This window comes from Hetaerina americana, unplaced genomic scaffold (assembly GCF_022747635.1).
Source record: "Hetaerina americana unplaced genomic scaffold, ioHetAmer1.1.p SCAF_6, whole genome shotgun sequence".
Classification (NCBI taxonomy): Eukaryota; Metazoa; Arthropoda; class Insecta; order Odonata; family Calopterygidae; genus Hetaerina; species Hetaerina americana.
The window spans coordinates 79070780-79142868 of record NW_027287205.1 but is presented as its reverse complement, the minus strand read 5'-3'; the positions used below and the strand labels follow the sequence as shown (position 1 = coordinate 79142868).

The following is a 72089-nucleotide window of genomic DNA, read 5'->3' as shown; positions in this document are numbered from 1 at the left end:
TATCTAATTCGAATATTACTATCCTAGATATCGACATCTACCTCCAGAATAATAAATCTAACACCTCAGTTCACAACAAACCGACCAACAACCAACAATAGCAACATTTTTTTCCCCGATCATCACATTCTCATCCCCCCTCCGCTCCCAAAACCTTCCATATTATTCCCATACTTCTAAAATCCCCCTCCCAACTCTTATCCTCACAAACCTTTCCCCACCTATCCCTTCCATCCAGCGTTTCCAGCCTCTTCTTTTCCTCAGTTCCTTCCTTCTCGTTCTTGAGAAAGGTGGCTTGGACCACCGATGATTCGAAAACTAGTTAGTTTGATTTTTCTTTTGGGTGTTTCTGTTTCTTTGTCTTTGTCCGATAGTGCTATATATATATATATATATATATATATATATATATATATATATATATATATATATATATATATATATATATATATATATATATATATATATATGCATATACATATATGTGTCCGATTCATTCACTCATTCTTGCTCCTGGCCAACGGAACTATCATGGCAAGAGATATATCCAACTGAAGAGCGGCTTGAGATAAGATAAAAAATATCCTTGAGCCCGTTGGAAATCATTCTCTAGGGCTCCCATCCCCTCACTCACTCAGTCACTCATTTCTGTCTTCTCCGCATTCCCCCTCTCCTTTATCCCGCTTACTTCCTCCCGCAGGATCAATTGAGGAAATATTAGGTTCGGTTTTTGAAATTAAGGTGGCAGAAAATAAAGCCTCGCGTTATTCTATTTATCTTTTTTTTACGCCACACTTATTATTTTCTTGACGTATCCTGCGCGTGTAAGGTATTATGAGCGGGAGGGCGGTGAAGTACTTTCTGATGGACTGCGAATCCAAGATGAAGAAGGGAGTTTCGAGGAAATTTTACGATAACTCCCGAGAGGTGGATGCGACCGCTGAATATTGCATTTCTTGGAGAGAAATATCATCGCCGCAAGCTCATTTTCAGGGTTTATCTTCCCGTACCCGAGATTCTAAACCTCAGAATGGAGAACAAGAGCTCTGCTCTGTAAGTTTCAAGCTGTTTCATATTAAAAAAGATTTCCGTGAATGTTTTGATCCACCTACAGGGAATAAATTCGGATTTCATTGATAAAATTAGTAAACTTTATGCTAATCTTTGTCTGAAATAAATGGTTGCGCCGAGGTCACAATGGTGATTTTTTCTCTGCTGGGTGTGTCCACTGCTAGCATGCGACTTTAAAATTTAGTTTTTAATTTGATCTATTTTAAAATGTATTTCCTATCTGATGGTGCTCATTTAATTACTTTTTGTTTGGCGTAAATTTTAGACTCAAATTTTATATTTAAATTTTGAAAATAGGACAGCGGCTTTTTTATATACATCTACATATTTCCCGGCAAGCAACCGCAAGGGCGCGCGGCGGGGGATGTTAGATCACCACCCGTAAAAGGGAATATCGGTAAATGCAAAATCAACACATCCATACCAATCAATACCCAAAGTGACGTATTCACGCAAAAATCCTTTCAACTTACACGCATGCAAATACATATACTATTAACTGACAAACAATTTCACCTAAGCATGTAGGGAAAAATGTATCCAATAACGTGCAAGCTAGAATTTGAAAAGCAAACAGAGGAAATTCCACTACCACCTGGATATGCAACATACGAGGGTCATCCGGAAAGTAGTACCCGTTCGTGAAATAAAGACACAAAAGTAAATATTAACAAACATAAAAAATTTTATTTGAAAGAGGATACTTTAAACTACTTCTCAACATAATCTCCAAGCAAATTAAGGCATTTGTCATAACGTGTGACAAGTTTCTGTATTCCTGCTGCATAGTCCTTCGCCGCCAGCTCATTGAGATACGCGAGGGACCCATCTTGCACAAATTTTTGCATAATGCAGATGGTGTTTAACAATTTCATGAACAATTGTTCGAGAAACATTGGGAAAATGCTCACAGATGTCATCAATTGTGACGCGCCGATCGTTCCTCACGAATTCGTCAACTGAGCTCACCAGTTGGTCTGTAATGACAGACGGTCTCCCCGAACGCTCATCGTCGTGTGTGTTCCCCCTCCCCATGTTGAAGTTGCGACACCACCGCCGAACAGACGACTCGTCCATTACATTGTCTCCATACACCTCCTTTAATTGGCGATGAATATCACATGGGCGAACGTTTCTTGCATTGAGGAATTTAATCACTGCCCTCACTTCACAACTGGCGGCGTTCTCAATTTTTTTAAACATTGTAAACAATCACAGAAACAACACAGGCAATGCTAGCGTCACGCAACTTGGCTCAGAGAAGGCAGACAAGCCACTGAAGCTATCTGACCTCGTCCAGCGGCTACTCGCGTCGTCAGCACTTCATGCGGCACGAACGGGTACTACTTTCCGGATGGCCCTCGTATAATGGCCCCTCCCCCAAGGACGCAGAGGGAGACGCGGAATGGTAGCGGAGACTGAAAAAAAGACAAATCAGAGTGAGTAATTCAGTAAAGAGCACTACATTATTTAAAGTTATTCTAATGCGGTCAAGCGGGAAGGGTTTGAAAACAAAACACGCTAAGTTAATGAAAGTGCATGCAATTGAGTATAACTATTTATTCCCTGGACGCTGAGGATTAGTTGTAAACCCTTATTTCCGACAGCGTGTACGTATTATTTTCTTAGGTATTCCCCCTTTTATTGCTGTCGCAAAGAGTGCGTGGAAAGCATGAATACTTGAATTTATCAATTCGACAACCCAACTCTCTAATTTCTTGACAATTATCGGCCTTGCCAATGTAATTAGGGGCCCTAACTATATTTTCAATGTTGAATGCAAAACCACATGCTTTACATCATTGTAATAGGTTTAATCTAGCCCTGAGTCTTTGAATATCTATACCTTGATCAAAAAGTTCCCGGAATAACCACCGTGTGGCGCTCCCATCGTTCCCATTTGAGTTCTGTTTTTTTTGTTAAATTGGTACATCTGTTGTTGATATTCCCTTTAAATCTTAGTGTCATAACTTGACATTTGCAAAAGTTACGTAGCCAAGAGTACATCTATCCATGTGTGTGTTGGCGATTTTTTACAATTTCAGAAATGGATTTAAATTTGCAACAACGAACTTGTATTAAACAAATTTTGCGTAAAAAACGGATTTAGTGGCGCACGGACGTTGGAAATGTTGGAAAAGTGTTTCGGCAACGATTCTCTAAAAAAAACGGTCGTTTACCAGTGGCACGAGCGGTTCAGAAGTGGTCGTGAGTCAATCGAAGATGATGAACGCAGTGGCAGACCATCGACATCGAAAGTCGGTGAAAAAATTGATAAAGTAAAAGAAATGTTGGTCAATAACCGCAAATTAACCATCAGAGAAATAGCGGAGGACTTGAACATTGCCTATGGATCCGCCCAAGACATTGTGGTTAATGATTTGGGTTTCCGTCGTATAGCAGCAAAGTTGGTTCCAAAAGACCTCAATTTCATGCAAAAAAGAGACCGTGTTGACGTCGCAAAAGACATGATTTGCGAGGCTGAATCCGATCCCACATTCATCAAAAGGATCATTACTGGAGACGAGACGTGGGTTTATGAGTACGACACGCAATCCAGACATCAGGCAAGTGAATGGCGTTCACCAAATGAGCCGAGACCAAAAAAACCACGTCGTTTTCAGTCAAAAAAGAAGGCAATGCTGACGGTTTTAATGGATTACAACGGTGTAGTGCATCATGAATTTTTGCCAGAAGGCCAGACAGTAAACAAAGAGTATTATTTGGGCGTTATGAGACGTTTGCGTGAAGCAATTCGCCGAAAGAGACCAGAAATGTGGGCAGAAAACTCGTGGATTTTGCACCATGATAACGCACCGTCGCACAGTGCTATCATTATTCGTAATTTTTTGACGAAAAATGCAACAAATACCATCCAACAGCCACCGAATTCACCTGATTTGGCTCCCTGTGACTTCTTTCTGTTCAATCGAGTTAAAAAACCATTACGGGGAACGCGTTTTAGCAGCCGAGAGGAAGTAATGGAAAAATCGCAGGAAGCACTGATGGACATACCGAAAACCGAATATAAAAAATGTTTCGAGGATTGGATCAAGCGCTGGCATAAGTGTGTTGCAGTCGATGGGGATTACTTTGAAGGGGACAATATAGATTTAGATGAATAAACTTGTATTTTTAATTTTCTGAATAAATTCCGGGAAATTTTTGATCAAGGTAGTAGGTCCCCACTCCAGATTCTGCATTAAATGCGTGACACCTTGTGTTATTTGGCACGAGTATTTCATGAATCTAGCGGCTTATCTCTGTACCTCATTCCATTCTGTAATTAATGTTTTTAGAAAAGGGCAAGGCCCTAGTAATTTTGGTTGGTATGTAAGAAATTCAACACAATTGTTTGGTTATGAAAATTATACAGTTAAATATTCTGCCTTAAAAAGTGGAGTACATCCTGTATAAGCATGAAATCCAGATGTAAGTATAAAATTCTAATATTCTTCAGAATATCAATTCTTGTGCATCGAAACAGCCATCTTCGGTCCGCTTCCGACAGGCATCAGGTTTAGGCTGGCTTTTTAACGCAATCCTGCGTTCCGAAATGGTTGCCTTTCAAGCTCCTTTTTATCCTTGGGGACAAAAAGAAGTCATGCGTTTCTTCATCGAGGTTTTATGGTGGCTGAAATAACGTTGCCATATGGTGCTTGGCCAGGTAACGAACGAGGAAGGTGGGGTGGGACAGCGCATTATCGTGGTGCAGCATTCAGTTGGCAGAGAAATATTCCTCCCTGACGCGTTGTTGCAATCTTTTTCGCAGCCGTTTGCGTACCTCTACGCCAAACGTACGGTCCCTGTCTGTCCCTGAGACACAAGCACTTTTTAGATAGTAACGCCTTTTGAGTCGAAAAATACTAATTATTGTTGTGACAGATCCTGTATTAGTTCAATGTTGACTAAAGATTCATGCACACGTAAATGCTCTTCGTGAATAATTTTAAGGGAATAAGTCATTCTCTAAAATGTTCATATGCCTACGTCGAAATAATTATAAATCATTTTGCGCGAAAGGGGAAATAAAAACCTGGCAGAGGAAAAAAGTGGTTAGCACCGAAGAATATCCAACTTGAACAATGCAGCATTTTTAGAATAAATGTTTTCTTTTCGAATTAAAAGCTATTTTATCAAATAAGAAAATCACTGCGTGGATTGGGTGCGGACAAATTGTAGGTGTTATTCCAAAAATTGGTAGAGGAACCAGGAGCGTTTATCATATCTCTTACTATTATGGAATTGAAATAGTACACCATTGACTTTAGAAATTGATTCCGCGAGTAACGATGAAACTCTTTCCATCTACATCTACATCTACTTAATACCCCGCAAGCCGCCGCAAGGGCGTGTGGCGGGGGGGGGGTTAGGACACCACCCGTAATTTAGAAAAGAAAGAGAAAAAAAACCGCATGCAATAACCACAAAATCATATATCCAAAAAAAAAACTTGGCATAAATTCATGCATGAACAATAATAATAATTATTACTTTAACAGCCAATAGCTCCACATCTTCCATTTTCATGCATGAACACTTACACCCCACACACATGCAAACACTCAATCTACACCTTACATACACATGCACCTGAAAGTATACCTAACATCTCTATAGTGTTTAATTTTGTTCCGACTTGTAAATTCAACGTTTTTAATATTTCTAAAGTGACTTTGGTTTCTTACTATTATGATTTCTGATTGTTTGGGGAAAGAATGAGTATTTGTACCTATCTGTCCTGGAATCTATCTCCCTTAGTTTATCTTTGTGGTCTGATCTACCTAAGTAGTGTGGGGCCATTATAATTCCTTCAGTGTCATAGTTAAACTCCTTTGTCCTGAACCTTTCTAAAAGTCTAAGCCTCGCTTGTTCTCTCCGCACTTCAAGTGGTTCCCAGCCTAAATCCCCTAAGAGACCTGTCACACTTGTGTTCTTATCATAACAATTTTTAACGAATCTAGCGGATTTTATCTGGACTTTATCTAATTCTTTTTGCCAAATTTTCTCCCAAGGATCCCAAATACTTGCGGCAAAAAACCATAAACAGAGTACTAAACCCAAAGTTCGGTTTGGTAGGTGATGGTAGAGTTCATCCAGTACTAAGCCCGACGGCATGTGAAATTCACACATCAGGGTAGGGGGCCAGTTCCCGAAAAATCACATAGCTTGGGTGGAGCCGCAGGTGCCCAGAGACTTGCCTGGGAATCAAACCTGGGACCCTCCGGTCAATAGTCCAACACTCTACCCCAAGACTACCGCAACCCTTTTCCATGACTCTAAGAGAGTAGTGCAAAACGACCTTACAGCTAAACGAGATATTTTTCTTTAAAAATGTTTTACTTTTCAAAATAAATCTCCTTTGAAGCCCATGCACTTTTCCCAGCTATCCCCTAACTTATATATATACATACACCCTACGTATGACAGTTGTTTTTTTTTATTTTTAATGTTTCTCCGAAAACTAGACGTTTACGTATGACATAACTTTTTATCACACCTCTCATACTGGGAAAACGTACTAGTCTGCTGGAAGTGTATAGGCCAATAGCATTGTAGGTGTTTATGCACTAAATATGAGTATTTTATGTTATTCATTTAATTTCAAACGTATTTTAAATCATGTTTATAAACCACTTATATTAATCCACTCTGATTTTATGTTATCCTTACTTTATAATTCATTTGATTACTTCATATAAGAAATAATAATTAAATTCCTTGGAAATCGGAGCTGTAGGGATGGAAGTTATCGCCAAATAACATTTCATATCGCATCGTAAACGCAATGCATAAAATATTGGATAATTTCGTGTTCAGATATTTTTCGAAACGGAAAAGTTTTCATTGAGCAACGAATTATATCCTGTGCCGAGGCTTCTTCTTCGATTGTATGGGTTTCCAGTTTTCCGGGAATGCGATGGAAATGGAATTTATTTCTAGTGGAACTTTATGCTCAAAAAGAGAATCGCCAAGTAGAATACACTCGCCAAGTTGCACACTAAATTAATGAAGAGAAATAAAAGAGCAACACGTTAATATTTCCAACCCGATTCAATAATTTGCTGCTTCTGGATAACCTCGAACTTTGCATTACATTGTGAACTATCACCCTCGTGAACACACTCCGAACTTCTCAATTTTAACACATGCGCATGGAAGCTATTGGATTTGGTTAAGCTGCAGAGCTCAGTGACGCTGCTAAAAGCTATTGTGTCGGGCGGCAATACCCTGGTTTTGAGTTTCACGACTCTTTACTTTCCCATATCTCAAGACAAACAAAATTTTCTTTTATATGATGAAAAAACAGATTGGTCGATACTGAATCCATGTGCCCTCTTGTAATTAGAGTAAGTTATTTTGCGAGTGCTTAAATACCAATACCCAATCGAACATAAAATGTAGCAATAGCCTCGTGTTTGGGGAAGAGGTGAAAGACCCACCACACACCCTTGTGGCGGCTCGCGGGGTGTTATGTAGATATAGATGTAGATTGCATGCAATTTCACTAACCTCGGGTGTTTTGTTGTCAAAACCCTTTCTTTCCGCATTACCGCATCAGAATGCCTTTAAATAATTCAGTTCTCTTTCCGGTATTGTTTGCTCTCTGCCTTTTCTGTTTTTAAGTTTCCCCTCCTATCCCTCGCCTTTCTCCGTGGGGGACCCTGCCGTTACCTGCAGCGTTGGGACACGTTCCCTACCTGTGTCCTCAGGGAGGAGACCTCTGTATGTTGCATGTCCATGTGGTAGTAAAATGTTGCCTTCCTACTTTTCAAATTCTTGCTTGCTCGTAATTGGATAAATTTCTTACTGCATCTCAAGGTGCCATTATTTGTTGTATGATAGTACATGTATTTTAATGCGTGTAAAATGAAAGGATTTTTGCATTAATGTATACGCAACTGTGGTATAGATTTGCATGGATGTGTTGATTTAGCATGAGATTTTGTTTCCTTTTACGGGTGGTTACCTAACAACCCCCGCTACACGCCCTTTCGGCAGCTTGCGAGGTTATCTACATCTACATCAATACCCTGCAAGCCACCAAAAAGGTGTGTGGCAGGGGGTGCAGCACCAGGAGGAAAGGGTAAGGGATGAGGGGGTTAGGGTTTTTCAAATGGATGGGGAAAGGTAAGGGGAACCTGCAAAAAATATATGTATAAAAAATATATATACTAATAAATGTTGTGTAGATGGAGAAGTAGGCTATGTAAATACATCCACAGTTATCAACCGGGAGGTTTTTTTGAGAAGTGAGGGCAGAACGCATCCTATTTAAGCCTGTAAAATTCATAAATTATGGTTTAGCAGCCATCTGCTTTGTCCATTCCACCATTCAGTTTCCCGCTAACTCTTTTAAAACCGAAAATACACTCCTTGGATTTCAATTGGAAGTGTTCGAATGAAGATACCCGAGCCGTCCAGGTCACCCGGTAACCTGCGATCCTCCGTTCAATAACCTTAGACTTACCCGCTAACCCGTTTTCCTGACGCCTATTTATCGAAATGTGCGTGCTTAACTTCCAAAAATATTCTAAAATAAAATTTCTACACCTATATAACACCCCGCAAGCCGCCGCAATGGTGTCAGGTGGAGAGTGTCAGGTCACCATTCGGGCAAGGCGCAATCCCAATCATGACACCTCAACGTAAATATTAGTTTTATCATGCACTTGAGCAAAGTTAATTCATTGGAACCAAAAATGTGTTCACATGCAGCAGTATTCAATAAAAGGATGAGTATTCTAACAATGCTGTAGGACTGTTAAAAATGTACGTGTCTCATACTGGCGGGTTAAAGAGGAAGCATATTATGCGTAATACGACGTCAATCGTCATGGCGGGTGAGCGGACGCATTGTTGGTTGGCGAATTTTGCAGACACATTTACGATATGTCTATTGACTGTACGGGCGTTATAAAACATACAGCTAGTGGGGCTATTATCCATTTAAAATTATTATAGGAAGTCTGCCTTCCCCCCTTTGTCCAACAACTTTGACTACATTGTAATATCCAGTTTTTACCTCGAGAGTGAATCAGTCTAAGTATATATATATATATATATATATATATATATATATATATATATATATATATATATATATATATATATATACACATATATCATTCTGCATTCAGAATATACATTTGAAGTCGTGCGCACAAAATCATTTCTGGTAAATAGGTGTAAACTCTGCATTATTACACCTTAGAAATCTATAGAATTTATCTGAATCTCTAAAAAACATAGAATAGAGCGCAAGGGCTTAGAAAAATGCATGCTATCATATTTAACATCTAACAAAGAACCAAATTAAGGAATAAATAGAAAATTGGAAATTAGTTTGTAATACTCGTTTAAGATGCTCCCTTTTAGTATTTAGATATCAAAGAAATCTTATTTTAGATTTTTTCATTGACCTACTTCTCTCAGTAATTTCCTCCCAAGTTCCCTGTCCTTGCAAAATTGTTTCATCTCTGTCACATTCGTTAATTTTTCCGGTCAAGCTCTTTTGTTACTGTGACTCCTAATATTCCTTAGCCGGAGAGCGTCTTCATCCATATTCACTCTTGATTTAATCGGTCTCCTCCTTCCCATCGCCACTATTCTTATATATCCTTTTGGTGATTTAACTCTCATTCATTCTCTCAGCATGAGAAAACCTAGAGTAATGCATATGCAATATATATATATATATATATATATATATATATATATATATATATATATACTATGCATATGTTTCATATTTGTCATCGGTTCATTGAAATCACAATTGTCATTACTGCGCCTTTTATAATTCTATCTCTTTGATTTCATTGCAGATCCCTACCAGTACCATTGACTAACCGGGCTTGTTCGGTATTTTAGCATGCTTGTTTTATTTTTGTTGAAGTAACACTAATTTAAATACGTTCAAAATTTAGGAAAGATTATACGCTCGTAAAAATTGCCATGGTTTCTTGCTAGCATAAACATTCGTATTTTGATGGGTTCTACGTACAATTAAAGCATATCTTTCGTAATTCAATGACTTGAAATACTTTTATCGATGCTCTGTTTCTTTCACCAAACGTCTGAGTCAACACAGTAATCGATTTCATTTATTTAATCGTTAAACTTCGGGGTATAACCATTCTGTCAATATTCCTTATTAACATATCTATTTTAATTTTGGTCTATTCTCCCATCAATTCCATTCTCTCCATAAGGTCACTCAAGCTAACCAGGGCACCAAGTAGATTTTATGGACTCTTAGTAATAGCGTACCTTATGAGTATGGAAAAATACAAACTTTTACATCTCCTGCCCTTCCGCCTATCTTTTCCGTACCGTTATATGTATGTATCTTATGTATGTTAAAAAGGCTTACTCATTTAAACATTTAAAAGCAATAGTGAAATTAGGAATCCTTGTTTAATAACACGAAATCTCAAAAGGGACACTCTGGGATCCATTTATCCCAATATTCCCTGTCCAATTTTCATTCATATTTCTTATAGAAGCTCCTCGTGCAACAACTTTTCATTCACTCTGTAAGCTCGGAAAAACTTCCAAAGCTTTCATCTCTGTATCATGGAAGCAGCTTTCTTTAAGTCTACAAAGTCGCAACAAATATTCTTACAAAGTCACAGAAATTTCTCGCATTGAAATAATATTCACCAAAAATATTTGCATTTATTTAATAAATATTTCACTTTCATTTGGCAGCTACTTTCATAACTAAATATGGTTCTTCGTCTAACATAGCTCATTTTTTTCAGTATTTCAATCCTAGGATTGGTTTATTGCAGCGTATATCTTTCCATTGTGTGGATGCCTCGTTCCGAAAAACCAATAAACATTTTTTCTAAGCTAAAAAATGTCCGCCGGTCACATGACTCGACCGAGTGACCTTCGGCTCCACAGGCAGACACTCTTATCTCATCAATGGGGATGAATAATACCTTTTCATTTATATATTCGCCAAGCTCAATTAATAAGGGAAAGAATTACCGATTCAATCCCAACTGCTCCTGTCCTCATGCACACATTGTCAAAAAAGGCTTATCTTTTGATGTGCGTTGTGTTACAGCAATGAATGAGAAAGAATATCATTTTAGTTTCCCTGAGAGCTACAGTCTACAGGAAAATGTTTCAAGCGATACATTTACATATAAACGTAGTGCTAATGAATGCGACGTAGAACGGCTAGGATTTTGAAAAATTGTAATGAACATGGTACCAGATTCAAGTAACCATTAGAAGATTTCGGATGGGTGCCACTAGTTAACCTTAAGTTTAAATACAGGTTTAATTTACTGTATAAATTTGAGGCAGGTTGCTTATCTAAGGATGTTAAAGACATAATACACCCGACTTACTATGGTGTATCAGATCATCAACGTAATATTATGGAGATAGATAGAACAACGGATAGACTTAAAATTCCATTTTTTCCTCTTACAATTGGAAATGAAAATAGATATGACAGCAATAAGCGTAGGATATAATTAAAACGAGCAGCATATCATTTTTACTCATATCCTGCCTGCCTATTTTATAGATTCACTTTTTAACCCTTCTGCAGCACGGTTTGAATATGCATATCCTGTTACTCAATATTGTTGCCCGTAACTACTTTCTTTCGTATGATTGATACATTTCGAGAGCAATGTCAAATTAACATTTCTGTCGATGTGATATGATTGAGATCGTGCATGCAAGTTGGTGACCGAACACCACCACCATATACCCCCACGGCGGCTTGCGGGGTATTGTGTAGATGTAGATCTACATGATACCCCGCAACCTGCGGTGGGAGGTATTGGGTCAACACCCGTAAAAGAGTATTAAACCACATGCAAAACCTACAATTTCTTACCAATCTACTCCCACAGTGATGTACTTAAACATGGAAAAACCTTTTTCACTTACACGCATGAAAATGCATATACTATCGACTAACATGCACATGTACCTACGAATATACCTTATGGGTGCGAGGTAAGGTATTACTGCAGTAAGTAGTGTACATGTCTGTTGTCGGGATGAATGAACTTCAGAGTGTGCTATAAAAGTAAAGGAGTAGAATCAAAATGATGGATATATAACCCCTAATCCTCTATCCAGTTACCATACCTGGATGGATACATTGTGTCCAATATTGGGAGCTGCCTTGCATTGAGAGAGGGACTAATACATAAACCCTGATTTTTTTTGTAGGGCAAATGCAAATACTGAGTTTTCCGCGGATGAATTTATTACTCAATGTTATGCCTGTAATTTAAGATCATAAATATTATAAAGAGGGAGCAGAAACAGCTATTGAGAGCGCCAGGGGCAGATTTATGTGACGTTTCCTCAAGAAAGTGCACACTTGTAGTGTGGGGCGAAAACTACAAAAACCTTTCAGGCCTTTCCCTTGAAATTATTTTTATTCTTTGACCCAGCTTCATAATGTTTCCAACACCGCAGAAATTTATTTTTACCAAGGCAGGTGATTTGTTAAATGGCGACCTACTCGGAACTGGATCAGATTAGTTCGATGCGTTCACCGGCAAATTGGTGCCCTTCTTGCCGATTCTTTCGCCAAGTTTGCATTCGAATCCTGCAGCAAGGGCAGGAAAGGGGGGGGAGGGGAAGGTACGGGGATAGTGGTCCCAGCATGTTTCCTCCTTCTACTCTTGAGCTACAAATTTCAGCGTTAACCCCACGTCGGAGATTATAACGTAATATTTTTATTTTCGAAAAAAAAGTAAAGCATGAAGAAAGGCCGATGCAAAGGAGCAAATCCAATTAGCAGGAGTCATCTGGATGGGGAGGTGAGGATGGGATGGAAGGAATGATGGAAGGGGGAGGGAATGGATCCACTAAGGCGGCAATGTGCGTTGATTTGGCCAAGTTTACATTTAGCAGATAAATACGAGTTGCCGGCTCGGGAGATGTTGGAGTGGGATAAGGTCGAGACGTGCATATTTTCACGAGGAACGAAGTTTACTGCCGGGATATCACGTACGCTGCGGGGATTTCATGAACTGGGGTCGTTGGTTCTCGCCTGGGGTGAAGGAGAAGAAGGCGGGAGGGGAGAGTGGTGGTTGGGGAGGGGGGTGGGCGAAGGGAGGGAGAGGGCACGAGGAAGGGGTAGGACGAGAGAGACGGGAAGCGAGAAAGAACGACGGAGTGAGAGAAGGAGACCGGGGCGTGTGTGTGCTATTGCGACTGTCTGCGTGAGCTTGTGTGTGATTCTTGGTCCTTGTGGATAAGAAACTCGGCCGGGTAACAGAGGGTGGAAGGGGAGGGGGGGTTGAATCGCCCATGGAGAGAGAGAGAGAGATGGGGTGAGACTGCAGGGAGTGCACCTGGGCGCATCTGCGGCTCGCGTTTGTCGGCGGAGCCTCAGGACGGATTTCTTCGGGAAATGTCTCTCTTCTTTCTTTTCGTGCGCCTTACATTACGGTTTTTTTCTATCCATCTTTCTCTTTCCGTCTCTCCTTTAACCGTTGCTTTTTTCATGTGCCACCCCTGCCAACCCCCTACATATCCTCCTCCTTTACCCTGACCCCACACCAGCCCAAAGCTTCTTCCCTGCCCATCCCAGTCCCCCACTCCTCCCCTCTCCCCCCCCCTCCGCTCGCAGAACGGACAGCAAGCACACGTACCTCCCCCCGTCCGTCCTTTTATTCCTTTTCCTCAATTTTTCCCTTTTCCTTTTTTGCTCTCGGCGATGTCGACTCGACCGAATGAAATAGCGGAGGTTGAGGGAAGGAGTGAAATAAAAGAAAAACATATTGCGTGACTGAAACTTTTTAAAAGGTCTTAAAAGGGTAGAATGGTCTAGGGGATTTGAGGAGGGGTGTGGAAGGGAGAGTTTTGTAGGGGATAGGGGTTGGGGGGGGGTGTGTGTGGAAGTGGATGAAAGGTGATGGGGATGAGTGGTGAGGGGGAGGGGAGAATGTAGGTATTCCAGAAGAGTTGGAATGCAAAACAGAGACGCCATCTGACTTCAGTGGCGGATTCGTTAATTAAAATGAGCTCTTGAGCGTCAGAGGGTCGGAGAGGGAGACGGAATGAGGGAGTTGTTGCCGTGAAGGAGACGGAAAAAGAGATTTGTTTTAATTAGGAAAGGTGAAAATGGAGGGAAGGAGGTGAGTTAAGCAGACATTTAAGATGTTACTAAAAAGGTTTTCACCATTTATTCGCATTCTTCATCTCTCCTTTTCCTTACTTCAAAGGGAATAAGGATTTTTCACCTGCTCGCCTGCTCTTTCCTTGACTTAGAAGATGAAATGTTACCCACGTGACTTATTCGCTAGGATTCTAAAAAAAGGAAACGGAAGGAGAATGACTAATTTTTCTTGTGTCTACATTTGGCAACTATTCCTTATAGAAATAGGTATCTGATTTATTTTATGGTTTCCGTTTCTTCCGTGGTTTATATTTTACTATTGAAGTAAATGAAACCAAATCCTCCTAAAGTAACATAAGTGACTGCATTGATTCTATTAAATTTTTTTACGATTCACAGCCAAAGGAATTTTATTGAAAAAACTCAAGCATATGAAGGTAGAAAAACTCTTATTCAGACATGATATCAGGAATCTAGAATACGCATAGATACAATGTTTCATACGTAGCTAACAAGTTTGTAGTGACAAATGAATTTTTAAAAATTAAATAATAATAATTAAGTCGAAACTTGCATGTGGAGCGTAGCGTTGTATGACAAGGAAACGTGCTCATTGAAGCAGGAGGATAGACGGAGATTTGTGACTCTTGAAATGTGGGTGTGAAGAAAGATGGAGAAGGTGAAATGGACAGAAAGGAAAACAAATGATTAAGTGCTGGTTATGGTGGAGAAGGAGAGAATATTGCTAGGAGAAACCATAAGGAGGTAGGAAAAATGGATGCATAGCATATTGATTGGAAATGGGATGTTGAAGACTAAGATAGAGGGGAATGTTGGGAAGGTTTATGATAGGCATATTGGATGGATTAAAGAGAGTAAGAATTATGTGGAATTGATCAGGGTGGCCGATTTCAGGATGTGTTGTTCGTTAGTAGAGGCAAGTAAATAAACTTTGTACCATGGAATAGGCTGCTCTTAGCCTACCTTAACCGGTTGAATACCAAATAACAATTACAAGGTAATTTAATACGATTTTTCATCGGAAAATATCTTTAAAATTATGAAAAAGTACTATAACGAAGGTATACAGAATATGCATTTATTAACTATTAGTTTGATATTCAAATAAGGAATGCCCTCAACGCTTAGAGTTCCCAGAGATTTATCAAAGGGACTGCAGTAAACTGGTATGCGTATTCTTTGGGAAGAATTCCATTTAAATTCCTTGATAATCATCTCTATATCTCACTTCCTCTATTTTTTATATCTCCACTCCAGTTTAAATTTATCCTATCACATAAGTGCGTGGCTGAGCAAAAATATTAAGGGATGCCCCGATAAAAGCATTTGACAAAAGATCCTGGGGTTGGTTAAACGGAATAGTACTTTTGTGCTATAGTTGCTGGTTATTTCCTTCTTAAATGCTCCCTTAATATACGGTGACGTTGCCCAATGCAGTTTTGCCCCACATTCCACTTCGCCGTTTCCGATATCGTCAATGCTATAAAATTCTCGCACAATGCAAGCGAGGTCGACCGCTGATGCCTGATTTACGCACGTACCCTCTAATTTCGCCAGCCTCCGTAATTTCACCTGCGCGACCAATTTTCCTAGGCGTTCGACACAATTCCCAAAATAACCGTCGTTTGAATTCGGTATCCATTTCCATACCCCCACGAGTCTCCGTCATTTCTGGGGAAATCCCAGAATTCCTGCTACGTATCGTACAAGGAGCTAAGTGAATCACCATAATAGTAATTTCTTCATGAAAAGAATCTGGCTGCTAGCAGTGGTTCAAATCTCGTTTGCTATGACGCCCCTGGGATAAGTTTCATTTCTTTTTAAATTAGTCCAGTCATCACATCATTATATTATTATTTGAGATATAAATTATGTCTGATATAAATTGTTGTGTTTACACACCGAACTTGTGCCTCTTCTAACTAGGGATTCCATTTCCTTTATTTCATATTATAAAACTACAGAATGCATGCCATATATAAAAGTGATTATCTAATTCCATATGCATAATTGAATAACGACTTCCAAAGTCAAATTCTGAGATTAGAATACAGCGTTCTTAAGAGACACCCTCTTGTTTACTTGTAATTCTATATTCTTTTACATTGCTACAATGGATATGTAACTGGAAGCACTTATAACTCTTAGAACGAAGCAAAAATAGATTAACATTAGGGGAAAAACAGTTTTTAATGCCATGAATGAAACAAAAAAAACTAGGGAGAGGGAAGGCGGAGTGATATATTACCCACAATTTTCCGAGGAAAAATACAGCTTGACATTATACTATTAAGTTTCTCGTAAAGAATTTACTTTCTAACGTCCACAGTTGTTAATTACTTCTTAATTCGTGTGCGATCATGGAATATCTTTCTTATTAATTCCACCAGTTTAATTCACTTTTCCATTCCCCTGTGCCATTGTATTTCCACTACTTTCTTTCTATTATTTTGGGCTGTGGTAAATGGTGATGCCCTTCTGGGCTCAGTAGTATGATTGAGACATATTTGTAATGAGATGTTTGAGTGCACTCTCCCCGATGTTTTAATAGGAAAGTGATAGCAAACATTGAAGAGATATGCTTGAAAAAAAAGAAGAGAGATATGTATATATATATATATATATATATATATATATATATATATATATACATTAAAACACGAAATCCCGCCAAACGGCGAATAAATACTCATATATACAGAAACAGATATAAGGAAAAGGGATAGGAACACACATAAAAGACGAACACAATAGAGGTGTTCTATTGTGTTCGTCTTTTATGTGTGTTCCTATCCCTTTTCCTTTTATCTGTTTCTGTATATATGAGTATATATATATATATATATATATATATATATATATATATATATATATATATATGCTTGCACATACATACATAATACGGTTAAAATATGCGCATCGCTGCTAGACTAAACCCCTGCTCGAGGGTTGCGTCAAAAATTCACGATGCCACTTCCCATGAAGAAATGATATACGATACAATTTTGAGTTTAACTCAAGAAATCAGGTTTCGAAACTATTACCGTGGTTGATGATGCTTATGGGATGGAGGAAATATCTCAAGGATGCATTTCTGCTGGCAAAGGATGTTTGTTCTTGTAGGGTAACGAGGAGGTCTATAATTAGGAATACCCTGGATATCATCCAACAACACAGTCTGATGAAATTGTGCAAAAGGTGAGACACATGCTCGATTCTGATTGACCCTCAAAGGTCAGGATGTTAGCTGGGTGTAAAAGTCAGAAATATACACTGCATTACATTCTTAGAGAAAATGTGGCCATGAGAAAAGTGCACCAAATTGGTCCCCAAGGTGCTGTCGGAAGATTGCTTGTGTGACAATCTTGCCTTGGACAACTGTGAAAGTGACCCGATTTTTTCAGAATAGGTGGTTAATGGTGATGAATCCTGGGGCCTTTGAGTACGACCCAAGTATAGCTCCTTTGAGTACCCTTTTGGATCACTGGATTATGACAAGGAGGCCATGACGAGGTGCCAGAACGACGGTTCTGTTGATGGCTTCCAGGAAGCAGCCAGAAGCGTGGCAGAGGCGTTGGCACCGGTTTTGTTGATGCGAAAGGATACTGTTTTGAAAGGTTTTAGTAATTTGTCCTTCGATATGCAAAAAAGGTTTCTTCTAAATTATTCTACTCATTATTTGGGACTAACCATATAAATCGTACATTCGTTCCAGTTCATATATCTATGAAGAATTAATTTTGAACACTCCTCAAAACATTAATATTTCCTATGCACTACATAACTTCCTACTATTGCACTACAGCCTAAAATTCTCCCTCCAATCCGGTCTTCAATATCCCATCATATCCTTTTTTTCTGCTTACGCAGGAGAATTTAGGAATTCTGTTACATGAGAATTCGTCATTAGTCTTTCTCTTGGCCCAACTTATTTTCAGGGATCGAGATAGTGCGGTAGCTATCGTACTGGTTTCCCACCTAGAGGGCCTTTATATATATATATATATATATATATATATATATATATATATATATTATAATAAACAAAGGTTATGCGGTTTTCTAGAAAGAAAAAGGCTAAGCTAAACATTAAAATAGGAGGACAAAAACTAGGGCAGGTAGAACAGTTTACGTATCTCGGAAGTGTTTTGGTTCAACACGGTCAAAGTAGTAGGGACGTAAGGAGAAGAATTGCGCTAGGCAAAGAGGCTTTCACAAGGAGGAGGGAGTTGATGACGGGGACGTTGAGTAAGGATGTTAAGAAAAGACTCGTAAAAACTTTGATATGGAGCGTAACTATGTACGGTGCGGAAACGTGGTCATTGAAGCAGGAGGATGGACGTAGATTGGAGGCTTTTGAAATGTGGGTGCGGAAAAGAATGGAGAAGGTGAAATGGGCAGAGAAGAAAACAAATGAGGAAGTACTTGGCATGGTGTGCGAAGAGAGGGGTTTGTTGGGAGAAATCCTATGGAGGCAGGAAAAGTGGATGAAGGGGGTATTGACTGGCAGGGGGATGTTGAAGACTGTAATAGAGGGGAGACTGTTAGGCAAACGAGGAAAGGGAAGGAACATAATAGGGATGTTTGACGGGATGAAGGGAAGAAGTAAGTACTCAGAGATGAAGAGGGACCTGATGTAGAGTAGGTTGCTGGATATTGTGTCATGTTAGGATTCAGAAAATATTTATTTCGTAATTGTATCCAGCCGAAAACCTATCGAAACCGGTAGATCACCTTATAATAATAATATGTATATATATTTATTTATTTATATATTCCGCGATTCACAAAAAAGGTATGTGGCAGGGGTTGCAAACGGCAGGTGATGGGGAGTATATGGGAGAGGACGTCAATGATATATACGAGGATATATATAATATATATATATATGTGTATAACATCATGAAATATCATTACCTGCTCGTCTCCGTGACTTGCCACTCAAGGAAGACCTTTATGGGTCACACGACTTCGAGTGGGCGAGGATAAGAGGGAGGGAGAGGCGAGTGGCGCCCGGCAGCATGGACGTTGGGCCACGGAGGTATAAGTGAGGACGAATGGATGAGTGGTACGTTCGTTCATTCGGTCACTCGCAGCGCTCTGAAGAGGCAATTCAACGCGAGGAAATTCGTCCGTGAATTGCAAACGAAGTGACGTCGAAAATTTTATGACTCATTGCCCGTAGGTTTTCGGGCTGATTACTCGATTATCGAGAACACGATTTTCATCACTCTATCATGCATCCGCATTGGTCGTCCGTCAATGATATCCTAGTGAACATTCCTTTGGAAAATGTGCGCACCCTGGGTGTTTCTTTGGAAAATAACCCAGTTAATGACATGGCAAACATGTTGCATAATGATTTTTCTTGATTTTGTATTCGTGTGAACAACAAGATCTTCTTATGAGTATATAGCACATACAATTAGATAAGTAGATGTAGTAGCATTTAGGGGAGGCGACCGACCGCTGAGGTTATTTGCGCCGTTAGGGATGGACAGAAAATAATAAAGGGTGGAGAGAAACCTGGCGTCGGCATTAACCCATTCTTCATGAAAGGCGCCAAGGGTTTCGCAGCTTAACGTCCCATCCGACGGACCACGAACTCTCTCAAAGCGCCCTCCATAAAGCACCTCATGAAGGGATCGAGATACCACTGAAAAATATTCAACACCGCCGGGATTCGAACCCGGGCCCTTTCGGTACAAGCCAGTGCGATAGCCTTGGCAATCATCTCGATCCCCAATTGGATTAATTCAAGTAAGTTATGAACCTAATAATATATTTTATTTCTCTTTCATTAGAATGATATGAGTAGGGTTGTATGATTTGATAGTTTTAGAATGCCTCTCTCAAGTAGATTGCATTGATGCATAGTATAATTATAACACGATAGTAGGATGCATGATCGTACTTTATATATTTTGATTTATTGTAATTTTTTTGAAGCACGAACATTCAAGGCCTGATATGATGAATTTAGAAGATGTGTATCCAAACAAAATTACCGTGGGAAAACATGATGACGGTTCTACACATACATTGTTGCATTGTAATGCTCAAAACTAACTTTTTACGCAATGATGATTGAACCAACAATGAATTTAAAATAGACGGAAGAACCAACTAGTGTCCGCATCAAATAGGATGAATGGGTAATTTATACAGGTGTAAAAAAATCAGGAATTAAAAATTATAAAACTATCGACGTAAAATTAGGATCCCAGGTAATAATGCAATAGATATTTCATCCGATTCTTCTATTTCATCTCTTAGCGATTGTTAAATAATTATGCCAGCGTCTCTTGCTCATAATGATAGGAAAACCTTGAAAATTAACACTGCAACTGTTTACAATGCTTAATTATTTTATCCTTACCACGTTAGTGAGAAAAATTGAAATATGAAGTGGTGCTCTGGACACGGTCTGCTGTTGCCATGGGGCATGGGCATGCTCTTGTCAAATTAAATTTCCATAATTGGATTCAATGGTAAAGCACTGTTAATGAAATATATGTGAAAAACAAGTTTTTTTATTAATTCAATACCTCAATTCATGAAGGTGTAGACTTTGAATACCTCTTCATTTCGAAACAATGACCTATTATTTTCCGAATTTATATTACATACATACAAGTAACATGCACGTTATATAAAGCCATAAACACAGACATAAGCCCAAAAGTCGCCTGGATAGGTGATGACAGAGTTCACCCAGTACTAAGTTCGACGGTTCGACGGCTAGTGGATTCAAGGCCATGTCCTGCTCAGTGGAATTGCTGATGTTTTAACTCCATCGGCGCCACTCCCAGCGTAGAAAGTGTGTAAGAAGAAAGGGTGACGGAAATAATATTTCCTGGGGATTACTCCAAGTAATCTCTTTTTCTGAGTATATACTTCCTAGAGTCAACATGAGTCTTAGCATTTGTTGTCCTTTGGGATTTTGACGATTCACTGCCTGCAGGGAAAATGACATGCCTACTTAGCAATGCAGGGAAAATGAGGTCACTTATGAGGTGAACGGGAGACCTTTAAAGGGATCTGGAGAGAATGGCCGGAGACCTGGCATGCCTTTTCTTATCGCAAGGGGCCAAGGGATAAAACATACGTTATACATAATCGATCTTCATGAACCAAGGGACTTAACAGTTGCAATGTGAAATTCCTTTTTTCAAACTAAAAAATAAATAACCTTTTACCCCTATTCCTTCAACCCAAGGAAAAAAGCATGTCAGGTGTTATTAGACTTACAATTTCTTATTGTTGAAGTTTCCATTTTTGTCGTATACTGGTACTTCTTATCTCGTGAATGCGGAATTCCTCATGCTGCGGTGATTATTATTGAGGAGCACTCAGGTGTATTTTGAGCCGTAGTATCAACACGTATTGCCTGGCACGTTTGAATGCACTTTGGTGCATGCCTAGCTTTATAAAACAATTACTAATTATCATTTGTGTTAGGCTACTTCTACAATAATTTAACTTGTGTATTTTGGAGTTTTAGTTGTAAAGCCACCCTCCACATTTGAGTCAACATTTGCACTTATTTTGGAATATGACCCTCATTTTTGCAAACATGCTCTGTTGATTAGTAAATTGACAGATTTAAGTGGAATATGGTATATTAAAATAGAGTATATTGATCGAAAATTAATCAGCTGAAGTCCAAGCCAATCAATATTTACTTTGTCTAAGTCGGTCGTCCAATATCCCATCGTTTCTAAACAATATTTCGGACTGTAGAATCTGAATACAACAATTTGGATAAAATCGTTATTGAATCTGAGAAATTTGTCACTTATAAGTACTTGAGCCCAACTTAATAGTATGGAAATATGCCATTAAGATAATAAATATCGTTTGAAATTTTCCGCACAATGTATAATGTACAAGGTGTTACCATGGACCATCTTCAGGCGCAAGATCTAAATCTCTCAATACAATGCCGTGTGAATATAGAATAAACGGGTGGCAAGAGAGATGAGTGGGATGTTTGGAAATAGAGAGATCAGAAGGTAGGAAGAGATGCGAGGAATAATGGTTAATGTATTAGTCATTCTCACGGGGTTGTTTTTTCCGAAATTTTACATAGTATCGAAGGTCAAGGCGAAGAGAGGGAGATGACTAATGGCAAATTTAGATGAATCACACCTGATGATACCATACATTGATGAAGCCATGGTTGTCAATAAATATTAAGTGTGGAATTTTTTGATAGGGTTGTGAGAGATTATAAGGACGCTTTTATTATCGGGAATCACTCATGGAGCGAAGGTTAAATTACCAATTGAAGCTCTTGCATGAATTGGAAGGTCTGTTTAGCAGTGACTTTGAAAATATATTATTATCCCCATACTACGGTAGGAGACATCATGCTGGTAAATTACAGTGCAGAACAGATAGACCTAAGTTGCATTTTTTTCCAGGAACGTTAAGGGATCGGAATGAAGTAGTTCAACTACGGTAAGGTTCATGTTGTAAATTATGTAAACTTATTCTGGTGTGTATTCACCCCCTGCCACACACTCTGGCGGTGGCTTGCGCGGCATGTATAAATACGAGGGTCATCCGGAAAGTAGTACCCGTTCGTGCCGCATGAAGTGCTGACGACGCGAGTAGCCGCTGGACGAGGTCAGATAGCTTCAGTGGCTTGTCTGCCTTCTCTGAGCCAAGTTGCGTGACGCTAGCATTGCCTGTGTTGTTTCTGTGATTGTTTACAATGTTTAAAAAAATTGAGAACGCCGCCAGTTGTGAAGTGAGGGCAGTGATTAAATTCCTCAATGCAAGAAACGTTCGCCCATGTGATATTCATCGCCAATTAAAGGAGGTGTATGGAGACAATGTAATGGACGAGTCGTCTGTTCGGCGGTGGTGTCGCAACTTCAACATGGGGAGGGGGAACACACACGACGATGAGCGTTCGGGGAGACCGTCTGTCATTACAGACCAACTGGTGAGCTCAGTTGACGAATTCGTGAGGAACGATCGGCGCGTCACAATTGATGACATCTGTGAGCATTTTCCCAATGTTTCTCGAACAATTGTTCATGAAATTGTTAAACACCATCTGCATTATGCAAAAATTTGTGCAAGATGGGTCCCTCGCGTATCTCAATGAGCTGGCGGCGAAGGACTATGCAGCAGGAATACAGAAACTTGTCACACGTTATGACAAATGCCTTAATTTGCTTGGAGATTATGTTGAGAAGTAGTTTAAAGTATCCTCTTTCAAATAAAATTTTTTATGTTTGTTAATATTTACTTTTGTGTCTTTATTTCACGAACGGGTACTACTTTCCGGATGACCCTCGTAAAATAAAAATAATTTACGTAAATTAGGGAAGGCCACCCACACTATATCTTGTCCTAATATTTACCATTGTACTAAAATAACTTATACTCTCCTTCTCTACTCAAAACAATGGATAGCCTTGTGCATTAGTATTTATTTGTCCGTTTGGCATATATTCAGTTAATAAAAATTACATAAAAACACTTTAAGCATATCTGTGCGTATAAATAATGTGGTTCTCAATTGAGAAAAATTAATGGTTTTACTTAAGGCATACAGGTGCATTTCAGTCCCTATGTACTTTTTGTTAAGTCAAAGTTATCTCTCGGCAATTGTGACCTATATTTATTCATCATTTCATTGCATATTAGTAGGTTTTACATCTCTTTCAAACAAAGTTTAAAAATTGCTCTCTTGTTGTCAGTGGGATTAGACTGACATACATACTCAGGTATGGTTGCCTCTTCATTATCTCCATGTAATTTTCAAAAGATTAAGATCAAATTGCGCTGTTTTGAGACTCGCAAAATTTCTTCAGACCCGATCTCACCCGTCTTTTTCCTGCTTGAAAATTTCCGTCATTTGGTGTTTGAATCAATTCCTGAATTTAAAATTTTATAGACTATCAATCAATCGATTCTTTTCCAAACAATCGATATTAGTGATACAGAAATTTCGGTTTTCTGAACGAATTTTTTTTACTGTGGTGATCATAGATTTTATTCTACCTACATATCCCATAACAAATTATTTTAAGCTGCCTTATTTTCTCCATATCATTCAGTTTAAATTTTCCTTGAAATTTCGCCAACGAAAATGTTGGCTTTTGTAACTCGTATATGTTTTGTAACAAATTTTAGTGGGTCTGGAAAGAAGACTAAAAACCAACAGCGGCATTCTTAAGAGAGTCAATTATTTTAAACCAAGTCAGTGAAACCATCCAAGGGGAAGAATCATATTTTTTTAAATAGTACCTCCGACACTCAACCATACGCAAACGTTAAGTGTAATTCGGTTTATACGTAGATAGAAGAGACTCATACTCTGGAAAAAATTTCCGGAATTTATCACCAAATCAAATCAGGTTTTATTTGATGACGACACCGTAATAGTGATTATTGCGTGGTTTAAACTTTGCAGAGGAAATCCACTGAATACATTTGCCTCTCAAGATTTGTGAGAGATCCAGCGGGCGATTACACCTCCAAGCTCTTGTTGCATTGTTTCCAGCGAAAGAGAAGGGATTAATGCTAGATGAGACTTGATCCTAGGGACTCGGATGATGTAAGTGAAGGAATGCTAACCGTGATTTTTTTTGCTCCTAGTGTACTTTTATAAAGACACTCCTGAGATTCAGTGATGCCGAGCCTCTCTTGTTTTTAAATTTCTAACTACTAAATGTCTTCGTTCCCATCACCTTGATATCTTGAGCAAGAGCTTCATTTGAAGCTTGTAAGGTGGCGTTGTCTTCCGTTTAAATATTTCCGTGTAGCAGCAGCGCTTGATTTTAGTAAATGATAAAAATTATTATTCAATTTGTGAAAAAAGTCTTGATTGTTTGAAACATACTCCTGTCATACATTATTTCAATACAAAAAGAACTGGAAGCTAATGTTTATGAATGGAACAGGCGTATGAAAAGCAAAAATTAATGGTAAGACATACAGGGTGCGGTCCAATGCATTGCCATTCGTGTGCCAGCCGTGAAAAACGGTCCGGTTTACAAAGGAGTCCACCGCATTGCCTTATGTAAGCAAAAGAAACTGCTGCTCAAATGTAACCGCTAACTACTGATAAAGGTGAAAAATTTCTCCAAGACTGAAAAAGATGATTATTTTTGTATCAATGTAAAGTACCAGCCGTGGGTGCACTTCTGGCATTGACTGACTGAAGAAATGTTGACAAGTAGCGAAATCTCCGGTAGTTTGGAGGGGTCAACTGGAGTAAATAAGATATATGCCTAATCTTTTTTACCCTTAATTGTTTTTTCATTTGCATTTTTAGCATCTGCTTTTATTAAGAGATTGTAGGCGTTTCTTTTATTCATTTTATTAACATATTAAAATGCACCTTAAAAAGATTTTCTTCGACCACAATTTGATATTAAGTCGTAAATCTATGTTTTTTGTGCTGGTGAAACATGTATTTGACTATTGATCTATTTGATAAAGTAACGCGGAAATATTGAACAAAAAAACTTGGGCAGCAACAAACAATATAAGAACATATTAAAAGAACACTCACACGTTATTTCTTAATAATTTCGACGGAATATAGCTCCGTCATCCTCAGAAGAAGCAATAAGTATGTGTACACATATATATATATATATATATATATAAAAAAACCATAAACACAGTAATCAACCCGAAGGTCGGTTTAGTAGGTGATGGTAGAGATCACCCAGTACTAAGCCCTATACGGCGTGTGAAAATTCACACATCAGGGTAGGGGGGCCAGTTCCTTTCCCTGTGCCGGTTATGGTTTCCCAGGAAGACCTGGTACCCGAAAAATCACTTTAGCTTGGGTGGAGCTGCAGGTGCCCAGAGTGCCTTGCCCGGGAATCGAACCCGGGACCCTCCGGTCAGCAGTCCAACGCTCTACCCACTGGACTACCGCGACCGGATATATATATATATATATATATATATATATATATATATATATATATATATATATATATATATATATAATATCTTCGAAATGGAACGCTCTTCGGCGACGCACAAATATGTAAAAACACAGATTTAGATTTTTAGAATATCGAAACACAAAGAAAGGACACTCACAATTTGTTATTTGACGTTTCAACAGCACGGCTGTCGTCTTCAGAATGGCGTTCTCGGGTAAGAGCGGAGAGGATGTGCGGGGGAGAGGTGGGGGAAGGAGAGGTAAAGGGACCAATAGGAAATGAACAAGGGGGTGGAGGGATATGTAGGCAGCCAATTGATGCATTCAGTGGGCTTGGTTCAGCCCGGGCGGTTTGAACGATTGGGCCACCCAGATATGCGCCATCTCGCGGGTTCTCACCTCTAATATACTCGCAGATTTGGTAAGGATTTCAATCACCGAAACGGAGAAGCAGTCGTCAAAAGATTGATTGTGGGAAGCGGTGTGAGTAGGGATGGGATAATTAAGAAAAGTGGGAGATTTGGTGGAATATCGGTGGTTATTCATGCGGAGGGAAAGTGCGGTCGTGCATTCGCTCACGTAGAAGGCAGGGCAGAAGTTACAGGAGAGGCGATATATAATATTTTTTGAGGTACAGGTGGCGAGTGGTTGGGAGTTGGTACTGAGTGAGGGGGAGGGTCTTAAAAGATGACAGCATTTGCAGCGTGGACGGTTGCATGGTGCGGATAGGGGCGGGGGAGAGACGGGGGTGCTTGAAGTTGGATTTGTGGACTTGACGATGTCTCGCAAGTTCGACGGGCGTTTAAACGAAACAGAGGGACGGTGTGGGAATAAAAGTGATGTGGACTGAGTGTTATTGATAATTGGGAAGAGGTCACGGATTAGATATTTAATTTTGTGTGTTCCGGGGAAGAAAGTGGTGATAACATTAGGGCATTTATGGCGGTTTGGCTTGGGGAGGGGAGTGTATTGGGCTGACGGTTTGAGGATTTTACTATTTAGTAATTTTTCAGGGTACCCACATTTTCTGAGGGATTCATGCAGCTGGTCCAAGTATTTCTGTTGGGAGGGGGTGTTGTTGCAGAGGGGGTGTTGTTGTTGTCCGCCCGGGCTGAACCAAGCCCACTGAATGCATCAATTGGCTGCCTACATATCCCCCCACCCCCTTGTTCATTTCCTATTGGTCCCTTTACCTCTCCTTCCCCCTCCTCTCCCCCGCACATCCTCTCCGCTCTTCCCCGAGAACGCCATTCTGAAGACGACAGCCGTGCTGTCGAAACGTCAAATAACAAATTGTGAGTGTCCTCTCTTTGTGTTTCTATATTCTAAAAATCTAAATCTGTGTTTTTACATATATATATATGTATATTTATATAGTAATATATTTATATATGTATAAATAAATACATTAAATTTATATTTCAATTACATAACTTAAATTTTCAACGATCAATTAAATGCATTTTGTGGTAAAGTTTCAAATTATTTTACAAACAAACCCAAATTTCAGTGAGAATATAATTATTAATAATATACGATGCATCAGACTACCTATGGTGTGGAATAATAATCTCTGTATTGTACATAAATGTGTATTTGGGTTGAAAAAAATAACGAGGGCTGTTTGAAAGGGTTAATGTATGTACATGTATTTAAGACATAGCTTCGTTACTTTAATGATTATTGAGGGTATTGGTAAAAAATATACGAAAATAATGTTGGATATATTTCTATTTATTGATTAAATTAGATGTTTAATTTGGTTTTCAAATAAGTTATTTCGGAAAATCGTAAATAAATTTACCTTTCTTTGGAGAGGTTTAGGTTCCTCAGTTTTGGCGATAGTCATAACTTATCATAAATATACATTTATTTGTCTATTTCCTTTGATTCCTTTGATTTCAATCATAGGCGCTCCTCGTGAATATGAGGTATTCCATGATTTTTCAATTCAAACGGCTTTTTTATCATTAGTTATCTACGACCTTTTTCTGATCTTATCCTGCCATTCTATTTTATTGATTACCACTTCATTTTCCGCAGGTATCTCCAGTGTCCCGACTCAAAGGCCTTAAACTTTGGGTTAACCGTTTTGGCCCTCGCCTGGATTCGTGAGGCCCAAACGAGTCAGCAGAGTGGCCTTTGCAGTCGGTGGGACCATTCAAAAGGATTCGGACATTGGGACGAATCGGCCCATGAAATGTAAATACACATGCATAGGCGGCCAGCATATCTTCATGAAGAGGCCTCTGGCTGTCCGCTGTTCAGTAGATACGAGAAGAACGCCGCAATGTCGACGAGGTAAGATTGTCTTTTTAAGCTTTTCTCCCGATAATTCACCCGTTTTCTTCACATGATTTGTTCTGATGACTTAATATATCCTCCCCGGTTGAACGCAATGCAATCCCTCAACTTACCCAGCCTTAAAGGTTTAACCAAGGTATCAATTATCTTCCAAATTATTTATCATGCCTGCACTTAGTCGTGCATTCCCATTAAAATCAGTCCACTCAGCAACTTCACAATGTCCTCTGGAGCAATAGTTATTCTTTCCGTGGTTATCAATCACCAACGATTATATATTTTGCTACTTGCTTCTACGCGTATATACTTTCTCCCCATTTTTTCTTTTGTTTCATAACATTGTTGACTTTAGATAATTTTTGAGTATTAAGATGTTTATGATTAACTTTCAAATATTCCATTGGCTTCATCAAAGAAATGTCTAAAATAATGCTATCAATCAACACTAGGTTGTAATAGATAATTTTTACAATAAGTTAAGATCCATCTAATGAAAGTCATAGACGAAATGGTATCATCAATGACGGTATAGGAACATAAATAAATTTAAATGGTATGTTATTCAAGAATGGAATTAAAATCTTCTCATTTAGTCATACATTTAAAATCAATCTTAGCTCTTTATCAACGCATTGCGTTCACAAATAAATTATATATTGGGTTTTAATTCCATAACGATATCTTATATTCTATTTTCTGAATCTCAGATATATCTTAAATTTAAATAATGAATATTCACCACAAATTCGCCATTTCTCACGATTTTTTACCCAAAATTCCTTTTTTGTAAAGACTCGCTTTCCTCGTATTTCAACGTGTACTTTTCTCTTCTTAAGTTGGCTTACTAGGGACTTGTTATTCCTGAGTGTTGAATACTGGACAGAGAGTTTCCAGGTTAAATCCAGCAACCAAGCCGTACAATTTTCAGGACGCAAGCTCCCTTTCGAAATGAAAGATGGAGCATGGTGTGAACTGGCAACCTTGTCCTAATGTTCTAAGTTACGTACGGTAATATTTAGCGCAAGGTACGCACACTTTTCAAATCAAACATATTTTTTATTCCTGTGATTTCTTTGTAATTTAACTCATATTATTGATACAATATATTCTTTAAGTATTCTCTTGTAATTTGATGTCACACTTAATGCGATTTGGTCATCATTAGGGTAAGGTTGTGCGCTCCACACTGATGATTGGTCGATATTGTTCAACGATAAAATGTTCGTTTTGGTGTAACTTTAGGTCATAAAGTTTAACACACAAATGTGCAACCTGAGGATCATTTCAAAATGGGAGAGAGGAAGGTGTTTTACGCATCAAATTCGCTCCCAGAGGAGTGCATCTTTAAGAGCACATATCTTTGACAGCAAATCTGAGTGTGAATGTTCGTCTCTACCTCGCCTTTCACAATGCCGCCACGTTACAGAAATACGTTTCGCTTGGAATTTTTTCGTGAGCCATTATGCGCGAGTCGAAGGAGGAGGAGGCCACCACATCCTTACCACTTTCTATCGCCCGTGAAATATTACCCTCTTTCTACCGCGGTCCACTTTCCCCTCACTTTTTGGCCGCCCTGCGCCACCATCTCTCCTCACCACCCACCATTCTCTGCAAGTGGCGGGGGGGGGGGGTGAGAGTAGGTCGGGGGAGGGTAGTCCGCCAAACACCACACTTAAACCAGGCGATAATGCTTCCTCTTTCACCAGATACGACCTACGCACTTATTACCCCATGCCCAAGCTTTGAAAATGGAAAATTCCGGCAGAAAATAATAATAATAATATCAAACCTAACTCTCTCCTCCTTCCTCCTCCCATCCCACCACTCGCAGTCGTTAACCTACATCAACACGTTATTGCGGCATTAATTCTTTCGAAGATTTTTATTTTTCATAGCCGTCGCCATGGTCGACCTATTCTTTCACTCCTAACCGTCCCTTCTCTCTCTCTTTCCGCTTCGAAAGCCTTCGTTGACAACCATTGGTTTTCGAGCGCATTTAAAAAAGAGGGGGCGTGGTTTGTGGTACTCACTTTCCTCGTCCCTCGCTAATATTTGCCTGACCCTCGTCTGTCTTCTCTGCTAATTCTCCATTTCACTCCACGAAACATGCTTCTCACAGCTTTTCCTTTGCCTCTCCCCCCATATTACGTCCCGACAATGGGGTCATCATATCAAGCGATAGGTCATTAAATTTATTTGAAAAATAGTCAAACTATAACCCGCCATGTTTTTCAAATATTAAGTTTATATCAACATATTTGAAAAATCAATATAAATCATCCTCATTGTCCGCTCCTTTAGAATTGTTACACTGAGATAAATCACCTCAGAATCTAAGAATCTATCGTCTAATGGAAATTATTGTGTTCTGAGTAATCGTATCAGGATTGATAGCTATTGCCGGTATTAAGTAAACGAATTTTAAAATTAATTTTTAACGTCATTACCTATGGTTATTTAAAAATCACTGTAATTATTTATTTATTTTGCAAATATCTATGACTTGAATTCGCAAATCCTTCATCGTCCTACGAAATGTTCATTGACAGCCCGAACGGGCTAGTATATACCATTCCGGTTGAGTGGAATCTCCCCTTACCGATCATTGCACATAAGAAATCCAGGCCAATGGAGAGAAAGGAACATGGCTGAAGTGGAAGTGTGGTGTAAGAGTAGGAGAAATTTGAAACTAGTTCATACGTACAGAAATATAACCCAGAATTTAACGAGAGTCTTCATTCGTTCGCCATTCTTATGTATTCCAACTACTTCCGTACAATCTTTTTGTGTTGAGCAACAGAACAATTTTGGAATCGACTACTTAACGCCGATTTTATTTTGGAATTTTTCCCCAATTTTTACAGTATTCAGTTGTAATTCTCCGCAAGACCGAACTACTCAGTCTTTAAATTTAACGCATGAATGAAATGAATTGATTCCTGATGAAAATATTTCATCAATTCAGACTTTGATTCACATTTTCAACAATTAAATTTTGTCTTCTATTTTAATGAAATAATAATTACCTTAACTTCTCTCTTTTGTGAATGATCAATTGTTTTTGCCATTTAGGTTTAGCATTATTTGCAATACCACGGCTGGGTTACTCCCTAAATATGATTTGCATGTCAAGGAGCTTAATTTTCGTCCTACCATATATCCAAGATAATATCTTACTACTATTTGATATTATAACTTTTAACATAGGTTTTGGGTGGACACACTGGACAGACCTACAACATTTATTATCCTCACCTGGTAAGAAAACCCGATATCCTTGTCTGCAAAAAACTGTTCTACACTTTCTCCAACTTTCTACCTTCTTTCATTGCGATTAACATGCCTATCGTATTCCTTCCTAGCCAGTCCAACAGGACGTAAGACATGATCTCTATCACAATCTCCAACACTCCATCTTTAGTTAAAAATTCTGAATCCACTTTTCCTATTTCCTTTGGATATCTCCCAAAAATCCTCTCTCCTACCCAATCGTGTTTCTTCACTTCCTCGTTTGTTTTCCTTTCCATCTATTGTACTTTGTCCACACTTCTTCACATCTACATATCAAAACCCTCCAATCTACATCTATCATATTCTCTTAACGAATATGTTTCCACATCATACAAAACTCCACTTCATAGCACAGTTTTCGCAACCATTCTTTTTAACATTCTTGCTCAACATAATTTGCTGCAATTCCCTCCTTATAAAATTGTTTTTATCTAACATAATTCATCTTTTGATATGAGTGTCTTTAGGTATACGTGAGTACACTTTATTCGTAAATCAATCGCGGGTTAAGTAATTCAGTGTATGATTTAACACATATGTATTGATTGTATTTTCTACTTACTAAGTTAATTTTTTTCTATACTAAGGTAAGTTTAATATCATCATACCAGCCTGAAGTGTTTCATGTCATAGCATGACAAAAATGAGTTACATTTATTGAGGTAAATTAGGTTAAATTATTCAAACATGGAAATTAATTTTTTTTAAATATCTTGCATTACTTAATGTTTAAAACTAAAATATTTTCGGTGAGATTCTCTAGAACTGAATCAAACCCCCAGATCAACAGAGGCCAGTTAAAATATGTGGAATTTCAATTTAGATTGAGTTTTCATTAGTCAATTTGTTGCCAATATTTCATTGCTAAAGACTATTGCGAAGAGAAAGTGCGAAAAAGGACTGTGAAATATTCAGTACATTACGTGACATTGTGTATTGGTAGCTGCAAAATCTTAAAATTCATATTTGGTAAATTTCCATAACTTTCGTAATTGGAAAAATACTATCATATTTACAAAAAGATTGCTCAGGCTTAGCGTCAAATACATGTTTGAAATTTTTTACTAAATTTGAATTAAGGTTGATTTTATTATTTAGCTGCGTGGGTGGATTGCCTTTTTTTAAGGCTCAGGAAAAATATCCCAAAACATTATTATCATTTAAAAGAAAGAAATACATATTTTTCCTTGGAAACGTATTAATTTTGGAATCTAGAAGTTTTGATCGCGGAAGATACTCCTGAACGAACGAGTACTTTCACTTCCTGGAGGTCACCGAGAAAATGTCTTTTAAATGCCAATTGATCAGCACGTGTTGAAAGACCCTTTTTCTATTTGAAGTTTTCTATTAGATGACAGATTATTTTTATTTGATTTACATTTAATGTGTGATAATAGTTCAATGCAACAATATCAGAGTGTAAAAATCATTCGCTTTGACCGCGATTCGAACCCAGAACCCTTAATGAGGAGAGTTTAAGAGGAGGCCTCGATAGCTTAACTGGCTAAAGCAATCGACCGGACATTGAGGGATCCGGGTTCGAATCCCGGTCAAGGCAATTGATTTTTACACTCTAAAATTGTTGCATTGAAATGCACATTAGCGGATGTCTCCTTTAAAAATTACTGTTGTGGCATCTCCCGCAGTTTCTTTGGAATGTGATAATATTATTTAACCACCACAGAAACAGACGCGCACAAGAAAATGTCTCTCGCTTTCCGTGGTTCAAGTTCGTCCCGAGAATTCCGAGCAATGTGTTAAGGTCGGTTGTCGCTGTCGTTTTTGATAATTCGGAGTCAGTTCATCAATCTTCCAGACCGTGACTCGCACGATTTCTTTGAATCAAACACTAAAGTTTCAATTTGGATACTATATTCACGTTTATGTTCCCAAATTTTACTATTTTTTTAGAAAACCAAAATACACGTTTTATAGTTCATATTTTTAGCAACCCATGCCAAAATAGCCATCGTTGATCTGAAACATAAAATTGTATTTAAATGAGTTCACTAAAAACATTAGAAATAAGGTCCCGTCAGCATGATAAATATTTATCTTTACTCATAATCAGATAAAAATCTGAATAGCTTCAACAGTGTATTCATGTTTATGGTGAATTAAAGTTATAGATGGCTGTAATTTCGCTCAGTATGTCCCATGAAAATCGTTATTTATTCCAATTTTTTCCCCTTTAAAATTATTTCTTGACTATAATAAAGATTGTGCATTAAATTCATTGTAATATTTCTCTTTTTGAAACTCCATTTCCTGCGTCCCCGGTCGTTACACACGAAGGAGAGAGAATCGAGGAGGATTCGAAAAGCCACCATATATGTATAGATAGAACTTCGATAGAATTGGATTTTTTTTTACTGCCTTGGGTTATAGGCTATTCAACAGAATGCGCTATCTCGGTCATAAACGGAGGACGATCCTCACCCACGCTATAGAAGGAAATTAACGAAATCATGTCAAAACTGATCACATATGTCTTCATGGTACTCGAGATAAGGCTTTAATGCCTCAAGCTTGAATCTTTTTTTACGCCCGAATAGAGCCATGACGAGGACACTGATGATGTAAAATATCACTTGATGGCCGACCAAGTTGCATCAGAGGGCGTTGCTCTCTTTGGTTGACGCTATTGCCGCTGCACCCAATCCGGGCTTGCCCTAATGTGCCGTACATGAAGACCATTCTCCCTCGACACCTACCGTTTAATACAAGAAAAGTACATCGGAATTTGTGCATTGAACAAACTCAGTGTTTAAATCACGAATACTTTTAGTTAAATGTACCCTATTCAGTTTACATAAAGCTAATGATGTCAGGTATGGTGAATGAATGAATACGTGAGCTAAGTCTAGTAGTTTGAGTACAACCAAATACAGCCTTATCGACATAAACATCCCTCGATTCACCAAGCAGGTGTGTGGCAGGGAGTGTAATCAGCAGGCTTCAAGGATAAGTGATAAGGGAGGAAATGGAAGAAAAAGAGAAAAGGAAAAAATTTTCTGTAAAAATCTATGAAATAACGTTTACATTTGTTTATATACCGGAGGATGACAGTTCAAAACAAGACTTAATTCACCTAATAAATTAGGTATTTGTTGTGTGTAAAAAAGGGTATAAAATTAATTACAACCGACAGTTATACGACACGCCTCCCGCATAAGAAAGACGGTTCATGCAGAATTGAAAATAAAGAATGGGAATTCTACAATTACATTCTCTGCATACATCACATGCATGTAAAAGACGAGACTGGATCAAAAATAGTTAAGGCGTGCATGGTAAATTGCCTTGCATTGTATGAGATTTTAACATTGTAGGTTTGCTCATGTAGGTAGACTAAGCATTGTAAATTTACATGCCTTGCCACATATCATAGCGGTAGCTCGCTGGTTAACTTATAGATTTAGAAGATTCGAACTTCTAAGCCGTCAAGTTAATAAACTCAGGAATATTTTATCCAAAGATAAACCTTGGACCCACCAAAAACACGTTGAGTGTTCTTTCGTACTGTCGTAGCAATTTTAGTGCCCCTTGCTGTTAAAGTTGCTATCGGCAGGCGGGCTCAGAACTCTGGTTTTCGTACGCCCCCCTTCTACTCTCGGGTACTCCTCAAAACATCCTAAACCTATCCTAAGCTGTACACGTGATCGTAGGACCCAGCAACTCGGCGATAATAGCGGCAGCGTCATGCACACCATCGCTTTCTGCTGGAATAACTCCAGCTCTGATGTTTTTTCTATGATGAGGAAAAAAGTTCTTTGTGAGTCTCCCCGCTTTCGTCGACGCGCAAGGAATATATACGGTATAGTTATCGGAGCAAGTTAGAAGAGAGATAAGAGGGGACAAAAGGCATAGGCATTGGAAGGAGTGGGCAGGGAGAAATAAGGTCGCAGTAGTCGTGGATTTTGTCCAAGACGACGAGATAAAATGAGAGATCTTTTTAAACTTCTTTTTTTTTCAGTGAGAATAATCAAACTGAAGGGGTCAGGAACTGCCACACACAAGGGCTGTCGGCCTGCCATAAAGGTGGGCATTCTCGGAGTGCACGTGGGTGAGCATGTGCCATTCTGAGAATGGGAAGGGGCGTTGTAACCCCCCCCCTCGCCCGTGTTGTCCCTTTAGGATGGTGGTAATGGTGGAGAACGCCTCAGTTTGTAAATGTTTTTCCATCCCAGATTTCAAGCAAGCTGGCGTTTCACAGGCGGAGGGCGAGTTCAATGCGGATCTAAAGGCGATGTTATTTCGATACCGATCCTGGTAGAAATTCGAAGTGCGAGGCATGTCGGTAGCAATTTGGTAGATTTCTAGTCCTGTGAAAAGAGGAGTAAAGGCCAGTTGAGGGTCCTGGTTCGATTCTTCGTGATTATGCACGCCCACCGCTTCACCTGTGCAGGGTAATCTTTCTGGTTGTACTGGGCACTGTCTCGGGTAGCCCATAAGGTAAAGAAACTGCATTTCCTACCCTGAAGTTTGATACGTGCTCACACGCTATTGAGCTTATTTTAAGTATTATATTTTGACCTCTCCCCTCATAAAACATACGGGAGAGGGACCTTTGACCTCATCAACCACGGGTTGATTACTAATATCTTAATACAAAAGTATTTTCAAATCGCCGAGCCTCGATGTCAATGCGGCACTTGTGACGAACTTTGATATTTCTCTGAATGAATTTAAAAGCCCAACTTTACGCTTTCGGTTTGTATCGAAACGCGGTGCTCTAAATCGAAGGTTGAGCAGTCTTACGTGTTTCGATGGGGTAAGGTAAACGAGAGTAGGGCTCACAAGCCTGTGAAGGTTAAAAGGGAATAACTAGGGTCTCCTAGGTGGAAGGTCTCACTATTTCTTTTCGACTTTCAACGCATGGGCGTGAATTAGGTCTGAGATTGGATAAATGTGTTTGCCTTCGTTTCTTTTTCGGGATATGTCCCGCGGCAATGAGCTCTGAGACGGTTCAAGAGATTGCATCTCACGCCGCCGGATTACAAGAGGGCAGGACAATGGGCGCCACAGTTCACATTTTTCGTCCCGCGCCTCTCCCAACTAAATGGTTAGGGGGTCGTCGCAGTCTCGTGATCCAATTCACAGGGAACAATGACGGATGAAGGATTTCGTGCGCAGACTTCGTTTATTTTGTCGACGCTATCTCGAGGATTGCTCGGAATCAACAAATGCGAGGAGTTGAAAGATATTTGCATTTATATCGTCAAGAACGGTCCAGATTATAAATTTCTCCTCCCAGAAGGAGGATCAATGCAGAGAGAAGTCTGGCTTTGAGTAAGTTAAGGTATTCCGCAATTACGTGAGTGTATGCAGCTATAAAACGGTAAGTATCTACTGCTGTGTGTAGGGTAGCCAAGCAACCGAAAATCCTGAAAAAATCGGGGAAAATTAAGGAAATCGTAGGCACCTAGAAAAATTAAGGAATATCTCCAAAAATCGGGAATATTTTCATAAGATGTCAAAACGCGTTTAGAATAAACCTAAAGCACGTTTTTAAGTTGAAGACGAAGAAAAACGATTTTTTTGTAGTAAAATGCCCTTTGGTCAGTCACTGAAGATTACAATGTGGTCGTTAAAGCTAGCATGGTTTTTTATCTTTCTTAAAGTGTTTACTGTGGTAGGTGGCAGAAAATAAAAATTCATGTGTATCCTCGCAGATTTCCTGAAAATAGTTCTTTTTGAAAGAAAAATGTGCCTACACTGCATATTTAATACATAAACTTGAGGTGTATGCAGTGCTTGGTAAGGATAAATTTCCTTTTGTAAATATTTATGTATTATTTTTGTAAATAAATGTCATAAAATTACATATTTTTTACATTAAAACGAATTAACATAGATAAACTCTGGAATTTGTTTAAATTCCATGAAAGATACGTGATTCAGGCTGGGCCAAGCATTTTTACCAGAGCATTGCAAATTGCATCTGAACACGGCAAGTTAGTCATAGCGAGTACTAAAATATAAAAATCTCAAAACCTTTAATGCTTCTGTGTATGCAAAACTCAGATTTTTCAATTACTGCGTTTTATGACAAGAACTAAATTGTGAAAAAAATTAGTACCTGAATTGAACTTCATGATAATTAATTCTTTTCACTTTTCCTGAGGAGTTATAACTACGACCGAATATTGCACCCGTTTAATTCCTTCCTCACGCACCAATCACTCTTAATCCATGAATAATATAAAAAAATCACTGTGATTCGGAATGAAAAATTATCAATTTAATTGATTACATTTTAGTGGTGAAACTCAAGATGCGTAGGTGGAAATTTCAGGGAGGACAGGTATGTCAATCCTCCCCCCCCCCCGACTTCATTTGTCTTATTTATTTAACTCCATAGAAGAATGGAACAAACGGATTAAAAATGAATCGAATAATAATTTTTCGACAGTTGGAGAAAAACTGTTTTCCCGGCCAACACATTAAAGTTTTACGGAATCATTGAAAGCAACGCCGTCGTACCTTTCTCCCACCGCGTCACGAAGCCAATTGGCGACTGCCTCTTGCAAATCCTCGTCTGACTTGAATTTCTGTCCTCCAAAGTGTTTTTTGAGAGCGGGAAACAAGTAATAGTCGCTGGAAAAACCGTCCGGGATGTGAAGAGGGTAGTCGACGATATCCCAGCCGAATTCATTGAGTAGGGTGGTCGTTTGATGTGACACACGTGGACGGGCATTGTCATGATGCAAACACACTCCTTTGGTGAGAAACCTTGTTATGACCGAGGACCTCCGACGCAATATTCTGCACAGAGAAGGAGCTACACTCGTCATTAAGGCTTTCCTTTTTCTCACGGATGGTAATTCTCCGGTTATTGCACACCGTCTCGTAAATTGGAGCCACCGTTAATTCCGACAAACTGGACCGCTCCGACCGCTGCTCATCGTGGACGTTTTTCCGGCCATCAGAAAACTCCCTGCACCACTTCATCACATTTTTTATGTCCATATACTTCTCACCGTACACTTCCACCAAATGGCGATGAATTGATATCGGAGGAGTAGTCGTCAGTTGGCTTCGCGACGCGGCAGGAGAAAGGTACGACGCCGGTATTAAAAAGCTGCTTAGAAGGATGCAAAAAGTGATTGATCGTAGAGGTAACTATGTAGCAAAATAGCTAAATGCTCAATATTTCTAACGATATGTGCAAAGTTGAGAATAAGTTTGATTTTTCATGAAAAAAATAGGAAACCTTACTTTTCGAATCGCCCTCGTATAAACTTTTTTACTTAATTGATTTTAACTTATACGGAAAGTGCAAGAAATAAATTATTTTCATTAATCTAAATGCATTCATTTTTTGCGGATAAAAATCAATTAGGCCCTTTGTTTACTTTCAATGTTCTGATAGGGTATCCGTATTACATTGAATCAATCAGAAAAATTAATGCGAATTTTTCAAATTTCGATTAAAAAATAATAAATGTCTGCGCTTGTAGCCACTCTATTCCTTTGCTTTTAGGAATATTTATTAAAAATTTTCCACAAAAATATTTATCTCCTTTCAGGTTTGACATCAGAAGAAGGAGCTTATTACGTATCCTGGGGAGATGGTTTCCTAAACTTAGGATATAAAATTGATAAAAATTGCTTATGTTATTTCTGGTAAAAGTTCAAATATGGTTCGTTCAATGTTACGCCCTCAATCCCTCTCTCACACGTGTACAATAGGTTCAAAAGTCGAACGCAGAGATGATTAACTCGTGACGCCCACTTCGGTGAAGCCTTCGCTCGGTGATGCACGTAAAGCGATTACGACTCACTTTCAGCGGCGAGTGGTCTCTACCGTGTAAAGAGGGGAGGGAAGGAAATGGTGAGTATTTAGTTGAACCCTTTGTGCTGCAGTGAATGAATATAAGTGAACAGGGAACGGGGTCACCACATGATAACTGGTCATGGAGGTGACATGTACATTCACATATTATTATGAAAATAAGCTGGTCAAATGTCTAGGGGGACTGACATGAATAACAAATTCCATTATAGCAAGGATAAATGTACACTTATGGTGCCCGTTTATCTTTCGTATTTCCCAAAAGTGAATATTTTAATGCTCAATAAACCATTTAATTCAAAAAGAATATATTTAGTTTCTCCTGATCATCTTAAAGCATTATAACTAGATGGTAGTGAAGTGGGTTTGATTTTTTTCTACATTGCTATTTTGAGATTTATTACCAGTTTCGCACCCATTACCTCCTTCTCTATTTTATAGTTATCTATGTGTTTTAACTGATGTAACATTTTATTTCATCTTCACAAAGCTATCCCTTTCATTTCGCTTTTCTCTTTTACAAGATTTGTTGTAAATTGTTCGATAAAACCTACATCACCTAGTAACCTGAATAGTCTGTAACACATATGTGTATGAGGGTAAAAACAGCATCACCCCCCGTTAAATTATTCTATGTAATTTTAGCAAGGCTTCTCATTAATTCAATCCACTGGCCATCGTGAATTTTCACTCACCATACGGACCTACGCAATTTAAAATAATTATCGGTTTCGGATAAGTCACCCTTTTTTGTAACTCCTTTCTTCTGCAAAATATTTAATAATTTTGTCAAATTTAATCTGTCGAAGACCTTCAAGAAATGAACAAACCTATAAATACGTTCTGCATGTGTACAGTATTCCCATCTATTGACAATCTCGTTACTGCTCTGGCATCATGCGCACGTCTAAACATTTCTTAATCTAAAATTATATTTGCTCAATATTTTCCATCATTCCGTTAATGGTGTGCGTGTGAAATCCGATCGATAGTGTTAAAGTAATCACATATGGTACCATTTCTTCTTCATTGGGATTGGCTAAAATACTGATCAAGTAATTTATACATATTTTTGATCATTTGGTTGTGCTGTAGGCTGTGTCCATCTAAAACTTACATTAACCGATAGAATACCAAATAATTAGGCATGATTGTGTATAAATGTGCACGTTATATATATATATATATATATATATATATATATATATATATATATATATATATATATATATATAATGTATAACACTTAGCACTAGTGGACACAGACAAAAACACAGAAACATACAAAAAAAGAGACTCACTATTTTTCGAATTTTCGGTGGTCGTTGCCACCTTTATCAAGGAAGAGAGGGACAGAACTCATATATATATATATATATATATATATATATATATATATATATATATATATATATATATATATATACTCATATATACAGAAACATATATAAGGAAAAGGGATAGGAACACGTATAAAGGACGAGCATCCGCCCGGCAAGTGGAAAGATCCGGTGTTCGAGTCCCGGTTGAGGAAATATTTTTACTCTTGTGATCCGTTCGATTCCGCCTTCCCCACCTCTATTGTGTTCGTCCTTTATACTTGTTCCTATCCCTTTTCCTTATATATGTTTCTGTATATATGAGTATTTATTCGCCGTTTGGCGGGATTTCGTGTTTGAATGTGTATATATATATATATATATATATATATATATATATATATATATATATATATATATATATATATATATATATATATATATATATATATATATATATGTATATATATACATTTATTTATATAAATAAAACCAAAAACAACGTAATCAAATCAACCCGAATGTCGGTTTGGTAGGTGATGGTAGAGTTCATCCTGTGTTAAGCCCAACGGCGTGTGAAATTCACACATCAGGGTAGGGGGGGCAGATCCTATCCCGGTGCCAATTATTGTTTCCAAGGAAGATCTGGTACCCGAAAAATCACATAGCTTGGATGGAGCTGCAGGTGCCCAGATAGGCTTGAGCGGGAATCGAACCCGGACCCTCCGGTCCGTAGTCCAACGCTATACCCCTGCGCGCGACCAAAATAAATAAATATATATGTACACATATATATATAAACACTTATATATATGCATATATACACTTATAAACACATAGTATGGAATCAATTACTGATGTGATTTCCCGTTGCCTCCCTCAATAGTGTTTTCAGCGTGACACCATCACTCAATCGCAGCCCCGCTGGAGTCAAACGCTTTTGCAGCAGCCTCACTGAGGGACAGATACTGCGCCGACTATCTTTCGCCTGGCTCCTACCCTTTGAACTATCTGGCATGGGTGATCCTACCAGGGGCAAATATCATTGCTCCCTCCAGCATATCACTAGGGGTCATCAGTAATCCTAAGCTCTCCCACCACGTCAACCCATATGCGGTTGAAAATTTTTTCATAATTGAGATAGAAACTCAAGTGGTCTGAAAATTAGTTACTCATAGTGAGGAGGGAATGAGAATGGAGTTATTTGAAGGCTAATATATTTTGCCCATGCTGGAATTAAACCAAGGACATCTGCACCAACACACCACCCCACAAGTCGCAGGGACTTTTAATGTGGGTTTGTTAGGGCTAGCTTTTATTTAGAAGCAACTCTTTCATGAATATATATTTCATACGCATGAGTACAAATACGCATATGCCTTTTAACATTATATATTTGAATGAAGTTAAAAAAATACATTTTAAAATTTATAAACGCGGTTTTTTCATTGCAACGTGCCTTGAGAGTGAAGTACGAATTCCAATAGTTAGATTTTTGAGATATATATATTACTTCAATACAAAAACTGAAATTATTAATTGTTATTAGTAACGAAGCCAGATTTTCTATTGTAATGTTGAGTGTTGAGTACAGGAGACCTGGAGCGGGAGAATGGAATTTTCTTTTAAAAACGTGACTCATCATTCGGAAGACGATTCGTCGGTCACGCTGCACGAAAGGCAGCTCACGCTTAGACATCACGCCGCTTACATGCACCAATGATTTTCCGTTTTTTTTCTTTTAATCTCGAATATATATGTTATTGTTTTCTAAATATAAGTAGAGATGACTCAACGGATAACTGTCGGAAATTTGGACGCTCAACCACTGCTGGCGATGAGTAGCATAACATGGGAAGTTTGATAACAGTGGAGAAGAAGGGGAGCCGGAGATGTATTCGGATGGATTTGGAAGGAATCATGGACTCTTAAAAGAGAGAGAATTGGCGGGAGGGAGAGTTGGAGGGAGGAGAGAGAGTTTGCATGGGTTGTGCGTGTGGGGTTGTTTGGTAAGGGTGGAAGAGACAAGAGTGGAATAGGGGGTGGGTGTGGAGGGAATAGGGAGGAAGAGGCGGGCGGGAGGGGTGGATGAAAGGGCGGGGGTTTGAGTGGGGTGGTGTGTAATAGGCGGGCAGTGAGCCCCTTTCTCCCGATCACTCCCCCCCCCTTCACCTCACCCCCTTTTCACCCTCTTACTTATACCTTACTCACGTCCCCGCCAATCACAGCGGCACTCCTGTCAGAGCCATCTGATGGACTTCGCTTGTACCTAAGGGAGTAGATTTGGCGGGGGAACGGTGAGGAGTGGGGTGGGGGCGGGGAGTCTTAGAGGGGTTTTCGAGGAGGGGGGGGTTCCTTGTGGATTCTGTCGGTGGGTTGGGGTGTGAGTAAAGGGGCTTGAGCTGTGAGTTTGAGGGCGAAGCAGAAAGGGGGGGGGAGTGCGTGCTTCAGTCACCTCGCTCCTCTCTTCACCTGGAGCGGCTCTTCTTTGTGCGGATTCCGCTTGAATGGAGAACTTCGAGGGAGGTGGGGGGGGAGAATTTCCTGGATGTGTATCGATAATTTGCCCTCGTCTCTCTCGGGTCTCTCTGTTGCGGAATTAGTTGTGTAGGCGCTCAGCTCGAGTAACTGGTAACAATTCGCGGAGCCTTTCCCGAGGAAAATCATTTTTTACGAAGTATAAATATAACCCGTGCGTTTGAAACTTTCCAGAAAAAAAATGCCTAAACTTTTTCCAAACTTAATCGACCTCCAACATGGAAATTCAAGTAGCATGCAATAATTATTCATTTAATCTCGTTTATAACAATTTCTTTAAGAATATTAAGACATCTGTAACCCATTAAATTTTTGAGCTTACTTTATGCAAATGAATTCCGGTATTAAGTTTCTATTTTCGCGTTGTATTTTTCAATTCTTTTTTTACTTGTTCATATAATTTGACCAGATGATTTTCTTCTAAGTATGTACATTTGTGACCTCTTGGGTGGATGAATAAATGCCATGGGAGTAAATAAATAACATGGTGGAACACTCAAATGAAGAAACGGGAATTGACAAAATTACCTACTGCAATTGACTTTTCAAAAGCAAACTACGAAAATAAATTTATTTCTTAATAATTACGAAATTTTAAAATTAATTAATAATAAGAGAGGGAGGTACGAAGTATTTTTAGCTTAAGAATGAGTTATTTTAACTTTAAATGTGTGGTTTTCGTATGTTTTGTGTTATTTCAGCTAGGAAGAAGGAATGAGGTGGTGTGTCCTATCCTTACTTGGCAGAGTACTGCTTAGTACTATCATGTGTCTTATTTCTCAATTAATCCAAGTTATTAATTCTTGCGCGATTTTATTGCTTCCTTTTGTCAGTTAAAGCCGTCATTTCTTCAGTACTTTCAGCCTGTTTTGTAAAAGTCATAACTAAATTTACACACTTTAATACCTGATAAAAATATACTTTACTTCGCAAGTACTCTTTGATATAATTTTTCTCAGTAAAAATGCTGATACAGGCTACTTTATATATGATTCTTATAACTTTATTTTGTAAAAAGAAGTATATTCCAAAAAACGAAATGGCAATTTTTGTTGGGGTTTATCTATATAATTGTTTCTGATAGTTTAAAATGTTTTCAAAATTTAACGTTATAACGCATGGAAAAGCCAACATATTTTCTGATTATTTTTCAATAATTCTATCGTATCTTTAAAGAGAAAATGAATATTAATGGAAAATAATCTAATAAGTAATAAGATGCTTAGAGTGACACACGTCAAATAAAAGATAATTCGCTGTAGATAGCTGAGGAAGAAAGAAAGAGAGATTAATGTAATAAGGATGGAGCAAAATGAGATACTTTAAGCTTAAACATAATATTCTTTCACATAAGTCTATGTCTTAATAGCGGATATGGAAGCGAAGAATGATGATAATATTAGTGTATGGCATTCAATGGAAAACATTTTCCAGCGGTTTTTCTGTCTTTCCCGTCTCTTCAGTTGTTTTCGTGAAGTCATCTTTCTTTAACAATTCCTAGAAATTTGTTTAATTCCGTTATAATGTTCTTCGAATCTTCCTATGAAATTTCTTGCTTCGACATTTTCCCCCGTTATACACGGATCAGTCAAATTATGCATTGTGGTCATTCTTTTGGTTTTTTGGTGTTACCTCTTTTCCCCGAAATAAATATAATAAGCAGGAAACCACATTGCGAGAAAATTATCATGTGCGTCAAGAGAAATGACAGGTATACCTTCCCTTTCCTTGCGTGGCCAAGTATTTTTGTAGAGCTAATGTACTTGCCTATTTTTTATAAAACTTTTTAAGGGGATTGTAGTAGTAGTTTTTATGGGAGGCGACCGACAGCTAAGGTCATTTGCGCCATTAAGGATAGACAGGAAAGGATGGGTGGAGAGAAACTTGGTATCGGCATGAGCCTACTTTTATCGAGAGGCGCCAAAGGGTCCGCAGTTTAACGTTCCACCCAACGGACTCGCTGAAAGTGTTCTCCACGAAGCACCTGAAGTAGGGATTGCTATACCACTGAAAAATATTTTCATATCCCACCTCAACATTCCACAAAGGTGCATTACTATAAATAGGATAAATCTGAGAGATCAGCAGGATTGGCCGTCACTTAGTGAACGTTAGGAATAATGAGTTTCAATGAGCTTTATCCATTTCCACGAATACATTTTTTCATAACGGAAGCTGTTTCCAACGAAAAATCATCGAATAATACTTAAAAACGACAATTTTTGTCAAACCAGTTTGTGTAATGAAAATATGTTATTGAAATGGATGAAAATAAATTTTTACTTAATATAATGAGACATATGTTTTCAATTGCCCTAATTGCTAATACCACGTACCTATTACTTTTATGCATTTAAGTTATCCTTTTTTTTAAATATCTCCCCAAAACACAAGCATTTTTCATCATAGCATTTTACTTGTAAATTTACTTACTTAAAATGTCTCGAGGATTGGAGAAAGATTTTCTCTTGTTTTCATCATGCAAGACTGAGTTCCGTGACCTTCTCAGGAAATCATGTTTTTTTTCATTTATTTGAACCCAATTCGTATTATTGTACTACGTCAAGCGTGCATCATGAGATAGGATCTTTATTGAAAATTTATTCGAGGCCAATATTAATATCACAGTGAAAAGGATCGCATTTCATATGCATTTCGTTTCCACCATGGTTGCATGATTTAAGGGGGAAATCCCGGTTTATTCTCTCCTCCAAAACATTACGCCATGCTGTTCAAAAACGAATAAATTTTTCCGGACAATATCTTCTCTAGTTACAGATTTATGAAGGAGGGGGGTGGAGCAAAGAATTTTTTGAGGCAATGAATCTTTCCTTGAGTCCTTGTGCAAAATATCAAACTACATGATATTCGAGAGGGAATATATCACCGGGGGTGGGTTGAGGGGGGCGTTTTGTCACATGCCTTTGCACACTCCGCCACACTGGGAATATGGCTTCCTCTCACCATTGGAGATAAAAGAGTGGCACCGCATTGCACTGTGTTTGCAGCAAAGGATCCGCATTAGAAAAGAACGGAGCAGTGATCGCGCAGCTGGTCCTGCTGTTTTTTCCCCGAAGTTCCCTCGTCCGGTTAGATTTTTTCTTCAACCGACTCTTTCTCATTTCACTCACCACTTCACATACTGTCCCTTGCAAATTCCACTGGCTGCACGCCTGTCTTCTCTCTCCCCCGGGCCGCCGGGGATAGCGCCTCCGTCCCTTAACCCTACGGCTAACTCCCCCACTAATTCCCTCGCTCTCTCGTCTGCAACTAACGTTAGCCCTCCACGCCACCTCAGATTCTCTAAACACGTCCTCCCTAATTTTGATTCGCTTTCTTTCCAAGGAGGAAAATGAGCCACCGTACTTTGAGAGGACTGTAATAGCTGCATAAAAGACACGCCTTTTTAGATTGCGGTAAGCATGTTGACTTGAGAAGCAAACAAGGAATTGGTGCCATTTCGGTGCCATGCCATGTATTATATAGCCGTGGATGATGTAGAACCATTCTCTATAAGAATCTATATAATACGGTCCCTGTCAGCTTTTTATGTAATTTAATCATCACGAGCGTTTATGATGAACTGCTCCGTGGCGATGATTTACGAAAATTTGCTGAACTTATTCCAAATTTTCAAGTAGTTCATAGCGTAAGGGTTTAGTTTTCTGTGCAAGGAAACATTTATTTATGTTTCTTTTTGGCAATTGTTTGGCAAAGAAGACGATTATATGGAAAAAGATCGTCGTAAAGATGGTTTTATTATGAATAAATTTTATAATTACCATATTCACTTAGTTGGTGGCTTAAGATATTTCATTTGATAGAGGCCATTGAAAACACAACAACTATGTTAAAAGAGTGATTAAACTCAAGAAGGTGTGTACGCGGTTTGAATCTTTGGATAGTTCACTTTCGAAGTCTTAAGCATAAAATATTCCGAAATAAAATGCTAAAATCCAAAAACACTCAGGAGTCAGTTTTTCTTATCACCTAATGTGGAGGCAATAATGGGGAAAATGAGCTGACAATAATATTTATCAGATGAGTTTTGATGGAATATTACCAAAGGTTAGACGAACGATGCTATCCTTCACTAGGAGAGCTACATTCACAATTATTGGAGAGTTCATGTAATATAAATTTACTCGATTTTATGCCGAATAAGATCATTTGCAGTGAAATGGAGCGAGCTTTAGAAGTAAAACTCTGTCACTGTAAGCTTACCTAAATTATTACAGAATTAGGATGTTGATCTTTCACCCAGCGATGGTTAAATTACAGATTGAGTTTTGCCTATATTTGTAGCAGGTATTTTTGAAATTATGTTATTAAACATTTTCTATTAAGCGCCTCGTACTATGACGGGATATTATGAATGCAATATGCGAGATTTCAGATGAAGAACTGAAAGGTTTAAAAAGAAATTTTTCCACGAACAACAACGGATCAGAATAACTGCAAATGACGATGCTAGGGAAAGAAATATTTTATTCTAAGAAACCTAGTATGTGGTCAATATGTTATCTAAATTATTCGTAGTTTATTCTTCTCGTAACCAGCTCGTCTCTACCATATTGTACAAGGAGGTATCTTGAACTTTGATTCCGTAGATCATGCACAGCGTTGTGAAATGTTATTTCAAATGGTTTTAAATTTTGATTAGCAATTAACTTTTAACCAACTTTTTAATATTCATTAAAAATGCCTATATATACTATCCACCTCCTGCCATTCACCTTTGAGGGGACTTGCATGGTACCATGTATATGTACAGGTTGATTTCTGAAACGGATGCAATTAATTTTTCCGCCCCGCTTCTATTGGTCATAGTGGGTTCAAACCACTTGAAGTTGGAGAAGGAGACGCTAATCTTTGCTGCAAAAAAGATTTTAGCTCTCTCGAAGCTGAGAAAGCGGCAGGATGTCAGTTTGTGTAAAAAACTGCGCGCCGACTGTATCACGAAAAAAATGGAATCGATGATCGAGCAATATTGCGCGATTACTAAAATAAAATAATTGCACGACTCTTGGAACGCAGCCTGTAGAATAATTCATTTATATATGCAAAACAACTGGAGGTCGTTATAAGTCTGTGCGGAGGGGACGTTAGGGCATTCACTTTAAAAAATAATTGAACATCTGCCAATCGAATCTTCAACATTTATTATTCCAAAGAAACTGGGGGAGATACCGCAAATGTAACTTTTAATGGAGTCATCCGCTAATATGCATTTCAATGCAGTAATTTCAGATTGTCCCGGTCAAGTTGAATGATTTTTGCAACCTAAAATTATTGCAGTGAAACATTTTATATCATATATTAGGCCCTCAGCCAGTTTTGATACACTAATTTTTTTTCTCGTTTGTTTGTTTCGTTTTAATGTTAAATCATTTTTCTGTCCTGTCAGGTGCATTCTTCAACCGGTATAAGAAATTTATTTTCTGCTACTTACGCTCAGAACAAATAACTGTTTATTTACGCGCAATTAAACCCACATATTTGAAGATGTTTAAGAGAGAAAGAAAAAAAAATATTCCTGGAATAATTTTATACTTTTGGAAACAAATATTTGAGTAACAATGAAGGGTAATCAGTTCAAACGCTTGTATTATACGTAGCTGAGGGCAGAAATGAATTTAAACTAAGTTCCTGATGTAAAAATTCCTAACCCACACTATGAAAGGAAAGTCCTTTTTATCTGCTCTCTCGATATGTGACTGCCCATATTCAGGCTATCGAGAATAAGAATACTTAGATTGCATAGGGGAAGATTCTGAGGCATATCTCAGATATTGGATCCAAAACTCTTCATTTGCTGACGAACTCTCCAGCCAAAAATCTACTAATCCACAGTAGGAAAGGAAACAGTAGAGTTGATGCAACATTTTTTCTACTTTTATCATGTACCTAAGTTCTTGATGTCATATGTCTGACGTATTACCAACCTGATTATTTACTATTAGGTAATTATAGAAAAGAAACTCTCACTTAATCGTAAGAGAATACGTACCTAACAATTAAAATTGATGATCACTGTTTTCTGGAAGTAAAATTATTTCTTTAGTTGAAATTTGAAATGATAATCCGCTGATTATTAATTTTTTATCATTTTTTTGTATCTCCTTATTTTTTAAACCTTTATTACAGACATACTAGCATGAAAAAGTGTTTAAATATATTTCACAGTATTGTTTCCTTATCACGTCGTCGCCACTTTTCTTGTGCTTAAGGAAGCTATTTAGTCGTTTGCGGAATACTATATTTTACGGAAGTATTCATTTTTTTGGAGACTTCTGATAAAGAGTCATTTTTTTAAAAAAAGGCATCGCAAATTTTTACTGTTGGAGTTTTGGATAGACATGAACAAATTCATACCATGCAATAATTCTTTTGAAGTAATTTCACCGGATATTTTCTTATTATGACGACCCCTGAATATGCCCGAGGTTTATTGCGCAGATAATCTGAAAGTCTCCGCACATCTTACGGTCTGGTCAAACTGCGTCAATTCAGATGTGATATGGTGGAATTGGAAATTTATATTGAACTAATTATAACACTTCTCCACTGAAAAACTTTCAAGTGGAATAGTTATCTATTGATAAATAGTGGAAAATTGATCATTATTATGATACTAGGAAATAAGCATCAGGATATTTGAAAAAAATATTTTAATATTAGCCTATGGCAAAAATTTGAAAAACCAAAATGTAGATATTTTATTTAATATATTCGAAATCTGATTTATTTACATGCATGATAATATGATATAAGCATTAGGATATTAAAAAAACGATTTTAATAATTAGCCTATGGCGAAAATGTGAAAAACCAACAAAATATGGATTTATTTGATATGTTCAAAATGTGATTTATTTGCATACATAGTCCATGTTAAAGCCCTTTCCATGCCAACTTTAGCATTTCCTGAGTATGTTAGCTCGATAAGCACGAGCTATAATGGATAAACCTTCCATTCCCTCCTCCTTTAACGCATCTGATCTTCAAGATTTTCCCTTAGCTACCCTTACTCTCGGTGGAGGGAGAATGGGGAATGGGCAGAGGCAGAGCTGGTACACTAACTTACCCATTTTATCCGGCCAGTTATATTTCACAATGTCATCTGGGCTAACCCACCGATTTACGTCTATTTTAGCCGTAATAATCTTCAAAATGCTGATATTTCGGCATATTTTCCAACTAGAGAATTAATTAACCTTTTGAAGATCTTTCACGCCTCTACTTGGTCGATCTTTCTCGGGATATTACACGATTGGTTGTGGCCAGAAACGCTTCTGAGGTTCGATCCCTCCAATCTCGAGAGAGCATCTCATCGGCCGTAGTATTGATCTCATTCCGGATTGTGCCGGAGGAGAGGCTTTACCACACACGTACCGTTGTTTAAGGGGTATCGGCAGCGTCAATGCGATGACGAATGGGATCGCTCCTTTCCGGGTCGTCCATTCAAAGGGACCACTCCCACCCTAAAAAATCCATCAACGTCTTCCTTAATCCCCTTCGGATGACAAACCCCCCATGCTATCATTGGCTATGCCTTTCTAAGGGGAGACTTCTCCGTTAAGCCATGGTAAGCCATATCAGTACGATCTGGAAAAACCACTGAAACCCAAAAACTGATGGTAAATGCAAAAATAAACAACTAGCACTCGGGAATATTTGACAAGTCGTTCCAGGAAGTTCATCAAAACCGCTCTTTTATTTAATCAGCATATTTTACATGTCAACCAATTTAAGATTATTATTATTAATGTAGTCTATGGTACGTATTAGCTGGATACACAAACCATCTTTGCTCTAATTTATTTGTCTCACTTAACGTTGTAAAGAGTGATACACAATACTTCGATGAATCCTACTCTAATCCGACATCCTGAGGAATAATTTCGGAGATTTGCACGCACGTATCTCGGGATTTGGCTTTCGTTCTACGAGATCTGTTCACAAATTTTCTCGACTTTTGGGAGTTTTCAAATATTATTTATTAATTCATGAAATTCTATTTTGTCTTCTTCAAAGTAATCCCCATTAGATATTACACACTTGCGCCAACGTTTATTCCAATCCTCGAAGCACTTCAAAAAATCATTTTTGTGATCTTGTTCAGCTCCTTCTTCGATGCAGTCTTTATGTCATCAAACGTAGCGTATCGTCGTCCCTTCTTGGACCTCTTCAGTTTCGGGAACAAGAAAAGTCACTTGGGGCCAGATCTGGGGAATGCGGTGGCTGCGGCATCTTTGGTGTGTTGTTTTTGGCCAAAAATTCGAGCACAAGTTACGACGTGTGAGCAGGGGCGTAGTCATGGTGCTAGAGCCAATTTTTGTTCTAAAACAAATCCGGGAATTTGTGGCGGATTGCTTGGCACTAAGTGCGCATAACTTGCAGGAAATATTCCTTCTTTACCGTTATAACCTGTGACAAGAACTCATGATGCTCACGCCCCTACAATCGAAGAAAACTGCAAGCAAAAGTTCACATTCGACCACACTTGGATCGCTTTTTTCGGTCTTTGGTAGTGCAGCTTCCTTTGAGATGATTGAGAGTTTGGGAATTTCCACGTCATAACCATAAACCCATGATTCATCTCGTCGGGTCGTCGCGGACAGAGTCCAAGACCTCATTTGCAATGTTAATGCGTTGACATTTTTGGTCGAAATTGAGAAATTATGGTACGTATTTTGCGGCGACTCGTGTCATGTCCAAATTATAGGTAAACGAACAAATCGATATGTTTGGGTCCTTAGAAATTTGTTCAACGGTTATTCCACGATTAGCCAATACTATTTTCTTCACTTTATCAATGTTTTTGCCTCTTGTTGACGTACTCGGGCATCCGGAACGCTCTCCGTCGTTCACATCTTCTTGGCCCTCTGAGAACATTTTGTACCACCGATAAACGTTGCTCCGGTCCAAAGTAGCTTCTTGATATGCCACAGTCAATATTTAGAACGCGTCCACGCACTCAATTTCGTTTTTCACAAAAAATTTGATACAGATTCTTTGATCCATATTTTGGAACAGGCAAAAATTGAAGACGAGCCAAAACACGTCCAATCAAAAAGCTGTCAACAATTAACTGAAAACTCAAAATGGCTGAACTTTTCGGCATACGTGAGAGACATAAGTACAACCATAACGCCACAAAAATCAAAAATAAAATATACGTCACCCGCAAAATTTCAAAAGTCGCGATACTTTTGGAACAGAGCTTGTGGCTATGACAGCTTTATTTCGCACTTATATTTTGAGGGAGGCTTATGCAAGACTATTACTTTGAAATTATGAAACACTGTGGAGTGAATTGACGCATAAGGAAGGCATGATTACCGTAGTCAGCATGTGTGATAAGGGTGGCCGTCCTGGATCCAGGGATGTCTGCTCAGAAAGAAAATATCGTGCGTGCTGAAAGCGGAATTCAACTCAATTGTGGGCAGGACAAGCCCTATGATAACATAATATCCTCCCACCATTGTCATGATATCGGCACTTGGGTGAGTTTATCAATGCAATAGAACTAAAAATGACTCTTTCCATGTCCAAATTGAAGAAATCAGTTTTAAATCTCTCATAATAAAGGGAATTTATACATTCAACTGCCACCATAATGTTTTAACACTTGAAAATTGTTCCATACTGCTGAGCGTACCAACTTATGTCAATGAAGGCAACTGGCATGTTCTAATGGTTAAAATTTACTCATTGATACTTTCAGAATTTCAGTCAGAAATGGTGGAAAATATACGAATTATATCTTAGTTAAATGTATTATCACAAGTTAATAATGTAATAGACGCTGCATGTTAATTTCTAAAGGAAGGTATTTTTATGATTTCTCATAATTTGCTGAAATTTTCATTATTTACTATAGACCACCATGCTTTCCTTTTTCTCGCAGAAATAATTTGCTGAACAGTTTATTTTTAAATTTCAACCTCCTGTAACAAGATTTCGATTGAATTTTTTGCTTGCTTACATCGGAATGTTAACATGGACAAGATTACGAACGCCCTCGGTGGAGAAAAACTCACCCAGGCGGGAATTGAACCCACGAACCTTGGATTAGGGCGTCGCCTCGCCACCACCGGGGCTGGCAAAATATATTCGACGAGGATGGGATTCGAACCCACGCGTGCAGAGCACATTGGATTAGCAGTCCAACGCCTTAACCACTCGGCCACCTCGTCATGTTGATTTTCATATCTCATTTTTTTATGTACCGAGATCAAAGACCCTGTCTTCTCAGTGAAAAGGTCCTTATTCTCCGTGACCAAAGAAAGCTCGCATGCCCCGGTCCAATGTGAAGGTCATGCTGGTGTGTTTCTTCAATTGGCAAGGGCTGATTCATTACGAATGCTTCCCTCAAGGTCAAATCAACTAAAAAGATGACTACTTATGAGGAGACTGTGAGCCGAAACAGGCCGGACATATGGAGAAGCAATGCATGGGTTTCCACCACGATAACGCGCCGGCTGAAACGGCGCTGGTCGTGACAGAGTTTGTCTCCAGAACCGAAAATTACGTGATCCCGCAACCACCCTAATCTCCAGACTTGGCTCCATCAGACTTCTTTTTGTTCCAAAAGTCAACATTAACCTTGAAAGGGCGCCGATTCGACTCTATGGCGGATTGAATTCACGGTGGTCCTGAAGAGGATCCCTAAGGCGGCCTACCAGGCAGGGTTCGAGAGCTGGAAGAAACTTTGGTAAATGTGTGTCGTCTGCCTGGGCATGTACTTTGAGGGCAAAAAGGTCGATTAAGGTTTATCCGTCGAAATAAGCAAGTTATAAAGTCAATCCTGTCTTTTTTTGATCAAACACTTAGCTGCCTGAACTCCCGCAGACAGTAGTGTACATAACGTTTCCACGATATCTTAGAAGTGCCTGTTTATACCGAGTGCCTGTTTTCGCCGGCGACCAAGGCATCTTCATTCTCCCTATATTTGGGGAGCGGCATTGCCGAACTCCTTCGGAAATCGAGTTTCCGATCGTGTTTTCTTTCGAGTGGCAGTTGAACGTCTAGTTCTTCTAGAAGCGTGGAGTTTGACTCTTGAACTATTTCCGCCAGGAAGGCTTTGCTTTTGTTTCATTTAATGGTTCAAGACTGACCTTAATTCCTGGGGTCACTCTCAAGCTCCTAATTGTTTGCTACCGCCGGGTGCTTAGAGCAGGGTGGGAGGGTACACGTACGTATTTTTCCCTTTGGAGTGCTCGTTCTTTTGGTGTGCTTCCCTTATTCACGCAAGCGTGCTGAATTTGAATTTTTTAATGGCTGTGTGCCACTTAAACACGCTTGCCTTGCAAGTTGACGAGAAAGCAAAGTCCCCTACCCTGTTGGAGATCTACCTCTTCATGCTAGATTCGCTGGGACTTACACCCGAAGAGATAGTGGCGATCCAATTTGGATACAATTGCCATTTGATATTCCTGAAGTGGGCAACCGAAGCGACAATGACTAATATTTTAGACAATACTCCGCGGAAACTGCCGTTTCCGTCTTTAAGTGACCAGAGGACGACAAATACCATTGGCGAGACTTCTAGCAGCCCGTTTAATGTATGCGTTCTTTTCGTCCCTGTGGAGACCCCCTTGGAAGACAAAAAGCGTGCTCCGACGTTTTTGTAAAATCCATCCCGAAATCCAACGCGAACGCCGTCGTGGAGATGGACGAGCCCGAAGTGGCTGTGGAGGAGAGAGCGCGGTCGCTGCCACTCATCGAGGGTGTTGCCCCTGCAGCTCCCATCAGTCCCCCTCAACCCCCATCACTTTGAGGGAAAAGTCAACGGGAACGAAAATCGTCAACGAAAGAAAAAGAATCCGAAAAAGAAGAGGACAGACGACACCAAGCTCCTGGTCTTGAATACCAGTCAACTAGTAGCTCACGCACCGACCACCTCGCATAGTCTCACACGACCGCTGATTCCCGTATCCGTGGCCCCGTCAAATGAAGAGGGATCATCTATCATCCCCCACTTCCCCCACCCACTTCGTCGACCCCCTCGCCTCGCAATCCTTGCATCACAGGCTTCAAACACCCTGAGAACCTCTGGTGACAGGAGAGGAGGATGCATCTGATTAAGATTGTTTCCCGTACCCAACAGCTCGCCCCTCAACTCTTTTGCCACTGGCAATTAAGGAAGTATCACCGACCTCGGCAGTTTTCAAGAGTTAAAATTACCAGATACGCCATCGTCCTTTCCAAATGAGGACAGCAAAGGTGTCAACGATCTTCCCAGCGCTCCTCTAGAGGCAGACCACATACAACTATATCCCCTGATTTTTCCCGACCACCCCTTCTGCATATGACCCCCAGTCCACTACCCCGACCCTCCCCGAGGCCATCTGCTACCACGTGACGGTCCCCATCGGTGCTCTCATGAAGGAGGCCCCCCGTGGAATTCTGCTCCAAACTACCGGCTCTTCGTGGAGACCACGGCCGGCTATTCCTCTTCGCACGAGGTCGGGGTGAAGGAATGCGGCGACATGCCGCGCCCTCGCTCGTCGACCAGTCGGACGAGACGTCCCGGGAAGCGGCGACGCACTCGTTGCCCGGGGTAGAGTCGCCACCGAAGAGACGTTAGCCAAGAAAAACAACTCCGGTAAGTGATGGCCGCTACCCACCCGGTGCCGGATGCACTTTGTCCGTCGCTGAAGAGTTTTTCTGCAGAAAGACTATCATCGATAATTTCTCACTATGAATAATTTTCCATTACTATTTAAAAGCTTTTCTCTAATAAGTTCAACAGATTCAGGCTTGAGGTCGTGGAAGTTCATCATAATGAAATAAGGACAATTTGCACTTTTCCACAGTTTATTTAACGAACGACGCGTTTCAACTCACTGTGAGTTGAAACGCGTCGTACGTTAAATAAACTGTGGAAAAGTGCAAATTGTCCTTATTTCATTACTTTTCTCTAATATTTGTGGACCTTGCCATCCTTTCTATATTTTCACAGTAATAATTTTCACATGTACGTGTATGCGTCTGTATCTGTATGTATATATAGTATATATATATATATATATATATATATATATATATATATATATATATATATATACAAACAATATATAAGCACAAAAAAGGAATACTCACACGTTATTTATTGACAATTTCGACGAATTATTTTTATAATTATATATATATATATATATATATAATTATAAAAATAATTCGTCGAAATTGTCAAGAAATAACGTGTGAGTATTCCTTTTTTGTGCTTATATATTGTTTGTTATTGTGTAATATACTATAAGGTATATAAACATATATATAAAACCATGAACACAGCAATCAACCTGAAGGTCGGTTTGGTAAGTGATGGTAGAGTTCACCTAGTACTGAGCCCGACGGCGTGTGAAATTCACATATCAGGGTCGGGGGGCCAGTACCCTGGGCCGGTTATGGTTTCCCAGGAAGATCTGGTACCCGAAAAATCACATAGCTTGGTTGGAGCTGCAGGTGTCCAGAGTGCCTTGCCCAGGAATCGAATCCGGGACCCTCCGGTCAGTGGTCCAACACTCTACCCCCTGGACTACCACGTATAAAATTCGGGAAATGAAAGCCAGAACTAACAGGCTAAAGGACTCCTTACCACGGACAATACGGGGTGGCAATTATAGGGCTAGAGATATAGATATTTCTCTCCTTGTGCTCTGCTCGATTCCACCTTCCCCACCTCTTCTGTGTATGTCTTTTATATTTTTTCCGATCCGTTTTCATTATGTAAATGCCCAAGGCTTTCTGTTATAGTATTTTTATATGTACTCTCCATGGTTTACAATAGAAATATTCTAGCACTTTACAAGTTGACTGGAAACACCTAGCACCTTAAAGACCTGGAAGAGTCTTTTATTGACTCGTATTGCAAAATGTTTTTACGCAAGTAAATATTTATTCATCCAGTTAGCGACGGGTAAAGAGGTCATGAACCTTTCCACCGGTGGGTGGAAAGTAAAATGTCTCTTAAAAGTTAAAACTTCTTTCGGTCAAGGAGGAATCAAAAGGCCTCCTTCGTGGTCGCGGTGGGACAAAAGGAGGTAAATTAGGTAAAACACGCTGAAACAGTAACAGGAAATTTAATACAAGATGGTGTGAATCTTGGGACCTGGGACGCAAAGGAAAAATTTGCATATAATCAGAATGTGTAATTATAAGGTGCACATTGTTAATAAAAATAAAAGCAGGCCCAAAAACAAATAGCTAGTGCACGTTTACGAAGACCACAGCCATAGGTAAGAGAAATATAATTGTGTACGCAGGGGGAACTCAGGGATTGACTCTTCTGTAAGAATAGATTTGTTATTAAGGAAGATTTGAGACACATTTGTCATCGGAGAGTTAGGGGAGATGGGAGATATAAACTCACTCTAAGGTTCACCCCCCTGTTCCTCAAAATCCCATAATTGTTCATGAAACTGGGAGATTAGTTCTACTTAAATGGGCAGGTCAGAATTTTCAGAACGAGCAATATTTTTTGAATGAGGCCGAATTTTCGGTTGAGGTTCTCTGAACCATAGGTAGCTTTGAGGCGAAGACGAGGAGGCCTTGAGGATTGAGAAAACGGTCGGCCAAGTTTCCTCCGACTTGTTTCATCTTAAAATATCATATCAACCTTTTGATTTTGAAGCGCGTTGAATGTTCTGTTGAAAAGGGTTCTCAGATGAACGAGTGCCTAACGTTTGGACAGTAGAAATGTATTGAATCCTCTAGGGGAAAGGTATATTCTCTTATTCCGCTGTAACAGCAGTCATTTTCCCACGAAAGGTGAGGCAATGGATTTATTATGGTATTTTATTTTGCCTCAGATTTTTGAGGCAGTCTCTCCTCTATGTGATTGTAAGATATATCCTTTAGTCACAGCTGTATTAAGAAATATTTTTTGTATTCTTTGAGTTTACGCACCAATGAGCGCTTAACTTTCTTCCTTCTTAAAAGTTCGCTTGTCGAGGCACACCCAAGTACGCTTTCCACTTCTTTATTACACTTGACTGAAGGCCTTCCTTGAAGTAGATGCCCATCTTTTTAATCTTCCCACAACGCAGCTCTATAACATTTTCCTCTAATGACAAATTCTCATAGCTCCCTCACTGATTATGTCCCACTATATTGAATTCATCAACAGTTTTTAGTGTTTTCATTTATTTCAACTAGGCATTTATCTAAGCTTAGAAGATCAATTTACATCTAAATAAAATTTCTCGTCCAACCGGCTTAATCAGAAAACATTCTTCAGGCGAGGTAATGACCCGACCAAGTAAGTAAGTTACTTTCTTTAATTATTCGCTTTATCTACATACTGAGCTCATCAAGATAAGAGCAAATCGTCATTGCTTAATCAATTTGCTCATTCGTTATTGTCTTTATATTTCGAGAAATGTCAAACCTTATCTTGCTGGTCTGAATTCTAGTCGTTTAATTGGCCTTTATCTGAGCGATGTTAGAAGTATTTAAGAAAAAGCATAGTATTTATCTTCTGAGAAAACTTCAAGTAGTCCCCCAGTTCTATTTTCTTCAATGCACACAGTTTTGCGAAAACTGTTTGATTGCATTAACATGTTAATTGGGTAAAATTGTTGTGCCAAAAGCCAAAATCTACTGAACATTTATTGGTTCTTTTAGTTTAATACCTATGGTTTAGCGATCAAGAGAAATTATTGATGAATTTGCAGGCTTTGCTGCAATATTTACGCTCTTTCAAGCGCCACTAAGCGTGACTCTAAATTTACCTCATCCATTTTTTTAAATGAAACATATTTAAGCTCCATATTAGTCTTCTTCTCTTCATTAGGGCCAAGATTCTCAATTCTTTCCTCCCTCTACCTCACTTTTCCAGTATCCTCCTTTTAAACTCGATGGTTTTCACCATCGAGTTGGATGGTAAACTTGGATGGAACTCACTGATTCTATGTACCTGATGATGTCGCCTATGCGACGAAACCGGTCGACTTGTAAAATAAAGTGTGGAAAAAAGTACCATCTCTCGTTTGATTTATCCTCCTTTTATCTCAGTCTTCAGCATTTCATTGCTCATCGATATCTTCTCGAACTCCGTTTCCTGCTTGTTCAAAAGGATTGTTCCCTATGCTTCAAATTTGTTTATTAATTAATGATGGTTAAGGCATGCAATGGTGAACGTAATATCTATCCCAATTTCTCCCGTCTGATTTCTACCGCAAGATGTAAAAATCGCCATACATTTACATGATATTTCAGGCCGACGTGATGCGCGAAGCCACTCTCCATTATCTATGGTTGCAATTGATAATATTATAAACTTTAAATGGTACTATGTGCAGAATTGAATTTACTTAGATATTCAGATATTTTATTTTGCTCCAAAAAAATAGCAATTTTCTTCAGCAACGAAAGATTGCTGACAATAGGATTTTTTAAAAATTCATACATAAAGAAACGCTGAATTTTTCCATTGGAGATGTAATAATTAAAAATATTCTTCTTCTTTCAGTATCAATCAGTAACTTATGTGGATGAACACACACCGGAGGGTTCTTTGAAAAGGAGAAATGGGAGTAATAAAAAAGTTTTCCATCGGAATTTAAGGTCCTCGAGATGGTTATAAAAAGGAAACTTGCTAAAATGGGCTATGAAATTTCCGATTTCTCCAAACTCTGATATCTCCGAGCAAGCATTTCCTAGTGATATAGAGACCTCAAGCACAGCCATAAATCTCATTATATATGCGCAATTGAGCTTCACAATTTCCATTCTTAAAATTTCAGATCCATCAACGCTTTGAATAATAACGGCGGAGAACAAATCCATGAAGGAGAAACAAGTTTTCTTAATGGAAATTTTTAAGAAAGTCAATGAGATGGAGCTCAGTTGGATGATAATGAATGCTGGAATGGAACACAGAGTCAACCTGGAAGTGATTCCATAAGTTACAAAACAATCCATAGAAAATTAGAAATAATTATCTGTCTTACTTTTCCAAATTATTTGTTTCAACTTCCATAAACTATTAAAATTTAATATCATCAATTAAATGGTCATATACGGCGACCGCTTTATTCCCACCCAACCAGTAATTTTGCTTCCGAAGTGGTTTCATTGAAGGTGAGGTTAACAACCACACAAATTTCCTTCATTTGACCCGTTATATTTTGATCTAAAATGACATTACCTGGCTACGACATGAACAGTGAAGGGAAATGAATTCCCTTTGACGGTTCAATTTTCAATTATTTCATGGCAATGATCCTGATGGTATCGCATTTCATCATATATCAACCAGTGAAGCTAACGGATTGCATGCCTTAGTATGACCTTAGTATATAATGAGCGACCGAGTGCTTCAAGCGCTGGCGTTGATAAGAGATATTGAATATATATATATATATATATATATATATATATATATATATATATATATATGCTTTCGTAGACGTAACACGGAAGTGCCGAATAGTACAATACACAGTAACGCACAATATAGAAACACAAAAAAAGAAGAACACTCACACGTTATTTCTTGATATTTCGACGGAAACAATCCGTCTTCATCTGAAGATATCTTCTTTTTTTGTGTTTCTATATTGTGTATTATATATATATATATATATATATTTATATATATATATTGATATTCGTGATCTGCTGGATTCCGCTGTAAATGACGTTGCCTGGATAGTTCAAGTGGTTGAGAGCCTCCGCCCGGCAAGTGGAAATATCCGGAGTTCTAATCGCGGTCTAGGTGATATTTTTACATTCGTGATCTGCTGGATTCCACCTTCCCCACCTCTCCTGTGTTCGTCCTTTGTGTGTGTTCCTATCCTTTTTCCTTATTTCTGTTTCTATATAAATGAGTATTTGTTTTCCGTTTGGCGGGATTTCGTGTTTGAATGTGTATTAGGCCAATGTGGCTCGTTTCTTCTTCTGGCTATGCGTGCCACGAAATGCACTGTTCTTATCCTTTATGTTGTTGCATAATTCCTTTACTACTATCCTTCCTCTGTGTGCCTTGTCTATTTCTCCTTTGGTGGGTGAAAGAGCTCCCTAACGCCATCTCTTGGCCAAAGAATCGGGGCACTTGGTTGCATAAAGCATCGCAGATCTCAGTGTAAATGACGTTTCCTGGATAGTTCAAGTGGTTGAGAGCCTCCGTCTGGCAAGTGGAAAGATCCGGAGTTCTAATCCCGGTCTAGGTAATATTTTTACATTCGTGATCTGCTGGATTCCGCCTTCCCCACCTCTGCTGTGTTCGTCCTTCATGCGTGTTCCTATCCCTTTTCCTTATTTCTGTTTCTATTAAAATGAGTATTTGTCCTCCGTATGGCGGGATTTCGTGTTTGAATATGTTTCTATATTTGTATACATTTATGAAGGATCAAGGTAGTCCAGGGGATAGAGCGTTGGACTGCCGACCATAGGGGTCCGGGTTCGATTCCCGGGCAAGCCTCTCTGGGCTCCTCCAGCTCCAACCAAGGTTTGTGATTTTTTGGGTACCAGATTTTCCTAGAAAGCCATAACCGGCACAGGGAAAGGAACAGGCCCCCCTACCCTGATGTGTGAATTTCACACGCCGTATAGGGCTTAGTACTGGGTGAACTCTACCATCACCTACCAAACCGACCTTGGGGTTTATTACGGTATTTATGGTTTTATACAGTAATGTACTTTGCAATAAAATCTCACGGATGTTAATAATAATTCAAACGAAGGAGCGGGATGGCATTTACCAAAAAAATATGAAAATTCAAAATCACAAAACCACCTTCCTACGGAAAGAAGAAACTGACTTAGTGGCATCTTTCCGAAGAGGAAGGTGGCCTTGCCTCGCGAAACGTTCCGAGTACGTGATGTGTTATATATTTTTTGGCTAGGGTAATCTCTCTCCTACATTTGAAAAAAAAAAAAAAAAAAAAAAAAATATATATATATATATATATATATATATATATATATATATATATATATATATATATATATACACACACACACACGAGTTAATTTATGAATTCATGTATCATCTCAAAAAATGACCTGGTGTGTAGATAAATGGAGCTACTGGTATAGGAGCATAAAGCGTTGGGCGTCTTTAAGTCGCATTGCCTGGGGACACGCTTTAAATGAGCAGCGAAACCTAACCCAGGAGGCACGGAGTGAGAGGGAGGTGGTCGGGGGAAGGAAGAAAGATAATGAGCTCGGGAGATGGTGGCAAAAAGTTGAAAGTTCAAATGTTCTGGTCGGGGGGGGGGGTTGTGGTGTGGGTACAGGTGGGAGGAGTCGAGGGAATGATGGGGAGAGAGGAAAAGGGGTGGTTTCTACGGTTAAACTGCCGTGGGAATAGCACAATGGAGGGCGGGCGGTGGGGGAGGGTTTGAGTGGGTCATTGGAGGCGAGAGGAGGAAATGGGTGAAATAGATGGATTCCAGACGTATATAGACATAGATGAGCAGGGTAGGAGTTTTATGAAAAACTACTTTAGTTACGGGAGGAGGGAGAGTGGTTGTAAGGGTGCGGCGGTGGGGTGGTAATGAGGAAGAGGATGGGAAAGCCCTCGAGAAAGGCGGAGGAAAAGTTTTTAGTGTGGTGGTGACCGTTCAATGGAGACGTCCTTGGAATGGGGATGTGAAGGAGTGAAAGGGTTTGAGGGTATGGATGATAAAGAGTGTAGCAATGGACTGGAGAATTTTAGTGCTGGAGTGGAAAGTGGCACAATAGGAAAGATCTCTAACGGTCCATTTAATGTGACCGGGTCCACGCGAGAATGGCGATCAGTTTGGGTGAAGCTCGAATACCCTCTCTTTGCCCATTTATTCAAAACCTGCTCTGATATTTGAGTTAACCCAAGGTTAACGCATGTACTTATTTGCTTATCTGGAATTCCGCAAATGAATATTTAATCATATAAATTAACATGTTTCCCAACTTAATCGACGCTTTTTTTCCAATTTCATTCCGCTTTTTATTCAGGACAGTATTTTTGAATCCAGAAAAACTTGTGTATCATCTTTTTTGTGAACTCTTAAGTATAATATTAGGCTACCGTTGCTCCCTGTGCACTTATATTCAAACATAATCAGGCTAGTCCATTCACCCTGTAGCAAAAGTGTCGATGATTAAAAGATTTGGCGTAGAAAAATGGTTATTGGGTCGATCAATCCATTTTTCTTTGCCGTAAAGGTGGAGGCGTATATTTTAAGAAAATAATCTAATGACTAGGGTGATTGGAACTCACTTTCTGTTGCCTGTTTCTGAAATGAAAATCAAAATATTATTAGTATATCAATAGGATATTTATCTTCGACAGATAATAATGTTAGTCCTGTTAACGAATGAGTAATATGCGATTTTTTAGAGTAGTAATATCTAAATTTTGGGTCGAAATGATAGATGTGATCAGGTATTTTAAACCTGTATAACATATTATTTTATATCCAATAAATTTCCCCAGATCTATTTGGAAGTGACTACAATCAATTTCCATGAATTGACACAATGCGTTTACTGCTGTGCAATGTTGGACAAAAGGAATTAGGCCCTCAATGGAAACTGCGGTAATACCAATAATATACTCTTCAATTAACTCTTGAACAATTTAGATATCTAGAGTAATTCAGATTCTTTCCTCCTAAAACTTTGTCACTTTTGCCCTTTCTATAACGAAATTTTTTTGAAACTAGAACTCATCACTGAAGATTCATGTCTTAATTTATAGCCTTTGAATTAGCAATTAAGGAACAATAATTTCACACTTTTCTTTGATTGAAGGATATTCTTAAGAGCTCTTTTTATCTCAATTTTCAAAGTAAAATGAGCAAGTATGCTTGAACTGCTAAAGGACAAGTGGGTTCAAATGGCCACGTAAGGTTTAATGGTCACGAATGCCTTGGTCTTGGCTTTTTAAATTTTAAATATAGAAGAAATTTTTTCTTAGTGCAGCTTCCATTATTTTTAGAAGTTACGAAGTGACTCAATAGAGTTTAAACTTGGTTTATAAATGTTTATTTATAAACGTTTAACGACTAATTCCGAGTATCTGTGACGAAAGTTTCCATAGTGATGTGTATATGACGCCAGGATTATCGGTTTACTCCCGAGTTAGTCCATCTGGCTTGACGACGGCTTTGCTTAAATTACAGCCATCGTGTTTAAATCCTTAAGTCTACACTGAAGGCTTTCGGGCGTTTAAATCGCTGGCTAAAAAACCATCATTCAGTCAGACGGCAAAACGTGGCAGTCACCAATATCCTTGGTGTAATTTTTACTTGAGACATAACTTATGAGAAATATAACTACACAAATAAGAGGCACAAGAGATTATGTGCTTACTTCAACAAAACTATAGTTTCGATCGAAAAGAACTAATGTTTAAGGGTCGTAGGACAAAAATTGTTATTTCCGAGTAACGAAACAGAACAATTTTCAGTAGCGCTTAGTAATGTTAACTTAATTTTTTTCTGCATTGCGGATTGAGAGGGAGGAGGGGTTAGCAAATTACTTTTAGCGCGTAAACAGAACTGCATTAGGTCGGAGTGTATGAGAGGAAGACGCAGTATCTTGCGGAGAAGTGGGGGAGGGGTTGAGAGCAGTGAGAAAAAGAGAGAGGGATTCGAGGGGTGGTTTCCTGTTGCCAGAGGGGGAATAATAGAAATAAGAGCAAAGGATAAGTGTGTCTCAGAAAAGGGGAACGCGGTTGGGGTCCCTATGAATTAATCAACTGCAAAATTTTCCAGAGTGGTGCCCCGTTTATTTTTTTTATTATTTCTGGAGTTGAAAAATCTCCAGAGTTGGAGAAGATGAAATGGGGACGGTGGGGGTGTGGAGAGGGGGGGAGGAGAGAAGGAGGGGGGCGTAAGAATTTGTGCATTCCCGTGATCTTTGAAATGAGTGACAAATGGGGAAGTGGATGATTACTTTAAGTTTTTTCTGTGAAAAATACGCCGGCAGTAAGGGCCTGAGTACGGGTCCCATGAGAAAGCCCATACATGTGATGCATTAAATTTCAAATTTTGGTGTCACAAATTTCAGTTGTGGCGGTGGAAGAACGAATTTGGAGGTTTGATATAATTATTTTTCTATGAAAAATATTTTCTAGCTATCTTTTATCTAGGATGAGGATATTGAATTAATAATTGGCACGTTCTGGGTGACTAGGCTTCATCCTGAAGTATTGGTAAATATGCAGAGTCGAAGAAAAACACGTGTTAGAACCGTACGAAACATTAGACTAGTGTATATATATATATATATATATATATATATATATATATATATATATATATATATATATATATATATATATATATATATATATATATAATGATATTGAAACACTCACACGAGCAGTATAATATTTGGACGGCACATTAGAATACAAATAAAATGGTTATAATTAAAACGACACTTACATCGTAAATTGTTTAAGCTTTTGGTCTTCCCCGACGCCTTTTAAAAGTCTCACTTGAAGAAGACCTCGGAGAAGGCCGAAAGCTTGTGCAATTTACAATGTGAGTGTCCTTTTAGTGTATATATATATATATATATATATATATATATATTAGTATATATAATATTATATAACAAGTGTGTTCTCATAATTTTTCGACTTCTGAAAATTTCTGTAAATATCAGAAACAATACCTTGGCTCCTTGTTAGGTTTGAAACTTTTCAGACCACCTTCGTGTCTGTGTGTAGATACTCACATTCCATATTAAAAGATTTTGTGCTTTCTTACAGAGTTTAGTCAGTGGTTATTTAGTTTAGTTATTACGTCAGTGGAAATGTATAAAATCTTTTGATAAGGTTATTAAAACGTTAATGAAGTGAGGCCAGAAACAGTAGAATATGCTAGGATGCACTGTCGTCAAAAAGAACGTAGAAATGATCCCAATTTTAATAATTTCCATTATCATTGATTAAATAGTAAAAGGGAAGAGCGAATATGGAACCAAAACCACTGGTGTTGAAATCCGATGGAAAATTTTACCAACAAAATATATTTGGACGAATAAAAAAAGCAAGGAGCATAATTTTACACGGCATTAAATAATTTCACCCCATTTTCCACTAAAGGCGGATTCAATATTTTCTATTCATCCCACCACTCCCATCCCTCTCTCATTGGCTGCCTTAAAGAAGGTGGGAAGAAAATAAAAATAATAAAACGAACCCACTCTCGCACGCCAGAGACAAATTTTTCCATCCTCCTGCCCATTTTTTTCACCCTCCTTCCGAAAATTTCGGAATCATTTCCTTAATAACATTTCATCTTTCTTCGCCTTCTCTCGTTACGATCCCCCGCATTACACTCACACCCGCGGACCCTCTTATCCCCATCTCCCTCCCCGCCCCGCGCCCAAACTCCCGGCCCTTCACCCATCTCGCCACCCCCTTCCACCACGTTACAAGGATTTAGTTTGGCAACACCCAAAAAATCCTTCCCCATCCTTGCCGTTGCCGCATGTACCCCCCTTTACTCTTCTTTCGGAATTCTTTTCCCATCCCTAGCTCAAGACCCCCCTCCTACAAGCCGGACGCCCCTCTGCCTCCCTCTGCACCAGTGAATCCGGTGATTTTTCCCCATTCCCCATTGCCCTTCATGCACACACTAAAACCCAACCCCTTGAATTGGACCACCGAGTCTCCTCCTCTCACCCTTCTTCGAAGGTCCGGCCCCTCCCATGCCTCCCACCCCCGTTCCCTGCCCTCACGCCCATCCGCCACGCACCAATTTATCGAAGTCTCTTTCCAACGGGTTGGTTTCGCTCTTACACCCTTCTTCATCTCCCCACCCTCACTTCCTCCCCCGCCCGACCCGGAGATCCTCACGAGGTCTTGACTTCTTCCCCGCAGTCTTTCCTCACCTCTCCCTTCCCTTTTCCCGTCGCAGCGACGATCCTGGGGGAGGGGGCGAAAAGGGTGTTGGGGGGAGATCCCTATTTCTTCCCTATCACACCTCATTTCGCCGGCCCTTGCTCGTCCGACTCTTTCCGCCTTGGAATCACTCACCAGCACTTCCACGATCCTCCGGGCTGTCTGTCTCCCCCCTCTTCCCATCCCCTCCTCCCTTCTCTATTTCTTCCCCCCCCAGGGGGCTCCACCCCTCCTCTTAACACGCTCTCATCCCTCCCTCAATTACCGCCACCCGTTCCCCTCGCTCTCGTTCCCCGGGAAAATATTTCATTCCCCGACGCCAAATGCGACGGTTCGTCTTTTCCACGTTTCCCTTTCTTTACTTTTTACGACCCTCTTTATGCTTTTATTTTAGCGTCCTCCCTCACACCCTGACTGGAGCTGTTTTACCTTCTCTATTGAACGTAGGCAAGAGTAGCCCTAGGATTGCTTTTGCGACAGCGAGCCCAATCTATTATACATTTTTACTGAAAAATCTCTTCATTTCCCCAGGTCTCCTTGCTTGCATTTATATATTTCATCTTGTATTTTTTCGTATTACGCCTCGGGCTTCTTAGTTTTTCCCTCCTCCCCCCTCTCTTTCCCTCGACCCTTCCATTATGGTCTTCGGTGATGTATTTGACCACCAGAATGTTTCCAATCGGTTTTCCCTCGCCTGTCGTTGAATTCGCTCTTCACCCGATTCTCTCAGGGCATTTGTCACGTGATCCGTCCGTTTTATTCCAGCTATTCTTTTATGGCATCGTTTTTATTCTTTAAACTGTAGCCACAGGGACACTGTTGTTCGACTTTTTCCGCCGTAATGACTCAGATTTTATGGACTAGGGTGAAATTTGAACTATTTTATGCTGCTATTTTTAGATTTTTGCTATCTTAAAAAAGTTTTTTCTTTTATGCGATCACAATTTTCGCTTATTTTTTTCGGAAATAACCACTCTAGTTGTATGCTGTTGCTATGCCATTTCCTTCAATATTCTGATCCTTGAAAAATAAAATATGCTTACACATATGTCATGTATACTTCACCCCAGGGGGTTTCAATTGTTATTAGCGTGTACTTATCCTAATAACAAAAATCACTTTACAATATATCCATCGTGATTCACTGGGGATATATATATATATATATATATATATATATATATATATATATATATATAAATATTTATGATATATACATATATATATATTTATACTACAGTTATAAACCAGAATATTGCATTATTAAGTGAGGGCAAAACTCACCTAGGACTAATGACGTGTGAAAATTTACGCATTAGGGCAGAGGTTCAGTTCCCTTGTGCCGACTTTGTTTTCCCAAGATCTCATACCCGAGAAATCGCACTTGATCGGACAGCTTGTGTAAAAATAGGGAACCCAAAGGTGACACCCGGAATCGAACCTGGGGCCTTCAGTCAGTAGCCAAGCGCTTTATCCCCTGGACTTCCACATATAATAAGAAGATTATAAGATTTTAGAATCCGAAATTGAATTATTTATTATTATGCATGGAAGGCGTTTTATTTTAAAGTTTTCATTTGGGTAACAGTGTTTATATTTGCGTCCATCATATTTTATGCTTTTATAACAATGTAGTCTTTCGTTCTTGGCTCTTTCAAACTGTATTCGTAAACAGTCTTATATCATTCCCTTCACATCATTATCGCATCAGGTTAAATTAGTTGAAGATAAAGAAGGAAATCCTAATCCATGCATTAATTTGTTTTACCTTGCAGCTTCTTTTCTAGTTTCTATCAGCCACTGCCACATGCTTTGGGTTAATAGCGGATATTAACATTATGCCATTTCAGTTGATTCGCATCGTATTTAGGTAACTTAGCATTATTTTCCTCTTCATGCTGCAAAAATTGTTCTCCATATAAAAGTAGGCAATGAAGGCTCGTTGACTTGACGTCTTCTTATCTTTTTGATGAGAGAGCGTGAACGTTCCTCTACCGTTAATTTTAGTTGTAATGGTTTTTAGGGGAGGCGACCGACAACTGAGGTAATTTGCGCCATTAGGGCAATTGCGCATCCGCAGCTTAACGTCCCATCCGACGGACGGCGTACCCACTCAAAGTGCTCTCCACAAAGCACCTCAAGTAGGGATCGAGATACTACTGAAAAATATCTCCCCCGTCGGGGATTCAAACCCGGGCCCGCTGTACTGGAAGCAAATAAAATTGGCAATGCAAATACACAGTTACAATACAAGACAATTGATAAAACAAATGTGACAAATATTGCTTCGTGATCTGTTTTCAGTATGTTTGCATAAAATACGTATTCTCTCAGATTTTCAGCTTTCTCATTCATTATTTGGTAGACTGTGGTCTGAACTTATCTTTTGAAAAATTGAAAAATTCATCTCCACTTGCAACGTACAAGAATCAGCAAAGCTCTTCCTAATATTTTTCATTGAACATTATGAAAAGACTATAATAACAAGAAATATGGAACCCTTACCGAATATTAATTATTGGTCTTTTCTCATATAATCCCATTATTTTTAAATTATTTCACCAAGATTAGGATTCATTTATTATTTTACTGTTGTATGCATCAAAGATACGATTCTTAAGTAATCCCGTAGAGGTATCTCCTTAAAAATAAAAGTTTCGTATTGGTATTCTACAACCCTCTTGACTCTATTTTAGCCTCCAGTGCAATTAATAAAGAAATCTGACAAGGAGTAGTTGCTTCTCTTTGTCAATTACTTCAACTATATTTCAATTCACACTTTTTCTGTTATTTCTATGTACCCCAAGAACATATTCCATCTTATTCCACATATTCAATTAGATCACAACAGACAAATATTGCACAAACGTTTGCTCCTCAGTGTTCATCGAAAGAGTTTGAAGGAAACTTGTAACTTTTGTCTATTTCTTGATAAAAGTTTGCTGCATTTTATAAAAATATTTTCCATCAGTTGATCCTACATTTCAGCATACTATATCAGTTACTTTTTAAGCATTCTCCTTTGCTTGGTATTGTTTCTTCGTCATTTGTTTATGTCAATAAATATACAGGGTTCGTCCGGAAAATAAGTGTACTGACTCCTGGGCTGGGCGCGCCGCTCCAGGCGCGCCCAGCACCGCTCTGACGGGCTGCGATTGGAGGGGGGTATGTTGGCAAGCGATGCTGAAAAAGGCAGTCGGCTCTGAGCTGTGGTGTAGTGAGGAGCTCTGTTAACACGAACCTCCACGCTTCGACCCACGTCACGGAACGCGATGCCGAAGTTTTTGGAGCAGCGTTATTCCATCAAATTTGCGGTAAAGCTTGGGAAATCGTCTACCGAAACTGTCGGTATGATTAACCAGGCTTACGGGGAGTCAGCCATGTCCAGAAACATGATCTTTCGGTGGCACAAGATGTTCGTGGAGGGCAGAGAAGAGGTCGACGACGTGTCTTCGAGAGGTTCCCGATGATGCCTTCGCGGGAGCGTTCCAGGAATGGGAACGCCGCTGGAACAAGTGTATCGACTCACAAGGGTCCTATTTTGAGGAATATTAGCTTAAGATATGTAAAAGTGTAATAATTTTTTTTTCCTGAGCTCAGTACACTTATTTTCCGGACGAACCCTGTAATATCTTATATGTATATTGACAGCCGTGTGTATTCCATTTAAAACTCCTATGGTTTCATTTGCATGGAAGAATTTCAATAATATTATTATTTTTTAATGTACCCAGATTTCTTCGTTCACTCCCCTGCGGCCAAGATATTCCATTGTTTTAGTGTCCATTATAATACCATGATGCTTGCTTCCTTTCACATTTCCATGATATTTGCATTGCTTTGTTTCACAGTTGCATCTCAATTTTAAAATGTATCTTTTAATGAATTGTAAATACATGCTCCTCTAGGAAATATCTTTACAGAAACCATAAGCGCATTTGTTGGATTCCAAAATTTCCATCATATTTCCTTTCGTTGTAGAAATATTTGTATCCCATATTCCAGCGGGAATTTTCTAAATGTCCATTCACCTTTTGTGGTTTTCATATGCCATGTAATGCAACTGCTGATGCTTATTGTATGCTTGCATAACTCCGAATTCCTCTTTCCTCCGGCAGTTTACATTCCTCATCCATTCCTTCGATTATTTTACTCATTCGTATTCCCAAACAGTTGCATTCTGGCTCTGTTTCAAAATTTAATTTCCTATTCGGTTTTTCTTTAAACGGCGATTTCATTATTAGCCTCTGCGTATAACTTTTGTCGCTAATCACCCTTTGCAATTACCAATTTAGCGATGGATTTTTTCCTGTGTTAAAGAGTTTTTTTAACTGTTCTTTTCCTGAATCATTTCAATCCATTTTCATCTCTCTTCTCCCAACTTCTTATTCAAGTATTTTCATTTATAGTTTAGGTTTGAATTATTCTTGTGCCTGCTACTGGAAGAGTGTACTTCTATTTGTTTCATATGTACCTGGGATTCATATTACTTTATGGCTTTGACATTGCCCGATATCAGTGTTTAAGTTCTCGCCATTAACGACACATTTGACTGATCTATATTTAATCAGAGATCTAAAATTTAAAAGTCTTATCCATCATATTACAAAGTTTACTCATGAGAGCTCGACATGATCCAATCAATAAAACTGGTACAAAAACTCTTCTCCTAGCAGCGGGATATTGGTACTTTTGTGCCTTCCACATCAAAGCACTTAATCTGTTTTAGTTAACTTCATTATACGTACGGTAACTCAGTCGACTTTTAAATGGCAAAGTTTCTCCGATTTAAAAGATGGAGGACTAAATGTTTAATCTGCTGAAAATATGAATCAAAGCTAAATGTTTATGCCATG

At 38.9% G+C, this 72089-nt stretch overlaps 1 non-coding gene across 1 annotated transcript; it reads right to left on the bottom strand.

Annotated features, from left to right (window-relative positions):
- Positions 1 to 53496: 53496 nt before the first annotated feature.
- TRNAS-GCU (transfer RNA serine (anticodon GCU)) lies at positions 53497 to 53578 on the bottom strand. Its single transcript has one exon. It is a non-coding gene; the product is annotated as a tRNA-Ser (tRNA).
- Between the last annotated feature and the right edge of the window lie 18511 nt (positions 53579 to 72089).